Source organism: Lolium rigidum, chromosome 5 (genome assembly GCF_022539505.1).
Source record: "Lolium rigidum isolate FL_2022 chromosome 5, APGP_CSIRO_Lrig_0.1, whole genome shotgun sequence".
Classification (NCBI taxonomy): Eukaryota; Viridiplantae; Streptophyta; class Magnoliopsida; order Poales; family Poaceae; genus Lolium; species Lolium rigidum.
In genome coordinates, this window is record NC_061512.1 from 34983839 (window position 1) to 35055927 (window position 72089).

General features: G+C 41.7%; 1 protein-coding gene and 1 long non-coding RNA gene across 2 annotated transcripts; both read left to right on the forward strand.

Annotated features, from left to right (window-relative positions):
* Positions 1-2434: 2434 nt before the first annotated feature.
* Positions 2435-3446, forward strand: LOC124651940. Its single transcript, XR_006987530.1, has 4 exons — positions 2435-2544; positions 2628-2966; positions 3115-3254; positions 3337-3446. It is a non-coding gene; the product is annotated as an uncharacterized LOC124651940 (long non-coding RNA).
* A 12487-nt stretch (positions 3447-15933) lies between these two features.
* On the forward strand, positions 15934-33711 carry LOC124655840. The gene is made up of 14 exons (XM_047194675.1): positions 15934-16181; positions 30164-30252; positions 30416-30592; positions 30676-30818; positions 30896-31165; positions 31250-31398; positions 31951-32012; positions 32113-32181; positions 32265-32438; positions 32522-32646; positions 32732-33091; positions 33237-33376; positions 33466-33534; positions 33630-33711. Exons 1-14 carry the CDS (start codon positions 15934-15936, stop codon positions 33709-33711), a joined length of 2157 nt encoding a protein of 718 aa, XP_047050631.1.
* Positions 33712-72089: the final 38378 nt, after the last annotated feature.

Genomic DNA, 72089 nt, shown 5'->3' on the forward strand with positions numbered 1-72089 from the left:
TCGATTCCTCATACAAGCATGTCCACCCTCGTCCTAAACTAGGTTATGTTTCAGTTCTATTGCAAACTCATACATGCATGTCCATCATCGTCCATTGTGTATTGTTTTTCTGTCGGTCTTTCCCCACCCTCTCCAATCACATCAATAATTAATTTAATACATGAATTTTGGATTTCAATTTCTAGGTTGCCTTTAAGATATGTTATGGTATAAAACACTGGGATTTCGCCAGCTTTGTTTATATATACATAGGTATATATGAATTGTCTAAGATATGTTATGTTTCAGGAGTGCAGAGACCATGAATAAAGTGGACGGTAGGGAAGAGAACAACAGCAGTTGGTGGAAGATCTTTACTGCGAAGGAATCCGTCATAAAGAAGTGGCGATGTGAGTCCTGGATCAAGTTTTAATCTTTCATGCTGCTGATTCTTCCTTTAATTTCTTCTACATATTAGTGCACGGTCGCACGGTCTAATAAACTGCTACAGACTGACAATGTGCTTGTTTATCATGCATGTACTTTTAAATTAGTTGAAGAATCTATGAGAAAGGAGCATGAAGCTGAGCAACAACGATATATGGATGAGTACATGGATGAGATTAAGAAACCACAAGCTGAAGCTAGCGATGAGATTACGGAACCACAAGCTGAATCTAGTGAAACATTTGGTGACATTGACAGCCATGAGAAAATTTCAGCTTCACAGCTGAGACTCGGTGTCGTCTCAATAGCTTTGTTCAATGGTAATTATTCTGCTATGTACAAGCTTATTTGTTCTTCTTCAAAATCTTATTCATTCGTTACCAGATAATGATTAAAATCACGGTCTTCTGCAGAAGACGTCATGGTATATGCATGCTCCGGAGTAGCTGTAAGGCATTGGCATGCTAATATAAGAGATCACCATAGAATATTTGTGACTTCGGCTCGCTTGGCCCAGAAATTTAATGATAATAGAACCAGAGATGATAACTTGAGGGTTGGTGCTGCTACTCGTTGTTTTCTTATTTATTTTACTTCGTTTATCTTCAAGCTAATTGAGGCTGATCATTCTGTGATGTTGTACTATAGATTGAAGTGTATACTCATGATAATGCAACTCTGCATGGGTTCTTGGGACTATATGATGAAAATCTTGATATTGCTATGGTCACATCCTTCAATCTCAAATGTGTCTACACTTTAGATACATGTAATCCTGTTGATCTACCCAGAGGCACACGCAATAATAAGCTATTTGCGTTTGGGCGTGCCACCACTGGCACTTTGATGGGCACAAAATGCTGTCATCCTGTTTTCAACGATAAAGGCCTTGTGTCGGTCAAGTGTAAGATAACAGAGGTACATTCTTGATTTGTTTTCTTACTTCTTGGCATGATATGTGTGGTACCTTTTTTATTCTAACCTCTACATTTCTTCTAGACTGGACGGGGAGGGCCAGTTATATATTTTGGTCGTGATGGATCTGGGCACATGGCTGGGCTTATCACTGGATATTGTGAAGAAAAGACCACCTTTGTACCAACGAAGATTCTTCGTGAATGGTTAACGAGTCTTCTTCTCATAACTAGGTATATTTAACACAAGCCTAATATTTTTGAGCCAATTGTATATAAAACATTTATTTAATTACTATCCCATTCGTTGAGTGAGCACTTCAAGCACGAGACCTGTCAAGGTTCCATGCACGCGACTAACTTTAACTTCTCCGTTTTTAAGGAAACATAAATTCTCATGTAATTTTTATTAATATTTATAATCTGATATCCATGTTTTTTCCTTCTTTTGTCCTTTTGCAAAATTTGGTCCATGTTTACTTGTATTCAACATGTTTTGTTGCAGTGAAACTTCTCATTTTCGTGGATATTCTTTGCCTGATGGTGTAAAGACAGTCATCCCTTCAGGTGTGAAGTAGCATGCAAGCATCATTCTAAATGTTACCTGTTGGTCTTTAATTATGGACACCATATGTATTATGTGATTGACACACCTTATGTCTCTAGGATTTGTGGTAAGATCTAAGATTCTCCAATCCTTGGGATATCCGTTGCCACCACCACTCGTGTTTGAGCGTAAGTCTTGTTTTAATATTGATCACTTATATCGTGTGTAGTTATTCATTGCTAATTTATGTATTTTTGTCTTAACTATCCAGTCAATGGGAGATTGGCCAGTAGGTTCGAAGAGTATTTTGGTCAATTTCATTATTGGGACGGGTATCCTTTCGATTTTCCTTATCGTTATGAAGGGGAGAAGCTTATATGGAAGCAATTTGGAAAAGATGTCGTTAGCAAAATATCCCAATGCGTTGTCACAATTGCTTCATTCAGCGGTGATCTTTAACGTTTTATGCTCATTACTCTTTCATGCTAGTATTTTATCCTCACTAAATCATCCTCAAAGTTATGATGTGCAGGAAAGATTAGGTGTTTTGCTTGCACAGGCCTGCTTATAAAAGGCAGAGACTGCCCATTCGTCCTTACTTCGGCCAGTTTAGTTAGGACTGGCGATGCTGAAGGCAAAATTGATGAGACCTTGAGTGTTAGTGACCATGTCCATTTCTTTTGGTATTTTAAGTTAGATGATGGTTAATTAGTTGATCTTGATCCCTATGTTTGTTGCAGATCGAGGTGTTTCTTCCACCAAATCACTCTACATAGGGGATATTGGAATTGTATCATCAAAACTACAACATTGCCATTTTTCGTCTAAAACATGACCTTACTACTCCTATTTCTCCCCAAGATATCTTCTCTGTGAGGGAGTCTAGAAATAATAAGTCAGTAGTAGCGATAGGGCGTGCGCCTAAAGGAGCTCACGGATTATTGATGGCCTCAATGGGTGAAGTGAAGGGTAAATACAATGTTGTTACTAAGCTTAAAAACAAGCATTCGACTGGTCCACGCCAGGGTCTGGATCTTGATTGCGAAGAACTTCTTTTCTCCACTTGTCAAATCAAGAAGGTACAATGTTGAATTTTTCTGTCATTTCTTTACATGGTACGGGTCTAGATAGTTAATATATTTGGGTTTTTTGTCAAATGGTTTAATACGTCTACTAAAGCGGATGGTACAACTTCGTGTGACCGACTGTGCATCTTTTTCGTACTAGGCTGGTATTGGAGGCCCACTTATAGGTTTGGATGGTAGTTTCATTGGCATGAACTTTTATGATGAAAGTAGAACAACTCCATTTCTGCCAAGGATCGAGATTCTAAGAGTTTTGTATAAAGGGTTTAGTCTGTTAGAAAGGTAACTTTTCTCCATGCTTATACATACATATATGTGGTTGAGGCATTCAACACTAAATTGTATTGAAAATATTTTGGACCAGAGGTCTGGTCAGTCGTCCTTTCAACATGGACGACATCTCGGACTATTTGACTTCTAAGGGACCCAAGTTTATCCCACGGCAGACGACTCGAAAGAGAAAGAGAAACCTGTAATTGTTCTGTTTCTCAATGCAAAAAAATTTGGTATCATATTATATTCATTTGATAATGAACTTATATTTAAAAAAATATTGGATGGCAGGTGGCCTGTGTCCAAGCCATATTGGTGTCTTGGTGGTCAAGGTGATATTCGAGCCCAGTTTCGTGGAAAAGTCCTCATGTAGACGTCAACCTGCTGTTGGAGTGCTCTCAGATCGTCCATGGCTAGCAACATTTGATTGGCATGTGCAACTTCTGTATGATTTATGACAAATATTTTTGTATGGTGATTGTTTATGTGTATCCCTATCAAGTATTTAAGGGCATAGAGGATGTAGTTATCCTAGTAAGATATTACTCCGAGTGTTTAATCCTAGTAAGAGTAATCGGGTTTATATAAAGATAAACCACATATATATCTAGAAATCATTAACCCATAGAGCACATGAACTCATGTAATAAATGTCTAGCACTACAAACCTGTCCAAAATCAGTTTGGCAATATAGATTACGCGGATATATGCACAGAGGAGTGCGCTTGAGAGAATTTTTCTTCAAAGTTTTTAAATAACTGCAATCATTCAATTTTTTTAGTTCATGGAGTTTCATGTTTGTGTGTTTCCTGAAACATGGAATTTTGCTTCTCTCGATTATTTCTAGGGAATCACTATGCCCACTCTGTGATGTCATGGTCAAGAACTTGCCAATGGGCGACCTGTCCGAAAGCATTCTGTCAGTAAGAGTAGAATTGGTTATCACATTGGCGAAATGCTTTCAGACATGTGCACTCTTTCCGCCAATGGAGCAGGAGTAATTAAAAGGGTGCCTCTTTTTTGTAATATATACTCCCTTCCTTTTATTTTAATTAACTTTGATTTACTACAATTTTTTACTAAATTATAGTCGATTAAAAGAAAACAGAGGGAGTATAAAATAAGATTCGCAGGCAGACAGGTGCACGATCCTGCCAGGAACTGTTTTCACGTGGCTCATAGATGTTGCTCATGTGGCAATGACGAAGCGGTAGAGCTAGGACCTAAAACAACTTACAAGGATGGATCGGAAGACGCAGCCGAACATGTTGGGAAGCAACAACTTTCAAAGATGGATCGGAAGAGGCAGCCGAACATGTTGGAAGCCACAACTTACAAGGTTTTGTCTCTCTTTGTTGGTTTTTTTGTTTGATTTTTGGATTTGGTAACATGCTTTTCAAAATTTAAACAAATATAAAATTTGAATATTTTTCAAATATGAACATTTTTCGCATGTAGACTTTTTAAAATTTGAACTTCTTAGAAATCTGAATATTTTGAAAAAATAAAATGTAAAGGTTTTTAAAATTGGAATTTTTAAAAATCAGGACATCTATGAAATCTAAATATTCTCATCATTCTGATTATTTTAAATATATTAAGATTTTCAAATTTGGACATATTTTTATAAAGTGTTAATTTTAAAATTTGGAGTAATAAAGTAAAACGAAAAACCAACCAAAGAAACCACAGCAAAAAACTGAAGCAAAAGACATAAGAAAAAAAACGGAAAGCAAAATTAATCAGTAACCCGAAGTTGGCTACCCTAATACACCGATAGGGTATGCAAAGTTATGCTGAATTACTCATACAGTTAAATTTGTACAGCTTCGGGGAAAGACACAGGCGATCAGGAGGCGGCTCAAAACCCATCTAGGGTTTTGTCCCTCTCGTCGGCGACGCTGCCGGTCCGCTCCGCCTCCGGTGGCCTTGGGGCCTTGGAGGTGTAGCGGACCGCAGCCTCTCGCCGGCGGGAAGGTTTCAGTGTTCGTTTAGTGTTCGTTTAGTTTGTTCTCGGTGTCTTCTTCGGGATGGTGAGGCGGCGACTACTTCTTGAAGTCAGAATAAGATCCTCCCCGTCCTATCCTCGCTCCGGTGGTGCATCTAGCGTCGGCGGAGGGCGTGTGGAGTTGTGTGTCCGGCGGATCTCCCGAGATCCGGTCGTCTCTCGTGTTCGATTGTGTGGTTTTAGGTCAGTCTCTTCCGATCTACGGTTGTCATCATTGGCGATGGTTGCTTGCTCGGTGCCGCTGGTCCTTCGGGGCCTTAGCACGACGACTTCCCGTCTGTCTACTACAACAAGCTCTACTACGACAAGCTTTGCCTGGCTCCGGAGATGGAGGGGCGAGGACGGCGGCGCGCCTTCGGCTCGTGCTAGTGTCTGTAGTCGTCGCTAGGTGGTCCAATGACCTTTTTGTAATTTTTATTACTTTTAGGCATCTTTGTACTACTTTTGATGATTATTAATAGATCGGTGGAATTTTCGCAAAAAAAAAAAATTAATCAGTAACCCGAAGTTGGCTACCCTAATACACCGATAGGGTATGCGATGCTCACGCAAAATGCACCGCGTTGACCGGTGTATAGGTTCTCCATACATGTCACGGGGGCTCCTATTCACGGCTTATTGTGATGCTGAAGGGAGGCGCCGTAGGCACACATCTCATTATGGGCCATCCCCTCGTTTTTCTTCTCATTCATCTTCCTCACCCCGCTTGCTCTACGAAGAGATGGAGATAGTGGCACCTCTTCCTCCTCCTCGTTGCACTGCCACCCGCCTCCACCCTAACCGCCGTCTCCAGCCATCCGTGGCCGGTGTCGCTACCGCCCCACCCTGCCTGAGCTACCACCTCCGCCTATCCGCTGGCCTTCGGCCGACCATCCCTCTAAATCGCCCTTCTCCGACACCGGCAAGATCCACACCCTAACAAATCATCCATCGCCGGATCGTCGCCTCTAAATCGTTTGGCTAGTGGCGATGAAAAGGAATGCATCGACCCCTACCTGCCCCTCACTAACAGGCCCGGCCCACTATTGCTTGCACACGCTTAAGAGGGGTAAGTGGTGTCGTGGCCGTGTTCGGCGCCGTAACCACCAGCGGTGACAGGGCGAGGAGGGGCTACCCCCCCCCAACCCAACAAATCTCGGTACATGTTATTATTAATAATTTCCTCTGGTCCATACATGATTGTGATTGGTAATCTGACCCATACAATTTCGAGTCCACCGGGGCATTGGACGGCCGAGGCCCAAGAAGATATTAATTAGACGGACTCCACGCAGTCCTGGGCGTGCATCGTGCTGTGTAATCGAGGTCCTGTGCGTAAGCTAACGACGATCCCTAATTCTTTTTTGCCTCCGGCCGCCGCATTATTCACAGACGCCGCCGCCCATATTATCGATCGCCGCTGCCGGGCTGATTGGCAGCCGGTCTGTCGACCATCCGTGGCAGCGCAGCGGTGGCCTGCCGGGAGCCAGCGAGGCGCGTGGGTAGGCTGAACCTATGTTACAAGGTACGCCATCGTTACAACTAGATCGATACAAACTACCATGCCATCTGTTACAACTAGATTGATACAAACAACCGGTTGGGTCGGCGAATTTACAAATTACTTACCAATGTCTAGTGTAAATATTTCATAAAATTAAATAAATTGCACAATTTATTAAGACTAGTAAGGAAAACATCAGGGATGAATACATTTCCTAGACAATTGTTTCGGCGAACTTTGGTTGCGTGCAGTTTTTTTTTTTTTTTTTTTTTTTTGACTTTGCCACCCGGTAACGGATGGTGAATAGGCTTGGGTTTTGAGGATGGCCTAAAAGGCATATGGGCCCGGCTAATGCACCGTAGTGGCTACGACCGTATTGGAATAGGAAAGGCTGAATCTCGTGTGTGGGGCCAAGGGCTGCAAATAACTAGGAACAGGAAACCTTCAACCCTTGCCGCCATCCCGATTCCCAAAGACCGGCGACGTCCGTACGTCTGCTCCAGATCCGCCGCCGCTAATCCACGCCACCATCGATCCCTTGCGCGATGTGAGTCTCTATTTGCATCTGCTTAATTGTCTCACTTCTTTCTCCACCGTACATAATATTGCGCGCGTATTGTTTTTCCGTCAATCGTAGCCCCCTCTCTAATCACAGCAATAGTTAAGATAATTTTGGCTTTCAGTTCCTAGCTAGGTTACGGCTAAGCTAGCTCTCTGATTCTTCATGTACACAACACTGGGAGTTCGTCAAGTTTATTTATAGGTGCATGTTGCCTGATCTGTTTTATAGGACAACCGAGACCATGGATAAAGCCACCCACACTGAGAAGAGCAGCAGCAGCAGCCGCTGGATGGAACCCTACTTAAAGAAGTTTAAATGTCAGTCCATGATCGATTTTTCGAGCTTTCGGTTCTTCCTTTTATTTCTAGTAACTGCTACAACACTCACGATGTCCCTGTTTATCATGCATGTTCTTTTCAATTATTATCAGTGGGACGATCTATGAATAAGGAGCATGAAGATCTGAGGAAGCGATACAGGGATGAGCTGAGGGAAGAGATGAAGGATCCTCCATTCAAACCGGAAAAATTCGGTGACCCCCGCAACCTGGAGAAAATTTCAGATTCACTTTTGAGACACGGTGTCGTCTCAGTTGCTTTGTACAGTGGTGATTATTCTGCTATATGTATAAACTCATCTATTCTTTTCTGAAATCGCATCCATTCGCTGCCTGTTAATGATGGCCTAAATCATGATCTTGTGCAGAAAGAGTGCTGGTCTATGCATGCTCCGGAACAGCTGTACGCTACAAGTACAGGAACATGCGAGATCACCATAACAGATTTGTGACTTCCGCGCGTTTGGCCCACAAGTTTGAGGATAACAGAACCAGAGATGATAATTTAAGGGTTGGTGCTCCTACTCACTGTATTCCTATTTATTTTTGCTAATGTTATCTTCTTGTTAATAATTGGGCTAAATCATTTCGCGATGTTGTGCTGCTGGTTTTCTCACTAACAGATTGAACTGCGTACTTCCGACAATGAAATCCTGCATGGGTTCTTGGAACTATATGATGACACTATGGATATTGCTATCGTCACGTCCTTTAGCCTCCAAGTTGTCTACCCTATGGATACGAGTAATCCCGTGAATCTACAACCGAACACACGGGAGTTATTTGCATATGGATGTTCCAACCGTGGCACTCTGATGGGCGCAAATTGTTCTCATCCTGTTTTCGAGGACAATGGCCTTGTGTCACTCACTTCTAACATCACAGAGGTATGCTCTTGGATTTGCCTTCTTACTTTTTGGCATGACATATATGTGTGAACCTTTTCCTTTCTAATCCCTCTAGCTTCTGCTAGAGTGGACTTGGAGGGCCTGTTCTATATTTTGGTCCTCGTGGTGTACGCATTGCTGGACTTATCGTTGGATCTGGTGAAGACAAGATAGTGTTGCTACCAACGAAGAAACTTAATGGTTGGTTGAAGCGTATTCTTCTGATAACCAGGTATATCTTTTATGCAAGTATAATCTTTGAGAGTTTCTTTTGCCTTGGCAAGAAACACGTAAGAACATACATTAATATTAGACTCAAGTGAAATCAGTAATTTCTGGTGGGTATAAGTGCCGAATTTAATGATCTTCCCTCTTGAAGCTTTTGTATTATCAAACTGAATGGACCGCACAGGAGAGCTAGGAACAATGGATAAAGTGACTCGTTTTTCTGTCATCTTCATCCTTATTACATTTTTTGAAAATTAATAAGCTAATACCAAACATTTTTCATAGTTGTTGCTTTTCAAAAAATTTGTTTATGCGTAGTTATTTACTTGTATTCAACATGTTTCATTGCAGTAAGGCTCCCCACTTTCGTGGATATTCTTTGCCTGAAGGAGTAAAAACAGCCATCCCTTCAGGTGTGAATTTTCATGTTTGCAATCATTCTAAATGTTACCTGCCGGCTATTAATTGTGCACACCATATTGATCATTTGAATGACACACCTTATTGCATCAGGATTTATGGTACAATCTAAGATTCTTCAATCATTAGGCTATCCTCTGCCACCACCACTCATGTTTGAGCGTAAGTCGTGCTTTTATATTACTCGTTTCTCCCTTGTGCACTTGTTCACTGCCGACTTATGTATTTTTGTCCTAATTTACCAGTCAATGGAAGATTGATTGGTAGGTTTGAAGAGCATTTTGGTCAACTTCATTATTGGGAAGGGTATCCTTTTGATTTACCGAATAATTATGGTCCAAAACCTATCTGGGAGCAACTTGGGAAAGAACTCGCTCAGGAAATATCCCAAATTGTTGTCTCAATTGCTTCTTTCAAGGGTGATGTTTATTGTTAATTGTATGCTCATTACACTATGGTGCTAGTATTTTATCCTCACTAACTAATGCTAAAAAATATGAAGTGCAGATAACACAAGGTGTTTTGCTTGCACGGGCATGTTTATAACAGGCAGAGACTACCAGCTCGTCCTTACTTCAGCTAGTTTGGTTCGGACTGGTGATGCGAAAGGCAAGATTGATGAGACATTAAGGGTTAGTTAGGGAACCTATTCAGTTCTGTTGGTCATCTTACGTTCATGTGATGGTCATGTAGCAGAGTGTGATATCTATGTTTGTTGCAGATTGAGGTGTTCCTCCCGCCAAATCATTCTGTGGAGGGGATACTAGAACTGTATCATGAAAATTACAACATTGCCCTTGTCCGTCTAAAGTATGATCTAACTACTGCTATTTCTCCACAAGATATCTTCAATGTTAGGGAGTCTACAGAAAACAAATCAGTAGTAGCAATAGGGCGTGGGCCTAAAAGATCTCATGGATTATTGATGGCCTCAATGGGTGAAGCGAAGGGTAAATACGAGACCGAGCGTAAAAGAAAGCGGTCCACTGGTGTCGATAAAAAGGTTTATTGCCCAGACCTTCTTATGTCCACATGTCAAATCAAGAAGGTACATTGGTGAATTAGTAGTTATTGTTACAGGGTAATGTTGTACATAGTTAATCTATTTGACTTGTATGTTCAATCTAATAATACATCTATTAAGTTGGTACAACTGGTAACCTTGTGTGCTTCTTTTTGTATTAGGTTGGGATTGGAGGCCCTCTTATTGATTTGGATGGTAATTTCATTGGCATGAACTTTTATGACGAAAGTGAAACAACTCCTTTTCTACCAAGGAAGACGATTGTAACAGTTTTGCACGAAGGGTTTGATCTGTTACAAAGGTATTTTTTAGCCCCAGGTTATCTGCAGACATGTGTGTGTGGCTTAGGTGTTCAGAACCAACTTACATCGAAATATTTTGGACAGCTCTACTTTGGTGCGTCGTCCTATCAACATGGAGGACATCGAGAGCCATTTGTCTTCTAAGACTCGAAAGAGAAAGAGAAGCTGGTAATTATTTATGTTTCTCCGTGCCAAATTTTTTGGTTGGCGTACAGTATTTAGATGATTATGAACTTATATACTAAAATAAAAATATTGGATCGCAGCTGGCCTGTGGCCGAGGCATATTGGTTTCTTGCTGGTGAAGTTCATCCTCTAGACCAGCTTGTTGGGAAAGTTCTCATGTAGACGTGAAGCAAGCTATTGGTGGAGTGCCCTCTCAAATGTGCAACTTCTGTATGGTTTGTGTTCGATATTTATTTATATATGGTGTTTATTTATGTGTATCCCTCTCAGGTATTTAATGGCACATTATATTAGGATATACTCCCTCTCTTTCGTAGTACTCCGTACTTCACATATGAGGTTTGGTCAAAGTCAAACATTTCCAAGTTAGAGTAATTCTACGTAAAAGTAATATTATTAAGAAAACTAAATAATATCATTAGTACCATAATAAAATGCCATCATATTATTTACATTTGACCATATATACATTATTAAAAATAGTTGATCAAAAAATTCAAACTTGACTCTGATCAAACCGTATTTAGAGCAATATGGAACAGAGCGAGTATCTACCCTAGCAAGAAATTACTTGTGATTGTTCATGTGTATCCCATGTAAGGTAACGTACGTATGAAGGACATATTTATCACGGCAAGAAATTACTGGGGTCTGTTTAATCCTTGTAAAAAATAGTGTGGTTTCCACGTAGAGCACGAGCTAAAAAAAATAAAACGTCTAGCGCCATAAACTTGTACAGTTTGGTAAGAGACATTATGAGCTTCTCTTAAAAGGAATTTTTGACAAAAAAGACCACCTGCGCGAGTGAATTGTCAAAAAGGACCACCTCCGAAAATTATTGTCAAAAGGGACCACTTGCATTTCGTGGCAGCACGCGTGCCAGGCGACATGTGTCCGTTGCTCCTGGCGGATGTCCACAATGATCAATGAATAGTGTCCTGATCGATGAACAATGCACGTTAGCTACAAAATTTGTTGAATTTGTCTTTTTTGCTGAGCCTAAAATACAATGTATTTTACAGTGAACTTTTGCACGATTGTAGTGCATAGAGTTAGCTACATGTAGGTATTTTTTGAGATATTTTAAAAAAATTCAAAACGGGCTACTATTTATAGATCAGGACAATATGGACATGCCGCCGTTGGCTGTGGCGGCAGGCCCTGCCGCCTCTGGCTGTGGCGGCACACGTGCCGCCACGACGCAGGTGGTCCTTTTTAACAATAATTTTCAGAGGTGGTTCTTTTTGATAATTCACTCGCGCAGGTGGTCTCTTTTATCAAAAATTCCTCTTAAAAGTTCTCAAGTAACTGCAATACCGGCCACTAGTCTGCCCCTGTTCATCCACTTACTTTTTGTGCTGGCGGGGTGTTGTCATAGCTGGTTGAGACTTCGAGCAAAACGAGACACCGCGGACGCAGCAGGACATGGATACCACCCTCAGGCCTCCCTCTACTATATTTCACAGTAAGCGCCTATCGTGAGCACTTTTGTGATGTTTTTTTGATGGAAATGGCGGGCACAGTGACTTCCATTGCTTTCACATCGTGGTGGTAGTACAATGGGAGGGAGGTGTCAAGCCAGCATGGACAAAAAAAAATTGGTTTTGATTTATTTTTGGATAATGTATTTCAGTCTTTATATTTGGGAGTGTCGACTTAATCTTTACTATTACTAGTAGCTATGCACGCGCACGCGCGTCTCAACTAATCAATTCTATAATCTTTCCAAAAAATCACATAATATGGCCAAGAGTTTTATTAGGATACTGCAATTTTGTACAACTCTCAGCCAACATGATACATCACTGAACTGGTATACCTGAACATGAACAGGCAAATTTCACCCATTTTACTACACTACTGTATATCAAGATATCTCTTCCTCCTGGAAAAAACTGAATTCTCACATTCATGTCCACGGAAACAAGCTAGTTTCAGCAGCCCTGGAGTTCTTGCTGGTGGCGGCAGCTCCTGATTTGGGAGCGTCAAGTCCTAACCAAATTTCTGGAAAATAGAATGCAGAAGCCAAAGTCCTAACCTGATTTTCTCCAGAATGCACTTTGCGGGATTAGGTTTTAGCCAAGGACATCCCAAAACTTGCACTTACCTGTAAGAAAAAATAAAAACAACGAAACAACACAGTGTACATTCTCAAAGAGCACCCGGAGAATCACCACATGAAATGAACTGAAAGGACTTCCGAGTGTTAACAGAAGATAACTACATACTGTTGTTCTAAAACTTCAATCTTTAAATACTTGTTACCTTTGTCATCCAAGAACCTCTCAGCTGTTGATTACACTTGGAACATAGAACACACCACAGAGAGGTATCTGAATACGAGCAGCAGTAGATGAAACTCATTTTATAAGCAGCAGTTTTCCCAACACAGAAGTCATACATCAGGTGTATTTTGTTCCAAGATACTAAGACTTTCTGCATAGAAAAGGTAACCATCTCAGTCAATACGATGGTATCATGCATTTATGAAAGGCGTCCTTGCCCTCCAAAATCTCTACCATCCTTTTCTTGAACAGGTTTGCCGGTCCACATGAGCATCTGTGCTGCTTAAATCAGTATGCCTTAAATATGCCTGGTAGCTCACCCCTGATCTAACAACATGATGTGCACATCTTGAACCAGTAATACATGTCCCTTATCAACTTTTATGTGCACCATCAAGATGCTCTTAGACTGTACATGCTCAGTGAATTCTTGGCATCAATAAATTAAAACACACAAATTGCAAAGCTAAACCAGACAAGCAACATACCAAAAAGGAAAAAATTATCCAAAAAAATTGCAAAGCTAAATACACAAATTGCAAAGCTAAACACACAAATTCTCCAGAGTTTCCCTCTTTCCTCTCTGATTACAAGCCCTGAGCCCAAAACAATCAATGCTCCCTACCAAAAAGGCAAAATAAAATACATGCAGCCACTCGTTTGTAGGAGATCCAAATATCTTCTAGCGTGATAAAATTTGGATATTCCATAGCTCCATGTTATGACACATAATGTATGAAACTGGACAAAGTAAATAAACGGATATCTAATTAGGGTGATGGAGCTTCATATCAGATATTAATCGCGCCGAAGATATGACATTAAAGTTGAGATTTTAATGGCCCTGCGAATAATCAGTGCGCTCAGGTTGAAATCTGAATTGACAAAGTGTAATCACCAAATGATAACATCTTAAAAATGTCCGAATGCTTTACACACTTTTGACAAAGTAAAATTTTATCCGAAAAGTAAACAATAACCGGGTAACAATCTTTGGGAAACCTAATGAATTAAGTGTTGATTTAAGAGTCTTGTCAAAGCAACCAATGGAAGCATACTATTGGAACGGAACACATTATTGTTCAGAACAATGAGTAAAAAATTCAATGATTCCAACACTGTCTACCAAGAGACTAAGCTGACTCAAATGGTGGGTCCGCAACATTGTTCATGAGACGGAACTGAGGCAAAGGGGATTAATCGAGTACCTTGAAGGAAGTGATGATGCAGAAAAATCAAATTGCTTGGCTGTACCTTGAAGGCATGGATCAGAATTCTGATAAGCTTTCGCACGTTTCACTATTATAAATATGCACACAATATTGCACGAGTCATTGTGCAGCGAGTTCCACAGTTGTTCAAACAGAAAGAAGCACCCAGAATCCATACCTTAAAAGCCGGTCGTCACAAATAGTATACTTCAAAAAATTGTGTCTTCCTTTTGGCTCAATCCACAGGTTTTGTCCCAAATTGTAGAAATCAGAAGTATTCTAAGGCAGGAGAAAATCCGTCCAGGTTTGTTTACCGGCAGTATGAAACCGCGGTGGAAAGCAGAACTGATGCAGCTGCCATGACAATGAACTCCTGAAACAAACATAAGAAAAAATATTTAATATGAACTCATAGAGTAAGGAATATACCTATCCACATCAGCCAATGGACTCATGGAGTAATGAAAATATGAAATCACCCAATAGTCAAGTGCTGATGAAGTTACACACTCTGTACCCATCCACATGCCATGTTTGCCGATCAATGATTATGACTATATATACAATCGCTCTGAAAGCGGAAACTCGAAATATTCAGATTTCAGATGATAAAGACATGTATGCGCGCTTACTATGAATCATCATCCTGAAACGTGATTAACCTGCAGTGAATTAGCAATTAAAGTCCTTCGTCATCTATACCTGAAACGCGATTACCTATAGGGTCTCTGTATCGTCGTCAAGTACCTTAAAGGAAGTGATGATACAGACAATCAAATTGTTTGGCGGCGCTGAATCCGAATGTGCCCCATTAGCGGCAGTGAGGATCCTTGTCGGCGCCAAATCGAGAGGAAAGCAGCAGAGCCGGCAGCGGCGGAAGGCGAGGAGGTTGGGCAGTTGACAACCGGCAACCCTAGGATGGGAGGGGCAAGCGAGGGGATTGGTGGCGGACTCAGCGCTGGATCGCGTGGGGGCGAGCGCCGCTCCGCCTCCGGTAGCGGCGGCGAGCGAGGACGGCGGGCGAGCGCCTCCGCTTCCGGTTAGTGCAGGGAGCACGGCACGGCAGGCTAGGGACGCGCCGGTGCGGGGAGGTCCAGGAGAGGAGAAGGGCACCAGGCGGCGGGGAGGGCGGTCGTGCTGAGTGCTGGAGGAACCAAGGAAGGTATGGATGCAATCCTTCCCGTGATTTGGGGATGCGTCATTGTAACTGATGCGGTTGAGGAAAAAGGGTGGGGAGAACGGAGCATCCATGTCCCTTAGATTAAACCAGTGCACGGCTGAGATCGTATTTTCCTACGCAAGTTTGTGCCTTTATAAGTAGTAGAGATAGAGATATTCGAGTTGGTCGTAGGTCGTACAACGCGTTTGGTGAAGGAGATTGAGAGCATATTGTCCGTCCGATCTACATCGAATGACGCTGTAAGTCGATCTGATATTTGGCTTAGCTAATTACGCCTCCATGCCACCGATAAGTGTGAAATAACGATTCACCAAGCGAACAAGGTAGCAACAGCCTCGATCTGGCGACCTCCTCCCATGAACCCTAGCACAGGGTCCCGCCGCCGCCTCTCATGTCTCACCCCCGCCCCATCCGCTCGCGTGTAGGCAGAGCCGCAGGAGCGGACTATGAGCGTGCTTTTGTTCGCGTTGGTAACCGTCGCGGTCCTGGCGGTGGCGTGGGTGCGCGGCCGAACGGAGGAGGAGGTCCGCAGGCTTGGCGTCCATCCCGGCGCCGGATCTGCGGAGGCGGCAACATGACTGGCATCGACCTGGGCACCGTATCTGCGGAGGCTGAGGTGAGAGAGATGAACGGGGCGAGGTCAATGGCTCTGTCGTCCCCTATTAATTTCTTCTACTTCCTATCTCAGGTGTCCCCAACTCTCATTTTCCGCTCATGGAAAGACTTTGCCCCAAGGAAATCTGGGGCAACCCGACACCTCTTCTCCCCTCTGTACGTCAGGGGTTGGATCAGAGATTTAGCATGGCCGGCAAAGCTGTTCAGGTTTGTACTCCCAAACCGCGTCCTTCTATTATCAGTTTGATCTGTGGCTCAAGTTGGATGTGCTCATGTTCTTCTTCTTTCTGCAGCAAGATTCAGAGAGAGGTTGAGGGCTTGAGTCGGGCTGTTGGTTCAGGTATGGACTCTCTCCATGAAGGGATGCTACTTCTTTTAGTTCCCCCTATCTTATTACTAGCTCTTATTTTTGTTTCCTGGCGACCTGGTCGATCATGTCTTGTCCAAGGTTTTGCCTGTATGTAGAGCTGCCCTCTATTGCTTTATAAAGTAAATGTGGAAAAAATTGAAAAATAATGTAGTGGGAGATTATCTTTTCCTCTCCTGTTATTGGCGATGAACATGTGGTCCATTTTGGGCGTAAAAAGAACTTGGATTTTCTCAGGCGTTTAGCTTTTCTTATAATGATTATATCATTATTTGTTAATAATATATATGAACCTTAATCTATAACAGTATAACTACAAATGATGTGAACTACATTGATGTTAAAATGGAGAGAGGGTAAACTTTGTCGACGTATATCAAGTAATGCATATTCAGTAACAACGTAGTATTTTTTGAATCCATGGGGCATAGCTTATATCCATGAAATTCTGTTTAGTTCTATATTAACTACTTCATGTCGCTTGCTTATTTCTACTAATACTGAAAGACCCTATAATTTCCCTTTTTGTGGGGTCCATTTTATCGGCTATACCGATGTTAGTACATCTTAACATTTAAGCTTTAGTTGTGTGTTCATATTATAACTTTTAGGAATCTATTTTATGATCATGTAAGAATTTCAAGATGGTCGTACTTGAACCTGTAGCTTAAGTGTTTGCTACAGGTTTACAGAAAGGCTCCTGGTGGTAAGACTTTTCTTGTCGGAGATCAACAATATATGTGTGTCATTGCCAATTGTTAACAATTTTCTGTGTCTCTTTCAATAAGACATAGACCTGGTCATGTATAATTATGTTCATCAGCAGTTACATGGTGTTATTGTCCAAGATTCATGATGTTTCCTCCATGTCTTTCCTCGCATGGGGAGCTTTGCCCTTACCATTTGGTGCTCTGGTAACAAATCCTATAGCTATACATGTAGGTACAGGGATCAGCTCTTGATGATGTTTCCTCCATGTCTTTCCTTGCAGGGGAGATTTTCCCTTACCATTTGGTGCTCTGGCAACAAATCCTATAGCTATACATGTAGGTATGGGGATCAGCTCTTGATATATGTTTGTTTTGTTAGTGCTAGCAAGCTGAATCTGTCCAACATTGACATCTGGGACTCGTGTTGTTGTTTTTGTTGGAAGAATAGCTAGGCCGTGCTAACTTTGTTGGAAGAATAGTTAGGCCTCCTTTTTATCCATGCCATGGTCTATCAGTACCTACGCAGTAGCTTTTCTTTGCACGAGTGAATGTTTGAGTTCATTTCTTTATTTAAAATGCGTCTGATGAGTTCATCCGTAAATGTCTACCAAATTCTGGATGAGCCGCCATGGCCCATGGGTTAGTTTCTTGTTTTTTGTCCACATAAGTCCTCTGGGCACAACGCCTAGATTTTTTTTATTAAAAACCAAATGCATTCTCTCTGATCCTATTTTTTCATGGATAGTCATAAATGGTCTGCTCTCTTTCTCGAGCTACATCCAGAAACAATCTATTTTATGCTATCAGGAATAAGAACTTAACAGTATTGTAAGTTCAGTGATATGCATATAATTTCTCCGTTAGTCAGGCACACATATATACAATTATAGTTCGTGATTTTAGGTAAGAACTTGCTGTTTGGTTATTGCATGCATGTGTATAATGACTACACTCGCTGCCCAGCATGGATGAGTACCATCGTCCAGTCTGTGGCGGGTTAGAGCTCCATTGTGAAGGATCCGCACGGAGAGGCTGGTGCACGCGTTCAACCTTTTGGGGTGACAGGTGGTGTGGCCTTTGCGTTGGCAAGCTCCCGCGACGCGCTATAGAAGACTCGATGTCGAGATGTGAAGATATTTTCTGGTGGTGTTTGTGATTTAGTTATTCCTCTATACTTATACTTAGATGGTGTGAAGGAGAAGCGCTTCATTTTGTACCAATCACCTAAGGTGAGCTAACTGACCTTGACCATTTTTTAGTTCAGTTCTCAGTTATTGCGAAACAAATAGCTACAAACGGTATGATATTGCCAATAGTGTGTATTTCAATTCTTACCCTTATTGTACCAACTGAGTTCATGTAATGTCCGATGAAGTCAGTCCTAGCTAGAATGGATCGATGAATTGATTTATCGGATTGCTAACTGATGTTTTGTAATGAGTTTTCTTTATTTTGTTAGTCTGACTCTGCGTTTGTGACAAATGTAGCATGGCGATCAATGTGATAGCCTTGCACATGTCACTTGCTTGTACTTCCATGTTTATAGTACGTATTTTATGCAGTAGTGCATAAAAAAGGCCATGTCACCGGTGTTTTTCCACACATTTGACTGATGGAACAAGTGTTCAAAACATCCTTCGACTGCTTCATAACTGCGGCACTAGAACTGGAGTACAACCTGCAGTAATGCTTTTTTAAAGTACTAAAAAGGCAACGCCACAAAGTATTCTTCCATGTGCTATATTTATGTATCAAATTTGGTTACTTTTTTTATTGTTGCCCAAAGAATTTTTTAGGCCTCTTGTGTTCTTGGCACTCCGAGATCTATAAGGAAATTTAGGGGGTCCTATGAGAGCCGATTGTGCAATGATGTGAAGCCACAAATACCAAGAGATCTGGGCGATTAGGGATATGACATAACATGCATAATACTCTTACTACATACTGGTATGGGTAAGACAGAACTAAAACTTCTGTGGGACCCAATTATCTCAGGTGAATATCCCATTTCTCACAGATGAAAAAGTTTAATGTGTCTTAATTTTGTTAAATTAATTAACGATTTGCCTTGTTTCATGTTGATATGGCAGGTTCTTGTTGAATTCAGTCATGCATATGTTACATTCAGACATCTTTTTCACTTTTCCCAAGGATAGAAATCTGCTATCTTAAGTTATGTGATCAAACTATCTTACGCCTGAATCAGTCTATTTTTGGAAACTAATCTGCTACTTAAAATTTAAATATTTCAAGCAACAAGAGATTGAATATTGATATTAATTCATAAGATAGTCTATGGATTAATTGCCCTGGTTTGGCTGAATGTTTAAGGTTTCATCTTTTTTTAGTAGGAATTATTGTTGTTAATTCATTCAGACAGTCTTTAGAGCTGACAAACAGCCTAGATTATCTTTTGTACTAAATTGTAATGTTGACAATGTGAAGTTTTAAGTAACCATTTTACTGAAAAGGTGTCACTATTTTAGGTAATCTTATTTGTTCTACTTTTGGGTTACTGACAAGAAGGACAACACCTCTGCTAGGTGTTTGAGTAAGATGTCGGCGCTGAAGAAACCTCTGAAGATATAATTCACCGTGAGACGAGGCTATTTGTCGGCTCTAAATGTTTGTATTGTTGCACGATTAGTATGCTCATTTGTTTTCCTAATTCTGTTTCTTCACTTTCTGCCTATGCATCAGAACATTCATTCATACAAAGTCACCACCAATTACACTAGATGGGATATTAAGTTGAAACTATTCTATATTTTCTGGAATATAATTAGCACCAAATCATATTATAGTACTCTTTTCACAAGTGTGATCTTATAGTAAGCTCGCCAAAGATCTACTTATTACTTTAAATATTTGGAAAACATGCATGTTAAACTACTTGTTAGAAAATGTTAAACTATGTATATTATCATAATTATATATATACTCCATTTTCCTTCTTTTTTCTTGACTATGATACTATCTCGCAACGAACACTACAAAGATATATACTGGAGTACTTATTATCCCCTAGGAAAATTTTAAAAAAAAGTACCTATTAGACCTTTATTTTTACCATGCACACTGCTCTCTAACCTAAATAGCATATTGTTCTATTAATATAAACATCAAACTATTCATATGGACATAATTGTAGAATCAATATTGTTTTTCCCACTCATACTAATTTTCGGTACGCGCTCCAGATTGTTCTTGCAGACAGTTTAAGAGACATGCTCTATATTGGAGTATCACGCTGGAGTATTTTCTTGATGGCTGGACTAGATACTTGATAGAAAAACTTGCATGTGACAAGCATTGCAAGAATATATTGAAAGTGTCCACGGACCACAACTGATGACTGTGAAGTGGTAGCTCATATGTGTAATTTGTTCTCACCGATGACACGAAGTTCTAATTTTAATATATGCTATTATTGCTGAAAAATATTATGCGTCCGAATTCTATGCCGGGAATCGACAAGAACCTAAAGTAGCTTATTGTAAACATGCATCATACCGTGGTAATTTTGTTCATTATTTTATCATCCGCACCATCAGCTTATATGGCCTGCATAATTTGTCAATGTTATGTTGGCATGCTAAATTTATGCATGCTTGAATAATAAGGTTGAGAACTTAAAAGTTACACCATCATAATCTAGCCGGAGATCTTAAAATCTAGCCGATCAATACCAACGTCACTGGTGCAAAGAAGTGTGTATATCCTTCTAGAGTTTGAATTAATGTGCGGTTTTACAAAAAAACATAACTGATTAACTTCTTGTCTTCTATGACTAAATTTCTATGCACATGACTATTAACACGTGAGACGAAAGAAATACAAGAAACCGTAGCAACGCACGGGCATTCAACTAGTTGTTATAGTTCGGAAGTTGTTAGTTTTTTAGCCATAGAAATAACATTAACCATCAAGATACACCGTGTGCAACTTCATCATCATAGCTCCCATGCATTAATATTGACATATCTTGCCAGATGCACCAACCCTTATATTGTTGACACCAACAGATTAAAATTTGACCTCATGGATGCTAAAATTATGCGAGTGAATATGTCTTGAAGCAAGCAGATCGATATCACTCAAGCTCACCAAACATGTTACAGATCACATTGTGCTTACCTATAGAAGCTAGCCACCCATCTACAAAAAGAAAGAAAACAGCTAGCCACTCGGTGTTATCTTGTTAGGGCATCTCCACCATGACCCAAATAATTACTCCCTCCGTTCCTTTCTATAATGCTTATAGATATTTGGCATTTGTTTCATAATACAATGTTGTAGCTTGTCTATTTTTCAATTACCCCCTCTACCGGTCAGCTCCCACACGACATGCGTTAAAAAAAATCTATAGAAAAAGGAAACAATTAATTGAGATTCCTAATGCATGACCCCAACGATTCCTTAGATTTAGGAAGCAATGTTTTTATTTCCTTAATATAATCTGGCTGCACATATATGGAGAGTCAACCAGAGAGATTTGTGGGATTTGTTATGTTAATTTATGAAGTTACCGATTTCCCTCATTTTACTCTGATCTCAAATCGTTAATCTAGGGGGTCTTGTGTAAAGAACACTCTTGTGCTAATTTTCGTGTCAAAAAACTATAGGCACTACAGAATGGAACGGAGGGAGTATAATTCTGCCACGTTTAAACAGGTCTGCGCCGCCAGATAGATGGAAAAATCACGCACGCTCCAGTGGCGCAACCCAAGCGGACCAACCCATCCGGCTCGACCCATCTGTCCACTAAATTTGGGGAGCCGATGCGTGTGTGCAGACAACGTGCATGTACGTCCGTGTCCGCCCCGCGTGGGCTGAGGACCCGCATGGCAGTGACTCAACGGCCTTCTTCCACTAGCCATCAATGGAGGTAGGCTAACTCCAAAGCTGCATGCACTGCATGCACTAACCGACTTCTGGGCTAACCATCTGCCTTCATCAATATCGGCATTTCGGCCTCCGCATCGGCCTCCAATTCCTTATCCTTTTTAATAGGCAAGCCACAGTCATTTTCTTCCACAACCTCATCTTCTTCCATTCCTCACCACCACCACAGACATCGCAACAGTCATGGCTGGCGGCATAGGATTGAGGGGAGGGCGTCCAGGACGACCATCGGGCCCGGTGCGTGGCCGTGGCCGAGGTCACCAACGAAGACATGGGAGAGAGGCCAGAGTCAACAATCATCGTCCATGTTGCCTGCATCGTCGCCCGGTCCATCGCCATCGACCTCTCCGGGTTTGAGTTCGGTGTCACCATGCACTTGGGCAGGGACTAGGACAGATTGCATCTCCCCCAAAAGTTCACGTCGATCGTCGATGGGCAAGAGCCCCATGAGATCGTACTACGGGTGGACGGCCGCGCGACTGACATGTGGGTCTGCGTGAGCTAGATGTACCTCCACAATGGCTAGAGGCAGTTCACTCACGCACACGCCATTGAAGTTGGGCGATGAGTGCATTTTTTGAGTGTTTGTACTCCGTTATTTTATATAAACATCTTTGTGTAGCAATATGATTTTTGCATTTTACGGAGTTTCCACGCACTTTCTATGCTTGTTTACGCGGGATCTCTAAATATTAAGGCAATGGTGAAATATCAATAAAAACTATCATTTTATGATATTTTGCGCACTTAACCATACGTCTGGGCTAGAGGGAAATGTGAGGACAAACATCAGAGTGTTTAGAGGGCACCAGTACAGGGGGATCCTGCCCGTACCATCCGCTCGTACGTAGCACCAGGACCACCGCATCGTCAAATACTTTCACCTCGTGTGGACGAGAGGGCGATCCAAGATAAAAAGCCCCCAAAAACACTGAAACACCACCTGTAGGATAGATCTGGAGGAGAAACTTGGGAGAAGACACCATCTGGGTTGCCAAACGGATGATTGAAGGACATGGCATCACCCCATTCATCATCAACCGCTACATCTCCATCATCATCATCGATCCCATTCTGTTTCAACCATAGTTGTGATTTTATTGCTATTGTGGATTTGTATTCCAATTCATACCATTACTTTCATTCCATCCATAAGAATATGATGATGCTCTTAATTGCTTCCATGTGTGAGTAGTTTCTCTCGTTCTTGCGGAGATGGAGAAATCCTAGCATGAATATGAGATGAATCAAAGATGACCTATGATTTTAATGTATTAATGTGTGTTAGTTATCTCTCTTGATATTATATGATTTGCACCACGTAATATTTTTCTTAGGGTCTAGAGAGGAAACTACCCTTTGAAGTATGGTAAAATGTATGGAGAGAAGTGACAGTACTTGTGTCGACACTTTAACATATGGAAGAGGGGGAAAGAGGGAGACTCACTAAGGTCATATCGATAACCATGGGGAAATCCTTAATTGTGATAGTTAACATGTGGTTTGCATAAAGCTAGCCGCATTGGTTATTTAGAGATGCGATGACCCATGATTTTCTGGGTGCATCTTGTTATGGAGCTCTCTCCACACACAACATAATTATAAGCATAGTTTTATTAATTAACATGAATTCTAATGCTATAGGTGGATCCAATAATCACCGAGAACACTTTGTCTTATTGAGTTTCATCCATTTCTCACTACGATTGTTACTTATTGTTTTGTTTACTTTCTCGCAACCAATTACAATAATCTTTAAAACACCTTTATTTGAGATAAAAGAACGATTTACAAGTATCCCTTAATAGATAGTAGCAACGGACATAAATATCTTAACTAGTAGCACCTCGTGATTCGATACTCTTATTTTGAAACTAGCTACAATTAAACTGTGCACTTCCAGTTATCATTGGCCACTTAGTCGTCTTCAAGTATGATAGCCACGACATGCTCACACTCAAGCTCTTTGATAAGACCATGTGCCGCCTCTGCTAATACCACTCTGACGAGGATAACTAGGTGAGGGCAAGATGAAGATGCTAGGCTCGTGGTATGTTTTTATTAATTTCTAGATTATTGTATCAAGCAAACTGTATCCAAATATGTATGCAATATATGGATGTAGCCAAGAATGTCAGATGTTTTATTATGCAAGTTGCTCCATCAGTGGACCAAATAGATCACACCGTTGGACGCACTACGTGATCTGCTGGACTGCTGCCCGAATTCTTTACGTGATGCAACCAAAACAAATAGAATCGAACCATTTAGGTCACAGGTTTGGATTGGATAGCGCCATTGTAGATGCTTTTACACGGAAACAGAAGTTTCGCTAGAACTAGGTGCACTACCGATAGATCAAATAAAACAGAATCAAACAGATTCGCTAGAACTAGGTGCACTACCGATAGACCAAATAAAACAGAATCAAACAGATTCGCTAGAACCAGGAATAATACCGATAGTGGCGGAGAATATCATAAAGGTCGGTTTGGAGTACTATCAATGGAGGTTCGAATCTCTGTGGTACTGAGGGACTTGCTTGGTGTTCTTGGTTTTGCAGCAGCAGTATGAAAGTGGGAGTGGTAACATGTGAAGTTGAGAGTCTTACCTTTCAGGGTAAAAAACAAAGACCTGGCCTTAGTTGGTTGTTCTTGGCAGTGACCTTGTTAAATACATTGTTTTGTGAGCATGAACTATCTTCACGGTGAAAAATTAAGATATTTTGATCGACCATGACGACGCGTGTGCGTTTTTTTCATTCTTGGAGGCGTCGCTGTTGGAGGGCATAGAGTCCATGTGTTATCTTGGTGGTGGATGTATTATTGCTACTAGGGCTAGAATACACTAGCGGGACTTCTATTTTCTTAGTTTTTTTTTATTTTTTGGCTGTGTGCATTCGTATTGCCATTAGAGTATTATTTTATTGAAGAGACTAGGTGTAATTGATATCTCTAGATATTAATATCGAAAAATAAGATTTTCCTATTTATTTCTCCCGGAACTCGACAACGAGTTTGCCGAGTGTTTTTTTTTCCACTGCTAGCAATGACGGGAAACGAGGGCAAACAGGTAAAATGGAAGTAAAATAATTCAGCAGCCAATCGACGCACATTACAGGAGGGGGACCGTTGATGGGCAACGCAGCAGCAGCTCGGCGAGGGAAGCTGGTTGAGCACGGAAAGAGCGGCGATTTCATCGTCGGATCTGTCCCATTAAAGGCCACATCCCCATTGTTGAGGAGGCACATTAGAGGTAATTCTGTGAAACGGACAACGTATCTCCACCGAAACAAAACATAATGAACCTAAAAATGTTTTCTTTTAAAGAAAAGGAACAAGAAAAATATGACATGTAGTTCAAATTTTACATGCAACATGCTAAAATGGTTAAAAACTGTATAAAATATGAGAAATTCCTAAAAACTAGCGTCATCATCAGGTATGTGAGCCCTCTTATAAAAGTGGTATTCTATTTTTTACATAGGACTAGCAAAAGTGCCCGTGCGTTGCACCGGGATAAAAAAACATTTAAATGTTTTTGTAAAGTATTTGTGTTGACACTTTTCCTCTTTGTCACCATCATAATCAATTCTAAAAGTTATTCTTTGCAGTACAGTTGTGAGTATGTGGGCTCACGGAGCGCGCTGTTAGAGTATGATGACCAAGCTCATCGCCTTGCGATTGATCATCTTCATTGTGAATATGTAAACAGTTAACCATCATCGATGATGTTGGCAAAGAAGTGGCAACGCAGATTTATTTTAGTACATAATTGCCCAAAATTAGTGTATCTACACACCAAAATATATCTAGATGTATTTGTTTTGGGTAATTATTTTAAACCAGAGGGAGTAGTACTTATACTTTTTAAAGGAAATTCCAGAGGTTGGCTTGCATTGCTTATTTTAACTATCTTTTCAATACTTATTAAACGGGTAGATTGATTGCGGGGCAGAAATTTGGATTGTGCCGACTACATCAAAAGTTTATCCTAACCCCGTGGAACTTACTCGAATTTAAAGGGACGGCGACAATGTAGGAGTGGACGAATGTGCATCTCTGTCAAACATTTTTCTTTCTCCAGTGCCACATCGCTATGAATATGAGAAAACATGAGCACCTTCCTTCATGGTGGCATGGAGGATAAGTGTTCGGTTCCGCTGGAGCGATTGAGTTTTAGCTTATCCCGGTGCAACGGCACGGGCACTTTTACTAATATGTTGCATCGGGAGAGAGAACATCAACTTTTAGCCAAAGACTTAAAACTATTTGGTAACGATGTGGTTGGCATCTTCGTTGTGTGACCCGCGAGGTTGAATGCAGCAGCTTTTTATTTTGACATATGCAATTGCTAGTAATGAGAAGAGATGTGTGTTTTCACTAAGACTTGACAAAATGGCCAACATTCAAATATTTTAGCGAAAGCACAAACCAAAAATCTAACTTAGAACAAAATTGACCTATTTTTTTGTCAACTTTTTTTAAAAGTAGGACCAAATTTACAGGAGAAAATTGTATCATATCCGTATAGCGGAACCGGAGCAAAGAAATATATAGTTGAATTCAATCTAAAGTACCATATAAAATATTTATTATCATATCTACCAAATATATCTCCATACTACCATGGTTTGGAATTTCAATTTTGGAAATATTTCGGCCACTATGAAATCATTGGAATTCAGTGAATTTTAATGATTTTGGTTTTCATTATGGCCAAAGTGTCAAAATTTTCGTCAAAAATCATTTAAATATTCAAAAATTTGAAAACTATTTTAAATTAGTTTATATAACTGAAATGCCTGAATTATTTTGACCAAAATGTAATTATTTCGAGGTCTACTAAAGTTCAATGAAATTCGATGAAATGTTTATATCCATGGTAGCTATTCAAGCGAGGCACTCTACATCCGACGCATGTCCAATATAGTTAAGAGTTGAGTGGCAAAAATCATATTTTTAAGAGTGGCTAGCATACATAGCTTTATCCACTTCCGCCGTAAGCTACGGCATGTAGCTCCCTCTCACTTATTCTTCTGTTTACCCGAAATTGAGGTCGATCCTGGAAAATCTTGGACCGTACGAGTTCGTGGGGTGTCGACGGATTCGGGGAAGGTTCCTGTATGCAGTCCAAGATGCGGGACCACCTGAGTCCCGGATGCTCAACTGCACTAAGCCATGGCCTCTCCAAGCATTAGCATTGTATATTCTTCATGCATGTTATCTGATTTACTTCCCCTCCTTGCCTCCTTGCCTCGCTAGCTGTCGATCAATTCTTCCAGAGTCATCTTATCAGTCCCGTTCAATCATTTCATGTCAACTGATTTACTTCCCTCCTTGCCAGGATAGTTCCTTTCTAATCATTGTCTCTTAACCGAACAACAATATTGTTGCTGGTTGATATTCGGGAGGCTGCTTGAGTATATAAATTGGTGGTGTTTAGGCTAAAAAAGCGAGGTGGGACTTTATATTGAATATACAAGATATCCTTCCCTCAGCTGGTTACCACGGACGGATTTCCAGAATTTTTTATGGGCCGGTGCAGGTGCACTACGTCAAACTGATCTGTTGCTTTATGGGCAAGTGCATCGATCGGGCCGCAGTATCGATAGGAGCGACGACCGCACGAGGAGTACTGGGAGGGTCCGGGCGTACCATGGAAAATTTGGGCCGATGTTGGGCTGTTTTGGCGTGAGGATCAGAAAGCGTGAGTGCGTGATGCGACGCACGAAGCCAGCGAACCGGTATTTGACTTAGACGGTGGCAGAGGCTGTAATTATGATGCAGAGTCAAGGGTAAATACAAAACGGACGAAAAACAGGGGAGAAACCTTACTTCCTTTTTTTTACATAGGATTTGCCCAAGTTTGGATTGCACTTCTTATAGTTGCTTCAACAGAAGCTAGGTTCTGACACTTAGAAAATAAAAATAGATTTTATGTGTATAGAAATTAAAACCTCCTGATGATTATTAATATACCCATGGAATTTCGTAAAAGTAATAATTAAAACCTCCTGCGTCAAGGACGTTCGTTATTCCAAGGTACATTACAATGGACTAGGACAAAACCCGTGCTTCGCTACGGCCTAACCATAGACCTGAATATACGGAAAATAATTTTGTATCTTAAAGTTTCACACAAAAAATCATAGACAAGAGTACCACCATAGTTCACCGAACTGAACTGAACTTGTTGACCTTGCCCGATTCTTGAGGAGGATAGATCATGGTAATTATATATAATATTTTCGTTGTCATAAAAATGTTGCCTCACACACCACGGACAAAACAAATATCACTTGTGACAATTGCACATGTTCAAAATTTTGAAATCAGAAATTTATCTTAATTATGCAATAATTTATAACAAATCATATGGGACAATGTTACCTAGACTGACAGATTAAACTCGCGGATGGTTATGATCCACTACTACGCAAAATCTAAAGAATTACGCCACAAAATCTTAAGAACTCCCTCGAGCAATTATTTATAACAAATCGTATGCTATTTTGCTTGAAGTAGAGATCTCACCATCGGCTCTTACTGCTCCTTAATCCTGCCTGTCAACTCACCGGGAAGACCCAGATCATTCAGCTATAGGATGCTGACATTGAGACATACTAACGAGCACAAGCCTGACAATGAAGCCCAATTTCATTTAGCACATCACAGCCACGCTACGGCCCATCTTTCTTGCCTCCTCAGGCCCTCAGACCAATCAATTGTGCTATACTTATTGTTGATTCACCTCGCTGAAATTCCATGCCAGTTAGAACGGTATATAAGCCGGCGGTATTCATTGTAAGAGACCGATGTGGTACTATTCAAATATGATTCAATCGGTTGACTGCAAGTTATTCGATGATTTCTGTTCCAACGAAATTGGCTTGCGGCCCATTGATTGATGCACATACGGGCCAAGAACGACCAGCGCGGTTCGGGAGGGAGGAATAGCCCAGGGATAGAAAAAGAACGAGCGAACCGTTACATGGCAACTGATGTATTATGTATTTTGGTGGGAGGGCAAAACCGTTCAAAGAAAAGTTGGACGAAAATTTTGGCAGAAACCTTAGCTCCTTTATTATTAGGTATAGATATAGATTTTGCGCATCTTGTCCTTCTGCCTCAACTTTCTTGTCCACCTACCTCAATAGCTAATTCACCCACGATGGAACTCCTTTAGCACTCTTTATTTTCCATATAAAAAATAGACTGCAATATTTGATGTGATGATTAACATTTGATTCATTTCATCTTGTTTCTGAAATACGTATCCAATCCCAATCAAACAACAAATCAATATTTTCGCTTTCCAGTATACAGGTAAGTTACTGTTTATCGAGAACATGTTTATGTGTAAACATATTAGAAAGTATAACCTTTTTTACATAATATAAGCCGTTTTAGTAAACTAAAATAGTTTGCTAAAAAGGATTTATATGATGGAACATAAGTAGTAATATATAATTTCCAGAAGACATGAAAAATAAATCTTATGAAACAAAAGAATAAACAAGGACTACAAAAAAGGATATAAATGGTTAAAAAGGTTAAAAACAACTGAAAAGAAAATCGAAATGGTAAACAAAATTGAAAATGACAAAAAATACTTACCTGGCATATGGGCCGGCCCAATGCACCCAATAGTGGCAATGACCGTACTGGAAACCCAATGCACCTTGTCATATATATGCGCTTATAAGCTTTCTGGACGCTGAAAATAACTAGGAAAACAAATAGTACTACTCCTACCTCTAGGCTCTAACCCTTGCCGCCACCGCCAGGGCACCGTCGCTGCGGACGAAGGTGCGAAATCTCGATTCCAGGCGACGCGGCGGAATCGCTGCGTAACGTCCGTTTGCTTCCGATCCGCCGGTGGTAAGCCGCGCGCGGAGTAAGGTGCGCGATGTGAGTCTCTGTTTCCTCATCCCGTCATGCGCTTAATTGGTCACATATGAAAAAGTTCTCCAATCCGGCTCGAAGATTACTGCTAGTTTCAGTTCTTTCTCCACTCATACAAGCATCTCCTGCGTATTGTTTTTTCCGCCATTCGTACCCCTCCAGTTGATTTTGGATTTCAATTTCTAGGTTACCTTTCAGCTAACTGTCTGAGTTGCCATGTGTAAATAAAACACTGGGATCTCGTCAAGTTCTTTTATATTGAAATAGGTATGTATTTCCTGATATATTTTTGTGTTCCAGGGCTGCAGAGCCCATGGATAAAGTGTCGGGCAGCGGCGAGGAAAGCAGCAGCAGCAGCGCCATGGAATCCTTTGTAAAGAACCTTCAATGTGAGTCCAGGATCGACTATTCAGCTTTCTTGCTGCCGGTTCTTCCTTTAATTTCTTGTATACATAATTAACGCACAGCTGCACGTGCTAATAATTAACTAACTGCTAGAACACCCACAATGTCCTCGTTTATTTATCATGCATGCATCCTCTTTTTGATTAGTGAAACGGAAAATGGTCATGGAGCGACGTGCTGTAGAACAGCGGTTCAGGAACGAGCTCAGGGAAAAGATGATGGATGCTCCATTCGAACCCGAAACATTCGGTGACCCGGACAGCACCAAGAAACTCTCGGATTCAATTATGAGACGCGGTGTTGTCTCGGTTGCTTTGCTCAGTGGTGATTATTCTGCTGCATATCCAAATTCTTATTCATTCTATTACCAGTTAATGGAGATTTTTCAAAATCATGATCTTGTGCAGAAGACGTGCTGGTATATGCATGCTCCGGTATATCCGTAAGCCACACGCATGCCAATATACAAGATCACCATACAGTATTTGTCACTTCGGCGCGTTTGGCCCAGAAATTTAATGACAATAGAACCAGAGATGATAATTTGAGGGTTAGTGCTGCTAGCTACTCGCTGTTTTCGTATTTATTTTGCATCGCTTAATCGGCGGTCGGGTTTTCTCACTGTAGATTGAAGTGCGTGCTTCTGAAGGTAGAACTTTACATGGCTTCTTGTATCTATATGATGAAAAGAAGGGTATTGCTATTGTCACGTCTTTTAGCCTCCATTACGTGTTCGCTATGGATACCTGTAATCCTTTGGATCTGCCCGGAGGCACACTCAATAATGATCTATTCGCATATGGCCGTGCCATCGATGGTACTTTGATGGGTGCAAGTTGTTCGCATCCTGTTTTCAAGGATAAAGGCACTTCGACAGTCAGTTGTGAGATAACAGAGGTACACACTTTTGGATTTGTTTTCTTACTTTTTAGCACGATATGTGGGAACCTTTTCATTTCTAATCCCTTACACTTATACTAGAGCGGACATGGGGGGCCCCTGTTGTATTTGCCTCCTGGTGGATCTGAACACATTGTTGGGCTTATTGTTAAATCGGGTCACGGCAAGATCACCTTTCTATCCACGAAGCAACTTCATAACTGGTTGCAGCGTTTTCTAAAGAAAACCAGGTATATCTTCTGTGCAAGTCTAATATTTATGAGCCACTAGTATGGCCTATAAAAAATCCCGAAATTAAGATGCAGTAGTTTATTATTCTTCAACTAACCTTGTAAGGACTAAGAAACTATGACGTGCTGCTTGTCCAAGAAGACAGCAACTTGCTTTTTTTTTTTCATATTTTGGATCTTGCTATGCATGTTGATCCAATGCCAACAAGTATTGGACACTCCTATCAGGTTCCATACGTAGTTCTATTTTTTTGGGGGGGGGGGGGGTTAAAGTTAGCAGATCAGCCCATCTTGGAATACTAACAAGCATTGGAGTCTTGCAAATTTTTGCACAGTAATGTGTGGTGGATAGAAGTGCTGAATTCAATGCTGTTGCTTCAGTATTGAAGCTTGTGTATTTTTCTAACCAAAGAAGGGCGCGTGAAGCCGTGAAGTACAGACAAAACGAACTGCTTTTTTTTACATCTTCATCCTCATGCTATTTTATTTGAATATTTATAAGATAACATCCAAGTATTTATTCTTACTTGTATTCAACATGTTTTATTGCAGAAAGAGTAACCACTTTCGTGGATATTCCTTGCCTAAAGGTGTAAAAACAGTCATCCCTTCAGGTGTGAATTATCATGCTTGACATCATTCGAAATGTTACTTGCTGGCCATTAATGGTGCACACCCTATTGATTATGTGAATGACACACCTTATTGCATCAGGATTTATGGTACGATCTAAGGTTCTTCAATCCTTGGGCTATCCCCTGCCACCGCCACTCCTGTTTGAGCGTAAGTTGTGCTTTTATATTGCTCATTTCTCTCTTGTGCACTTGTTCATTGCTGACTTGTGTATTTCTGTCCTAACTAACCAGTCAATGGGAGATTGACTGGTACGTTTGAAGAGTATTTTGGCCAACTTCATTATTGGAAAGGGTATCCTTTTCATACCACGTATGATAATGGCCCAAATCGTATCTGGTATCAACTTGGAGAAAGAGTCACACAGGAAATTTCCCAAAGTGTTGTCTCAATTGCTTCATTTAAGGGTGATGTTTACAGTTGTATACTCATTACACTTCAATGATAGTATTTTTATCCTCTCTAACTAATGCGCAAAGTTATGATGCAGATAACACGAGGTGTTTTGCTTGCACAGGCCTGCTTATAACAGGCAAAGACTGCCCGCTCGTTCTTACTTCGGCCAGTTTGCTCAGGACTGATGATGCTGAAGGCGAGATTGATGAGAAGTTGAAGGTTAGTTAGTGACCCTATTCAGTTTCCTTGGTCTTGTAATTTAGGAGATGGTTAATTAGTTGCGTGATCACTATGTTTATTGCAGATTGAGGTGTTTCTCCCGCGAAACCATACTGTGCAGGGGATACTAGAACTGTATCATGAATATTACAACATTGCCGTTGTCAGTCTAAAAAGTGATCTCACTGTTGCTATATGTCCACAAGATATCTTGAATGTCACGGAGTCTAGAAATACCAAGTCGGTAGGGCGTGCGAGTATAGGGCGCTCGGTAGTAGCTATTGGGCGTGGGACTAAAAAATGCCATGGATTATTGATGGCCTCAATGGGTGAAGTGAAGGGTAAATACAAGGCTATTACTGAGCGTAAAAGAAAACGGTCTACTGCTCTCGTAAAAAAACCTGATTGCCAAGACCTTCTTTTGTCCACATGTCAAATCAAGAAGGTACGGTGGTGAATTTCTCTTGTAATTTTTTTACATGGTACGGGTGTAGATAGTTAATCTATTTGAGCAGTATATTCAATCTATTAATACATCTACTAAATTGTTTGTCCAAGTTCTTGTAACCTTCTGTGCTTTTTTTTGTTAGGTTGGGATTGGAGGCCCCCTTATTGGTTTGGATGGTAGTTTCATTGGCATGAATTTTTACGATGAAACTGGAACAACTCCTTTTCTGCCAAGGAAGGAGATTCTAACAGTTCTGTGCCAAGGGTTTAATCTGTTAGAAAGGTTATTTTTTTACTTCAACCTTATTGCAGAAACATATATGTCTGGTTTAGGTGTTCGGCACCAACTTACATCAAAAATATGTTGGACAGTTCTTCTTTGGCCGGTCGTCCTGTGAACATGGATTTGTCTCCTAAGACCCGAATGAGAAAGAGAACCCAGTAATTGTTTTGTTACCCGATGCTAATTTCCTTTTGGTAAAGCATAGCATCTAATGAACAATGAACTTATATTAAAAAATAATATTGGATTGCAGGTGGCCTGTGTCCAAGCCATATTGGTTTCTTGGTGGTCAAGTACATCCTCTAGACCAGCTTGTTGGAAAAGTTCTAATGTAGAGGTGTGAAGCTACAGCTGGAATTCTCTCTCAGATGTGCAAATATCTACTTATGGTGTTTGCTTGTGTGCATCTATGTAAGGTTTCTGATTTATTAAGGACATATGAAGGATATATTTATCCTAGCAAGAAATTACTCGGGATTGTTCAATCCTAGTAAGAATAGTGTGGTATAATGTATTTGCTAGTTTGTGTTGGAGCATTTGGCTATACATTCAGATAAACCCCATCTATATATTCTTGTAGTAAAACATGTAGCCTATCCCTTGATTCGTGGCCTTACAAATGTTAACTATGGTTGTGCATTAGATTTTGTAAACCCCCAGCCCAACTGCATCTCATTCTCTTATGACCCATCTGCCCAGGTCTTGCTAGCCTGCCCATCTTTGTCGTAATGCTGCCGCTTGCATGGATAGCCTCTGCATAAATTCTGTTTGTTGTGAACTAGCTTCTGAAACTGTACAATATCTAAAGTTGGATGTTCTAGTGGGCAATGGCTGTTGGCGCAGGTCGCAGTTCGTCCAGTGACTCTGACAATTACGAGAAGTAAGCTTGTTTGGTTGATTCCCCTGTATCTAGCTAGCAAATTTTCCCTTCGGTACCTAGGAATCTGGGTTCAGAACTTGTTCGATCTACTGCTAGATATCGTACAGGGTCTTCAAAAAATATGCAATTCAACAAGTTATCCAATATGTGCAATTGAAACATCCCATTTTTCAGGTGATACGTACAGGCACAGCCTAAAGCAGAGCTATAGTTTCAGCATGAATAATATTACTAGTCTCAGCCTCCCGACATATGTGATTCCCTGAACGCACCGTCAGTATTAATCCTTGCATAGTTATTATGAGATGTTGCTGGCCGGCGAGGATTGACTTTAGTCATGGAGTCCTTCTTTCCCCTCTTCATCAAACTACACTCCATGGCATGCACAGTAATAGAAGACGTCACCTCATCTGCACTTCATTTTGAACAATATTGGTTTGGCCATTTTGCATTTACAAAAAATATGGCCTCTATCTTCACTAAGCCTAAAACAGAAAGGACATCAAGTATCCACAGGTGAACCCCTTAGTTTGACCGATTTCATGTGCATGGGCAGACTTTTTGTGACTACTCTCCACCCGGAAGTGAATTATTTTGCTCGGCAAGAAAAGTGACCAGATCTTTTTTTGAGAATCACCGCCTTTATTAAAATTCATATATGACAGGAATACAAAGCCCTTCAGGCTCCATATGGCAACGGGAACACTAACCACTGGTTATCGCTCAACCATAACCATCTTCGTGCATGAAAATTTTCTCCATCCCCATCCCCGCTAACTGTCATGGGATTTGAGAGTTGACATGGTAGGATGACATGGCTGGCTGGATCAAGAGTTTAGGAAGGAGAGGTGAGCGTTTGAGAGTTGAGATTTGGGGACTACGGCAGTTGGGGGCGAGAGGGGAAATGTGAGCACAATAGGATTTACGGACTACGGTAGTTGGGGGCGAGAGGGGAAATGTGAGCACAATAGGATTATGGTTTTCTGGTATCTATACATATATATCTTGTACCCTAGTGCCACATGTGATGTGCCTAACGGAGATTTTATGGTTATCAGGTATGGATAGTGGTAACACAGACCCATCCTCATCTTACCTAATGGGTAGAATTTGCCTCCAAAAAAAATCCCCACGAAAATAAAATACTAACCAAAATCGTTTCCTAATAAGTGAATTAACCATCAGGGAATCAGGGAATGGGACCCATTGCCAAATTGACCTCAGGCGGAGTGATCAACCAGACCTGGCGGCCTCGAAAAGTGACCAGATATCAGCGATAGATTGTTGGACCTTAGTTGTCCCGATTACTTTCGGGCCTGCAGTACCACCGGGCCTGACCAGCCCCATGGAAATCCAGGCAAATTCAAACAGGCCAGGTAGCAGCTAAGGTGAAGTGTCATGCAAACCTGTGAGCCACGGAGCTAGTAGAAGAGCAGCCATGCCTTGCCGTTGCCACGTACGTCACACGTGCAGGTTCCACGCAAAGCGGCAGAGACCTGGCCACTTCCATCGGCTACTAAAGCGGGAAGCAAGTCGGACAAGACACCTCACCCAAGAACGTGCAATGGCTTCCTCCGGCCTACTTAGAGCGGCTGGCGGCGCCACCCGTACGCTCCTCCACCGGCAACGCCCCGCTGTTCCGGCCACAATCGCCGCACCAAGCCGTCTCGTCGCTTCCTCGACAGCGTGCAACGCGCCGTCGAAAGTCCCGAACCCGGTGCCGGGGGCGGAGCCTCTGCCGGAGGACGCGCCGCGACAGACGCCGCCGAGGCTCGGGGAGCCGGACCCGGTGGGACCTCCGACGCCGACGCCCAAGGAGAAGATAACCGGCACGCCGCCGTCGGAGGAGGACTGTGGGCTGCCTGGCGGTGTGCCGGACACGACTCCGCCGCCCGACCTGCCGCTGCCCCCCGTCTCGCCGCCGGATGACGGGCGCATCGTGTAGCACGTTCTAGCTAGCTACCTCTTCCTTCAAGAACACGCGCATGCATGTATTGTACAGTACTACGTTATCGTTGTTCTACTACCACACTACGTATTCTCAGTGAGTCACCGGCATGCATCTGCTAACTGGTGTTTTGTGTATGCAATCAACATTCGACCTCTGTACCGCACAAACTAACTAACGACCTCTCTCCTCGATCTTGTGCACGTCGGTGTTACGCAAGATGGATTGAGTGGCTAGCTATTTGTTGGTACAATCACCACAGGAACCAGCCAGCGCCGTCGGCACAATATTGCCTCGGCACAGACCCTAGTGTCGTCGGCACAGCCTTTGCCGTCGGCACAGATGCCAGCCCGACGGTCAGACGACGCCGTCGGCACAGTCCGCGTGGGGCCCGTCGGCACAGATGCCAGCCTGACGGTCAGATGACGCCGTCGGCACAGTCCGCGTGGGGCCCGCGGAGCGGCTAACGGCCGTTAGGCCAGGAAGGGCGGTGACGGCCCAGAAGCTGTGCTCGGACGGCCAGTGGCTACCACGTGTCCACACCCCTGTTGCTGTGCCAACGGCTTGGCCGTCGGCCCAGATGTGCCCGGGGATCTGTGCTGACGGCGGCCGTCGGCACAGATTCTGGCCGTCGGCCCCTTGGCGAGCTCCCGTAGTGAATTTACAAGCCGATTCAGGCATGTTCAAACGTGACGACTGCCTTCCAGGTGTGATCCCTGCATCTTCAGAGAATGTGGAAATGGACACACATAGACTAAGAGTAGTACTTCGCACCGCACGGATACTAATTAATTACTATGTACACCCTCCGATCGTTAAATAATCGACGCATAGTTGTGAACACAGCTAGCAATAATCACTTGTAGCCTTGCGTCGATTAAATGTGATCGGAGGTAGTACTATGTATGTCGTATTTTTTTTCTTAAAATTATTTGGTTGTACCAAAACAGATGTGATACGTTTAGGGTTTAGGGCATCTTCAACGGAGTGATATAATTCATTTTGGTGGACTGGTCCGCAACAACCCAGTTTTAGCCTAAATTTAAGTCGATGCGGTGGCACCGATATCATGTTTGCCCTATATATGGACAATGAACTACTGAACTAGGGACTACATGATGAATCACGTCCGCCCTATAGTGACTGAACTAGGGACCGACCAAGAGACTCAACAACATGAGCTCTTTATCATGGCAAGCAGCCATTGTTTGGAGATGATGCTAACGTTATGGATGATGCTTACCTACGGACACTGCAACACACAAAAAATGAACAACCAATGGAGTGGAGCATACACAATCAAGGGGAACAAGTTGATTTGTGAGGTTTGGATAACGTTTGGACAATATCCAATCAGTGATCCTGAGTAAAAAGGAGGAACATATTGGCGGAGAGTTGTCCAGTACTTTAATGAGCGTAGACACTTCAAGTTCTACAAAACTCATATTGATCAGAATGACATCTCTCTTCAAAAGAGATGGTCATTCATCTAAGCGGAGTGCAATCAATTTGCGGTGCATACAATTTGCGGTGCATACGAGCATGTGTGAACTTCCTAATTGCCTAATTAGTCAGAATTTATTACCTATATTAAATTTAATATTTGGTGCTATTTTTCATTCATGTATGTTAATTGGATAAAAAGGAGAAAACTGACCAACACAAAGCAAATAAGGTGCCCCGCTAGGTGTAGCCCCGCCCAAACGGACCAGGGAAGGACAATACCCCCTTTCCTATCGGTGGCTAACCCAAACGGAACAAACAAACACATTCGTGTTCGAAATGGATCGGCTAACAATGCCCTTACACACCTCAACCGACTTTTTACATGAAGTGGATCAACCGACATGCCCTTACATGCAGCAACCGACTTTTTTTTTTTTGCTTAGATGCAGGCAATAATAAGAGTTATGTGTGATGCTGGCCATCATATTCGGGTCCACCCGTTGGAGGTAAATATCTACAATACGAGGTACAAATATACAATACAATACTAGTCCCCCGCAGATGAGAAAATGAAATAATGAAAAACCACATTTTTTTGCAGTTGTGTCACATAACTAGCTACCACTTTTGTTCTCGCTGACACATAAATACCACTTTTGAGACTAGTCCGTGACACATAGCATTGATTGTTGTCCTAACCCTTTTCTAACAGGTTGTGCCCACCTGTTAGGTTTAGGTGGCAAAAGTGAACAACTTTAGTCCTACCAATTTACAAAAAGACATTCATAAATTATCTGATGCCATGAACGGGGGTTCTCCTTGCCATCTCATGTGTTCCTCGCACCCCCTCCCATGTCTAGGCAGAGGCCATCACAGTTCATCGATTGCAGGCCCATCTCCCTACTCCACGTCGTGTGCCGGGATTACATGGTAGTAGCAGCGTGCACGTGGCGATGTGAGTATGGAACCACCGATCCGCTACCGCTCCTCTTCCGATCACGAGCTGCGGATACGCCGACCTCCGTCTCATCGTCATCCAGGTCCAGGTGCTCCTCGAGGAGGTGCTTCACCGTGGAGGTTGATCGACGATGGTGCCTCCATCCCCCCTGACTGCGGGTGGCCTAGGTCGGGTCGGCGGTGGGGGAACCAGGCCATGAGGCCACAGAGCTTAGGGGGAGCATGAAGTAAATACTAACCACATCCCTACAAAGTGCTCCATGGCGGCGACCAATGTCTTTCGTGGAGAACTTCCCGCAGATACCCAGAAACTCCACGTGCGATGGCAACAAGGACCAACGACCAACTCTTCACACGGCAGGGTCCACGACGCTCTCCTGCGGAAAACTCTAGCACGCCTAATCCGTGCAGCGCCAAGAATCAGCGGGGATGACATCCCAACAGCTGGAACACCACACGGCAACGCCCCCGCCATGAGCGTGGGGAACTACACAGTGTTGAGGAACAACCACTCCAGTCATGTGCTCTCGTTGCTTGAGAAGATGGCATCGGCAAGGGCCAAGACCGGGCAGAGGTGCTCGTCGGCCTATGTGTGGTAAAAAAAGATTTTGAGGTTCTTTTTTGCAAAGTGAAACAGGGCATATCAATAAGATTTTAACTTGCGACATAGACCTAACCAATGAGCCCGAACAGTTAGAAACGGTTTAAGCACCAAATTAGTGCTACTTGTCAACCCAAAAATGATATTTATGTGTCATGCAGAACAAAAGTGATAAGTAGTTGATGGCTTTGAAATACGCCATTTTTCTCACGTTTAAACCTTTAGCTATGTCAAGAAATTGACTAAGTTTCTCTCAATGTGCTAATAATGACTAATTATTGCAAATATGTGCAATCTTTTTTATCTTTGAATGGTGTGCAGGAAATCAAGTCATAATGGCAAGTGGACCTGCAATTACTGAAGAAAATCTCATCACAAGTGCAGGAAAATCAACCAGAGACCAAAAATCGGTTCAAGGGAGATTAGCAAACATCGGTACGGGCAAGCCCGTTCGTGGTGTCCGCCCGTACTTGTTGCCGCAACTTGCCTGATGTCAAACCCTATAAAATTTGTGAAGGGGGCCATGCCAAAAAGAGAGTTGTTCATTGTCAAACAAAGCCGCCACCCATGAGATCCATCTACAACATACCGAAGGAGATCCACCACCATAGTTCATCTATTACATCTCCCAACTCCTCCATAGTCATATCCATCAACATTGTAATAGACATCTCCTTCAGAATCATCGACCATTGTGAGAATATTGTGATTTCAATCCAAGTATTTGCAACAATGATTTCTATCTTTGATCTTGATATCACGCGTGCGTAGTCTTTGCGGGCTGCGGGTTGGGGTGAATCCTCGCAGCGTTTGTATGCGTCTAATCTCATTGATATGTGTAGGAATTGAATAGAAGATTTTCAATCTTGTATCCTTATCTCTTTGCCTCGATTTGAGGATCTGCATGTACCCATGTTTTTTTGGGATTCTATTCGTCGTTATATTTCCAACAAAATTGGTTTCATGTCAATCGGGGTGGACACAAAAGTTATCACAGTTTTTGTATGACATGTTTTTCCTGCTGGCCCGGTTTCTCACCCGGCGTGACCGGCCGTCCCACCGGCCAGCCCGGTTCAAACCGGCCCGTGGACTGGTGCCAACCGGGCCATGTACTGTAAGACACAGAAGTGTCCCGGTCATGGCCCGGTCACAGGCCCGGTTTTGGACCGGCCGGGTCCAGCCCCTCGTCCGGTCTGACCGGGCGGTGGACCGGCCTCCCCGGCGCAGGTTCTGCGCGACAAAGACCCGCCCCGGTCACGACCTGGCGCCAGGTCCGGTTTGGACCGGCTGGTCTGGTCTGTGGCCCGGTCTGACCGGGTCCTGCACCGGACGGCCCGGCCCTTGGCCCGGTTGACCAGCCTCCTCGACGGTTGACTCAGCCCAACTTTTCCCCAACGGTTATATTTGCTCTTGGGCTATAAATAGCCCTTCTTCCACCTTGGGCTGGACAAGTTCTTCCACTCTCTCCCCTCCATTGTTGACTTTGAAGAACTTGCCCTCTCTCTTGATTCCCCCATGATTCTTGCTCATTCTTGAGGGATGTAAGAGAGGAGATCTAGATCTACAATCTCCACCAATCCATCTCTCCTCTAAGTGAGGGGAACCCCTTGGATCTAGATCTTGGAGTCATTTGTTGATTTCCTCTTTGTTCTTCCTCTCTAATCTCATCCTAGCATTTGTTGCTTTGGTGGGATTTGAGTGTGAAGGATTTGAACACCTCTAGTGTTCTTGCTTTGCATCATTGCATAGTGTTGAGCTCTCCTCCACGATTAGTTTGAGTGAGAGACCGTGAGCTTGTTACTCTTGGAGGGAGACCTCCTAGTTGGCTTGGCGGTTGGTGCTCCGGTGATCTCTTCAAGGAAGATTGTGAAGAGGCCCGGGCTTCTCCTTCGTGGAGCTTGTGAAGTAGTTGTGGAGCTTGCCATCTCCGGAGTGGAGGAAAATCTAACCATAAGGAAAGGGCCATTATCCTTCGTGGGTGTGGCTCGGAGAATATGGTGAGCCTTCATGGCATTGGGGAATCCTTCGTGGGACCTCCACTCCTCCAAACGTGACGTATCTTCTTGTAAAGGAAGGGAACACGTGAATACATCCTCGTCTCCGCGTGCCTCGATTATTTCTATACCTGAGCTTTCTTTTCTTGTGATAGCCATCGTGATTGAAGTACATATATCTTGCTATCACTTATGCTACATATATCTTGTGCCTATCTTGCTTAGCTCTAGTTGTTGTTGTTGCACTTAGTTGAGCCTAGCATATTTAGGGGTTGTGCTTGTAAACTAAACGTTAGTTTAATTCCGCATTCCTACAAGCCAAATCCGTAAGAGTTTTTTTAAACGCCTATTCACCCCCCCCCCCCCTCTAGGCGACATCTCATCCTTTCAGTGAGTAGTTCTTATAGGGTGCGGGTTGGGGCGAATCCTCGCAGGAATTGATACGTGTAGGAATTGAATAGGATTTTTGAAATCTTGTATCCTTGTCTCTTTGCCTCGATTCGATGATCTGCAACTACCCATGCTATCGAATCGATCAAGGGAAGAGGTGGGATGAGGGGAGAACGGCGTGCTACCGCAAAACCTCAGTGAAAGAAAGAGGAAAGTAACGGTACATGTTTAGTGATTCACTCGAGATCAATGGTACAATCATCTAGCTTAATGCATTATTGGTCTATATTCATTTACTTAATAATTATTGTTACTTAGGAGTGGTGTTTTGGAACATGGGAGCATATTCTCCCTATATTTTAAAATGCATGTTACACATATTTTAAATTTCAAAAAAATTGAAACAAAAAATTCGCACGTACATGTTCATGTGCTACGCGCTCACAAAGTCGTTTCATAAAAAGAAACTTATCATGTGACGTGTGTAAAAAAGAAAAATTTCAGTGCTTAAAACAATGCTTTTCACGGGATAAGTTTTCTCTTTTTTACATAGGTCACCAAAAATATTATTTTTTAGTGAAACTTGACGCATGCACATATATTATGGAGATGTACATGTAGAATTTTTTATCAAAATTTTTCCACACTTTGAAATATGTTTTGTTGGTAGAGGGAGCATACATACCCGGGAGCCGAATTGAATTTCCGTTGTTACTCGCGGCTGTGGAAACAATGGTTGAACCAAGAGACTCTTTTCACCTCTGGCTTTAGGGGTAATAGTATTTACGGATATGCTGCTCACAAATCTCTTATCTCTATTTTAATTACTACACATTTGTACTTTATTTCTATATGTATGCATAGCTGCAGAAGAATCGTTGACCCTGGCCTTTTTCCATCCATTGAACACAACATAAAACAAAGTAAACTAGAAAGATCCGGTAAACATAAAATCAAATCAACTAATAAAGTCTTGTGTATGTTTCCTTTACATCATTTTAGCAGTGCTTCCCAAGGTTCAATTAAACCTAGGTCTTCGAGGGAAAAACCTTACCATACTATAATCCATAATCCGGATAGAAGGTATCACTAGTTATGTGCTACTACCGTCTCAAATATGATGTTATTTTTTGTCATTTACTCATACCGATCAAGAGCCTAGACGTTTCTACTGCCCCTCTCCATGTGGGAACACTAAACTTAGGGACTAACTACACCATATGTGATTGGTTGATTGCCTTCCACCTAATGTCAATGACCTGCACACTGCACATGCAGTGGTGTGTTGGGTCGCAAGATGCTCTGGTCACATTGTATCGTTGCTCGGGAAGGCAGTGGGGGCAAGGGCCAAGACTTTGCGGCGGTGCTTGTCGTCGGCCCTCGTGCAGTTTTTTCTTTCTTCATATGTCTTTATGTGGGGAATTGAGTAAAATTTATGTGTGGTATAGAAATAATATTTTAGGGTTTTTTTGCAAAATGAAAACGAGCTGTTGGGCTTTTACTTGCCACGTAGACCTAATAGGTGGATCCACATAGACAGAAAGCGGTTTAAACAACAAATTAGTGCTATGTGCCCCGAAATGGCCCAAAAATGATATTATGCATCACTCAAAGCAAAATGATAGACGATTGCCGGAAAAAAAATGACTGAGTTTGCGCCATGTGCCCTGAAGCCCAAAAATTGATATTATGCATCACTCAAAACAAAGGCTGCGATTTTTGACAACGCGCATCCTTCGGTGGCCTCCTTGCTTGGCGACATCAGGACTTCCCTAGATTAGGTCTTTTGTGTTGAGTTGTATGGCACAGTGTTGGTCCTTTTTCGAATTTGTACATATAAACCTTCTTTTCTATCAATGCACCGAAACGTAAAGGTTTGAGTTTTCGCGGAAAAAAAAGTTTGGTCGTCTTTAATTTAGGGAAAGGACAGGGAAGGTTAGGTATGATCAGCCACAGACTTGGTTATCATTGAGTCGAGCCGCCTGTAGTTTAAAAAAAAAGTGGTAAGTAGTCATGTGAGTCAACCGCCTCAAATATGGTGGTTTCTTTTTTCATTTACTCCTGCCGATCGTTTCTACTGCCCCCATTCTCCGTCTCCCTTCATTCCTGCGGCCGGGTGGGAAACCCTAGACCAGACTTGGGTCGTCTTTGCCGCTACTTTGGATCATGTGGCGCCAGAGCATGGAAGCACAGGATAGGGAGTATTTTATGCATCGCATCGAAGAGATGGAGGAGGATCTGGAGTACGGTACATTTACCAAGGAGATGCCGGCGCCAATGATTGTCAAGTACCATGGTAATGTTTCGAAAGATCTATTGGAGAAAACATGGATCAAGAACATTCTGATAATGGTTTCTTCCTTTTTTCTGTACTTGTTTCGGAAGATAGATCTCTTGGAAAAGTTATGGGGATGGGACAAACTGCTGCCAAAAGGGGATTCCGTGTCGTGGTCTGAGTATAGCGCCTATCTTAAAGAGTATCACTGTCGGAATTTTGATGCAGTTAGCAGCATAGTTGATCTTGCTCAGACTGTAAGAGTTAACCTCCTGCCCCTTCACCATTATATCCTGCTTCTATTTTATTTTTAAATTTCGAGCAGTGTCTCAACAGTGAGGTCGAGCTTGTGTCTGAGTGGAAGATCCGGATGAAATCTGAAACCTTGCCGATCAGGAAATCAATCGTCCTAAGTTGCCTCATCCACCAGCGTGTACGTTCATTCATCCGCACAGGTTGCAGCTCTTCTCATGTTTCCGGTGCCGCCTTGTTGGTACGTTCCTCACCTGACAGTAACACACTAGATATTTTACTGCCATTGTTCTAATGCAAAACGATGGTCTCAAGTGTATTGCGAAGGAGGCTGACCTGACGTGTCAGTTGTTGAGGCGTGGAGCTGATCCAGTCGATGATTACTTGATCAACCAGGGCAGAGAGATACGCATGTGTGCCTTGAGCCTTATGAACTGCACTTCCGACAGCTCTGTTGCTGCCTCCGGCGCCTTGTTGGTAAGTGCCTGCCTAATTGATGATCACCTATATATGAGCACTAACTGCAAACTGATATGGGTGGCTTCAACTTAAGGGAATGGCAAAGGAGGCCCAAATGATGTGTGCGTGGATGAGTCAAAATAACAAGCCTCTTGATTTCGAAGATGATCCCATACCTGATGAGATTATTGACAGCCGCATAGTCCGGTACCGAACCTTTAATGTTATGATCAACATACTAGAACAGTCTTCTTCTGCTGAGCACAAGTTTGATAAGGAAGAACCTTCTAGTAGAAATGGTGATGGTGGTGGTGGTGATGGGGATGGCGTTACTGCTGCCGATGGAGCAGCAAACACCACAGTGTATGGATTTTCCATTAGTTTTTTCTTCTTTCTTAATGCAGCTATATATGGTTTTAATATGATCAGTTTGTTTTTCGCTAAAAAAATATATGACCAGTTTGTTACTTATCGATGATAATAATTGTGATACTATGTGCTTCACTGTATTATAACCAGGGGTGGCATTTCAGATGTATTAAATTCTCATTATAAAAAAAATACTGAAGGTGGTGAAAAGACTAAGAAGAAGAGGATGGAAAAAGGTAACAGAGAAGCTAATCACCACAATTATGGTTACTATGGGATTTCCATATTTCTTCTGAAATATGCTTCATATGTTAAAAAAAATGGTATTGTTTTGTTTCAGAAGATCTTTTCGAGAAACTATGGGGGTGGGAAAGGCTGCTACCACTGTCCGGTTCTGTTAAGTGGACAGACTATCGCAGCTATCTTGAGGAGTATTACAACCGCAATGCTTCTGATTTTGTTGATGGTGCTCTTGCCAACCAAAATCCTGAGGATTCGCAAATCTCCAATAATGCTTACATGGGTGCTTCTCTTGCCAAATCTGTAAGTAACGCTCTTGCTTCTTTACTAAACCATCGATTACCTGACTGAAACTGTTTGCACAAACATATTTCAAACTTGCATTTTTTTCAAGTAGTGTCTGAATATGGAGGAGGAACTCCTGACCGAGTGGAAGACTCGAGTGAAACGTAGCTTGGATCAAACCTTACCAGTCAGCACTATCATTCAGAGTAGCCTTATTAAGGAGCTAGCACTGTCAATCTGCAGCACAGGTGGTGAATTGTTTGCTCCTTCTGACGTTGCTTTTGTGGTATGTGCCTACCTTGCCCGAACAAACCAAACAAATCATTTTTTACTTTGTATCGTACCACTGCGGTTCTTATCCTGTCTGAATCCTTAATCCTAGTGACTAAAATGAGGCAAGAAAATGAAACACATTTTTCATCTCACTTTCCTCTTATCGTTAGGACCTATGGAGTACTAACTAGTTCTACTCACTGTTACAAATCAAGGGAAACCATCTCTCTTTTCGCAGCTGCACAAGCTGGTGCAAATTTGGTAGGAATTGATTGCACGTTTTAAGGTTTCCAGTCGTGGCTCCGCGCTTCTGATTTATAGTAGTAGTTTTTTTTTGAGAGAATTTATAGTAGTAGTTGAAAGCATTGCCTATCTTGATGTTGACGGTCATGAGTTCTTTTGCAAATTGACAAGCAGCATATCCAGTAATACTTTTTGATCTGATGCTTTTTAAACAACTAGCACAGTGGCCCTCGCAAATGGGGCGACAACTTATTAACTTTCATTTTGTTATATTGTGAGAATAAAATTTCATGAAGTTCCGTACTTAATATGTTTCCATGAAGATCCACACTTGATATGTTTACTACAAAACTCTATATTATTTGTAGTCAGATTTTTTAAATCACATTGTTTATGGTATGAATATGGTTGGATAAATTATAAACTATAGCATTAAAAAATCCAAGATGAGTCGAATGATAATCTATAGACTCGACTATAAGATTTAAATTCTGGACTTTAAGTTACATGAAATCGTGCAATATTGTAAGGTAGACACATCAGTTACTCTACAAATTTATTTGAATCTCGCCGGTTTGATTTCATTTCTTAGGACTTGCATGCATGAAAGTTAAGGTAGGTTTGGCTCTAATTTTTTTTTAGAACATCGATGACATATAGTAGACCCAAAGTACATCTGGTATCAACATTGTTCACCATTTATTAGCATAGAGTGGTAGAATTAGAGCTACATTGTTCATCATGTATTTGAAACAATTTTCCAGATAGATGGACATCCAAAATCGCTTTTAGTATTTTTCTAAGCCCCGCAGAAATCGGTCCATTAATTAGCTGCCTCCTAGGTTGAAAGAGAAACGAAGTCCCATGAGAAATTATTTTGTTGGAATGATAGTGAAATTGTGGACCAAATTCACAAAATGAGCGGTTTCTAGCAAAGGGTGAAAAAAGGTAGTTTTGGACAAACCTAAAAATAATCACACCAATAAGGGTTTACAAAAATATATGTATTTTTTGAAGCACAAATATATGTATTGTTACTAACTAAGATCTATTGTAATTGTGTAGTGTGTTTGCACTTTTCTATTAAGTGGCGTGCTTGACTCCAAAGACCAATACTTAAATTTTTTTTAAATAGTTTAAAACCTAAACTTCAAAATTTTCCATTTTTAAACATATATATCCTACATATTTTTGAAAAATTTACGATATTTGCGAAATTTGGGTAGTTGCGAAAAAATAATCCTTAAACAAATTGTCAAACTGTTGGCATACCTTCTTGATGTGTATTTGCTGGATCACCTACCATCACTATGTTCTGCGGAATGCGGTGTGTGTTGAATTATCTAGCCTTCGAAAGTTCAGTGTGCCACAACTTATATTCGAGCTGGTATGATTTATCTATAGAGATATTTGCGGAATAAATATCATGATGGGAAGTCTTCTAATCTAGCTTTAAATACTTGTGTGTAAGCATATAGCTAGAAATGGATTTCAAATACTATCGCGATCACCCTTGCCAATCGATAGCAACGTCTCTTGTTTACCTGATTGTGGTACTTATTCCGATTGCTTCTAGCTGCGTCTTTTTATTTTTTTTCTGTGATCATGAATGTCGATAGTACTGATTCTAGGACGAGAAGGATGCCGGGAGCCCGGGAAAGATGCATTTCGAAATCTGGAATGTCTACACTATGGAGGTTGGGAGAGATAAGGACTACAGGACTGATTGACAGCAAAAAAGATATCTTGAAATATTGTGCATGGACCATTAGGTACATGTCTCGTGGGATTGTAAAATCAAATCTGAGTAGTTTCTTTCCCTATTCAACCGGTACCCCTCTTATAAGAAAATTTGTGCCTTTCCCACGTGGAGACATATCTCATCTTTGTAATTGCTTGAGACAGATATACATCGTTACTTAATTTACGTGTTTAATTTTAATGGTCAATTTTCACCGACGTGACAGGATGTACATGTTTATAGTTTACGTAATATTTTTTGCTATAAATCTTAACCATTAAAATTACGATCGATTATTCAAATAATTGTAGTACATGTGGATTAATATGATGTTTTTATTTTCGGTCAATGTATTTTGGTTTAATGTCTAATAAACATAATTTTTTGTTTCTATTGAACGAATCTGGATCCTAGAGATATACGTGTTTTTCATCATGTACATGGTACGTGATTTCTCCATCTAGCCTGGCCGATCAATTTATTTTGGCTCCTTCCCTTTCACGTCCAACATGCATGGTACATGATTTTCCTTCCAAATTGATATATATGCATGGTACGTGATTTCTCAGTCTAGCCGGTTGATCAATTTTTTTGGGCCTCCTTCCTTTTCACGTTTTACATGCATGATTCCTGATTTGTCCGTCTAGCCGGTCGATCAATTTTTTGGGGCTCCTTCCTTTTCACAGCTTACATGCATGATACGTGATTTTGCTTTAATATTGATATTATTGTTTTTTTATTAAACGTGTCAAACATGGTTACACAGTTACGTACGTAACTATTTTTTCCTTGTTAAATCCTAGCCGTAAAATATAGATCTAACAGTTAGAATAATTCTAATGATGTGGATTAACGTGGTGTCTTTATTTTAGAGCTTCGTATTATGCTTTTAGTATATAATAGATGGTTACCCTTGAAGGCTTGACAGTATTCGGTCCCAATTTAATGTGGCAAACATATACTGTACATTATATTAACTGGCACGGTGGAGTAATTCTACAATATTTAACCATGTCATAATGGACCCAGATCGTACATGCTTGGACTAGAATATAGGATATTTCGTCTAACTTTTTCTATGGTCTCATGAGTCTTGACTGATGGAAAACTTCGGTTTCAAGTGTATCACCAAGGAGGCTGACCTGATATGTGAGCTGCTGAAGCATGACGCTAGGCCTTTTGATGACATGATCCAGCAGAGCAGTGTGATCCGCATGTGCGCCTTAGGCCTTGCGAACCTCAGAGGACACGAATCTATTTCTCCTAGTGGTGCAATGCTGGTACGTGCCTGCCTGCATCCTTCCTCCTGCCAAAATTCGCTGAATTTTAACATGTAGGAGTGTATCGATCATTTATCTTCTGTAAATTACCTACTCATATTGGCAAAATGATGAATGTCTTTGATTCAAGGGTATGGCAAATGAGGCCAAGAAGATGTGTGATTGGATCAAGAGAGAGAAGAAGCTTTTCACCTTCAGCTTGCGTGAGCCTCATGATCTTGAGGAGTGCCGCTTGATCCGGATTAAAGCCTTGGATGTCATGACAAGCATACTCTATGATTGTACCTTTCCTTGTCCCAAAGTTAGTGGAAAATACTAGTAATTTTCTTCATGGTGATATATATAGGTGCACATAATTGTAGGTCTTTCTTCTGACCAAGTAAAATACTCACCATAGCAGTGACTAGCTAGTACATGATTTTTTTTTTCGTTTCTGGACATTCGTTATTGTATTTGTACTTTTGTATGGCTGCACATACGCGTCATGTTTGTTGGCACGATGTTCTTGTTTTATGTAAGAAACAATTGTCGGTTTCTTATTGTCTGTTATGAGTTTTTTTTGCGAAAATGTAAAAGGCTTATGTTTTGATGCATGTTTTGATGCATTGATAGAAAAAGATGGTTCTATGTAAAAGGCCAAGAGAGGACCAACACAGCTACGTACCTTGTTCAAAAAAAAAAAAACACAGCTACATACAACTAATATAATCTAGGGGAGTAGTTGGCAAAAAACCTGAGCGTGTGGGTCCGCTTGTTGTCGCACCTCAGTCCTGATGTCGTGGAACAAGGAAGCCACAGAGGGGTGCACGTTATTGAAGACCGCAGCATTCCGGTGTTTCTATATCCACCATGTGGTGAGCATGATAAGCGACGAAGTGCCCTTGCGCAAGTGGCGAGGGTGGTCCGCACCACCACTACGTAAAGTCACCCTCAACCGTTCGAGGCCCTGAGGTGGACCGAATCCACAAGAGAACCTCGTACCAGATAGTGGCGAAGCTAGGGGCGCGTTTGGTAGCCTGCATTCGACTTGGCTCGCATGGGGCTAGCAATTTTCGGCCCGTTTGGTTGCCTGAGCCGAGCCGCGTTGTTGCAGAAACCGGTTCTCAAAGCAGCATCGGGCTAGGCCCTGGAGCAACGCTCGGTTCGGCAGTTTCCAGCGATGCAGGCAAATCTCCACGGCGGCTGACGCAAAAGGGAATCTTAGGCGCACGCGCGGAGACGACAATGGAGATGGCGGGAGCTGCGCCGCGCATCGGCGAAAAGCGAAAAGGGGGGAAGGAAGGATTCTGTCACCTCCCGCCGCACCACATCGCCTATTTCTACCCCCTCCTCCACTCTCGCCCCAAATTTCGAGCTCATCCTTCCGTCGGCAAGCAGGTAAGAGGCGCACGCATCTCCGATCGACGATGGTTGCAGCGGCGGCGAATACATCTAGGCTGCTTCATCTACTTCCTGGTGCAGCGCATCTTCACCTCCGGCGATGACCGTAAGGCATCCCTTTTCCCGGTACCACGGTAATGTTTAGATCTAGGTTAGTAGTAGTCACATATTTTCTAGGGTTTGGTCTTGTAGCAGGGGTTAGTTGGAATTATGGTGAGCTATCATGATCTTGCTAGGGTTTGATATTTTCGGTTGCTTGTTTGTCCCAAATGTGCTCACCTATCATGATCTTGCAATGGTTTGTGCTATTCACAGTTGCAATGAACTGCTTGTCTGATTTAGGATGATTGTCGGTATGGTTTGTGTTATTCACATGTCTTTACTTGCAAGTAGATTCACGTTATATGTACTACGATGTGTGTCTTCTGTGATGACTTTAACCAGGCGCTTGTCTGCGTTGGGGACTCTCAGATCCATTCGCAAGTTCCCGATTCACAGCCCTCCTATGACTCCAAGGTGGCGGTCACTCCTCTGTCTGTGTCTGACCTGGTGGCTCAGGTAGCGGCAGAGGTCGCGGCTAGCTTGGCCACCACAAAGAAGAACAAGAACCGCAGGGAAGCGAAAGAGAAGCTCCTGGAAGATCAGGCCATCGATCAGGCGGTGCCATTAGCACAGCTGCCGCCGGAGGAAGTACATGCTCTACAAAGAGCACCGCCGGAGGTACGTCCCAGTCGGGTCAAAGATTTCATCATCGCCTTCCTCATCGTGGTGATCGTGAGGATCTTGTTCTTCTGAGTGGAATCGTATGTAACATGCTATGGCATGGTAATCTCACCATATTTGAATTATGGTAAGGATATGGAACTGTGATTTGAGCAACCAGATAGTTGATTCTTGTATTCATGTGTGCAAGTTGGGATGGAAACGGACAACCAAACGATGGTGTCTGGCTTCCTTCTCCAGTGCGTAAAAGTCCGCACAAGCTACCAAATGACATGCGTTTCATGGCACATGGCACATGGCTCGTTCGCGACGCGCAGGAAAAAGGCCCATCTCGCTGATGCAGTGGTGCAAGAATCGCATGCAGCCTACCAAACGCGCCCTAGAAAAAATTGTCGTTGGTGTCACTCTTCTATATTAACTTAACTGTGCCATTGCACATGGTTAGGAGTATTTCCTATTTCTTAAAAGGATTAGAAAAATATCATTGGTGTCATTTGACACCACCGATTACATGCTAGCTCCGCCCTGTAACTGCCAATAGTCTGGAGCAAGAGCACCAGGGGAGAATGTGCGCCATAGTTTTCACGGATTGGTCGCATATCGGGCATCTTGTCGCTGAAACATTAGTAAACCCTATCTATATCTTGTAAATATTAAATAAACCCTATCTATATCTTGTAGTAAAACATGTAACCTATCCCTTGGTCCGCGACTTATCAAATGTCTAACTATAGTTATGTGATAGATTTTGTGAACCCCGGCCCAACCGCATCTCATTCATCTTTGATCGCTTTCTTCAGATCGGAGGGAGCCCCTGGTCTTGAAAATGTGCAATCGATTTCTTCAGATCACTTGCGTCAGTTTCCAACAGCAATACACACGGCATCAAGATGGCCTTGTCCTGCCGCAACAGCCTCATCATGATTGTTTTTTACGACGAAACCTCAACCCTCCGGACATATATCATTCCCTTAACGCAGCTTCAGCATTAATCTTTACATGCTAGTTATTATAAGATGTTGCTGCCCAGCGAGGATTGATTTCAGTCATGGAGTCCTTCATTCTTCCCCTCATCAAACTACACTCCATGACATGCACGGTAATAGAAGACACTGCCTCATCTGAAATTCATTTTGACCAAAATCGGTTCGACTATTTTGCATTTACAAATAAAAAAACATGGCCTCCATATTCATTAAACCTAAAACAAAAAGGACATCTACTATCCACATGTGAACCCCTTTTTGTAAAACTGAAAAAGCTTTCCATTACTTGACATGCTCAGCAAGATCGTTGACAACAACAACTTTTGCAAAGGCTGGAGCATGATCCGGCCATACGGCTTGGGATAGATCACACACCTTTGCACCGAAAGCAGCGAGAACGTCCGCAATTCTATTGCATGCCCTTAGGAAGAAACTGTAATTAAAGCAAACAAAATTCAGGAATAAAGTCTACTTGATATCTTTGAACAGGACACCATTTGGGCCACGGTCATCTTCCTCTCTATTGATTACCTAGACTGGCAGCTGCGAGTCTGACTCAATAACAATTGGAGATATGCCCCAGTTCTGAACTACCATCAACGCTCAACTATATGCTTCCGTTTCTGCTTGGAGTGATCTAATTTCTCTGCAGCAGCCCCAACAGCTTCACCCACAGAATTGCGCACGACAAAACCCCAACCTCCAGTTCGTGACACGGGATCAAAGGCGCAGTAGTTGGCAGTCCCTTGGTGAAGATGTCATCAAACTGCGCAGTAGTTGGCACATGAAGAACTCTAACTTGCCACAATGCAACCTTCTCCCGAACGAAATGAATGTCGATCTCAATGTGTTTGGTCCGTCGATGCTGAACTGGATTACTGGACATGTAAACTGCAGAAATATTGTCACAATACACAATAGTGGCCTGCTGAATGGGGTGATGAAGCTCAGCTAGAAGTTGTTGAAGCCAAACTGTTTCAGCAACTGCGTGATCCACTGCACGGTACTCAGCTTCTGCAGAGGAGCGAGAGACTGTAATCTGTCGTTTAGAAGACCATGAAATCAAATTGTTACCCAAAAAAACACAGTATCCGGACGTGGATCGACGAGTGTTAGGACAACCAGTCCAATCTGCATAAGAATATGATGTCAAGCTATTTGAGGACAAGGTGTTTATGTGGAGACCATGATCTAAGGTGCCTTTAAGATAACGAAGAACACGTTTGATGTGATTGTAGTGGGGAAGACGAGGATCATGCATATAGAGACAAGCTTGTTGGACAGAGTAGGAGAGTTATGGGCGTGTAAGAGTAATATATTGGAGTGCACCTGCAAGACTACGATAGAGAGAGGCATTTGAAAAGTGTTCGCCAGTAGAGGAGAGTTTAGAACTAGTGTCTACAAGAGTGCGGGGAGGGGGGGCTTATAGTCAAGCATACCAGCTCTAGTGAGAAGATCTAAGATGTACTGGCGCTGAGAAAGGAAGAGCCCATGAGTGTCAGGAGTAACAGTTATACCGAGAAAATGATGAAGGATGCCGAGATCAGTCATGGAAAATTCAGAACTAAGAAGAGTGATGATGTGGTCAAGAAAGGTTTGGGTAGAGGCAGTGAGGATGATATCATCGACATATAGGAGAAGATAGGCAGTGTGAGGAGAGGTGTCGGCGAGAGAGGGAGTGAAGCCAATGGTTTGAATATAAGTGGAGAAACATTAAAACCAAGCCCGAGGGGGCCTGTTTATGCCCGTAGAGAGATTTCGGAAGAAGGCAGACATGATCAGGAGCGGAAGAGTTTTCAAATCTGAGAGGCTGTTGACAATAGATTGTTTCTTGAAGAGAACCATGTAGGAAGGCGTTTTTGACATCAAGCTGGTGAATGGGCCATGCGGATGACACAACAAGACTGAGGACGGTGCGAATAGTGCTAGGTTTGACAACGGGAGATAAAGTTTCTTCATTGTCGACTATGAAGAAAAGTCACGACAAACCCATCGAGCTTTGTAGCGAGAAAGAGTGCCGCCGGAAAGGATTTTTTGACGAAAAACCCATTTACCAGAAACTATGTTGGCACCAACAGGACGAGGAACAAGGCGCCAAGTGTCATTCTGAAAAAGAGCTGAAAACTCGTCTCGCATAGCAGCAGCCCAATTAGGGTCGAGGAGTGCAGCTTTGTAGTTTTTGGGGAGGGGAGAAATCGAAAGGGAGGTTGTTGCATGAAGGTTGAGACGCTGTTTGGGAAGACGAAATCATGTTTTTGCACGAGCACACATGGTGTGATCATTTGTGGGAGCTTGAATAGGAAAATCATGATGTCGTAGAGATGGACAAGTTGGTGTAACGCGTCAGGCGCAGCAGAAGAGACAGATTCCGGAGAGGGTGGAGTAGCAGGCGGAGGTGTCGCAACAGGGAAAATGGGCGAAGCGTCTACCGCGGCAGGAAAAATAATGGGGATAGCTGTCGTGGCAGGAGGAACGACAGAGTCGGCTGCCTCGTAAGGAGAAACGACAAAATCGGTTGCCGCGACATGAGGAGTAGGAACCGATTGGGTGGATAATGCGGGTATGGGTGCATTGTAGTGCTGAAGAAATTTTGTTGTTCGGGCAGGGTAACGTTGTAGTGGTTGTGTGGGGGTGTTGGGGTTAGGTGATGGGGCACGAGAGGAAAAAGAAAAAATATGCTCAGAAAAGGTGACATGCCGAGATATATGAACACGGCCAGAAGCAAGATCCAAGCAACGACAGCCTTTGTGTTCGTCAGAGTATCCAAGAAATACGCAGGGGATAGAGCGAGGAGAAAGTTTGTCGGGAGAGGTAGAGTAATTGTTGGAAAAACAGAGACAACCGAAGACTCGAAGCTCGGAATAATTGGGGTGACAAAGGAACAGGGAGTAGAAAGGTATGGAGTTTGGGCTGGATTTAGTAGGACGAATGTTGAGTAAATAGGTGGCAGTGTGTAGAGCTTCGGCCCAAAATTTTGGTGGCATGGAGGAGTGGATCAGAAGTGTACGGACAATGTTGTTTAGAGAGCGAAGAGAGCGTTCTACCTTGCCGTTTTGAGAAGTATATGGGCATGAGAAACGAAGGAGTATACCGTGTTGGAGAAAGAAGTGCCGGTTATGAAAATTATCGATTTTTTTACCGTTGTCACATTGAATAAATCTAATGGGGAGTAACAAGTGGGTAGCTACATATCGTTGGAAATTAAGAAAAATAGTGTGGATATCAGATTTATTACGTAAGGGAAAGGTCCAAACAAAGTGTGTGAAATCATCGAGAATAACAAGATAATATTTAAAACCGGATATACTAGAATGGGGTGATGTCCATAAATCACAGTGCAACAACTCGAATGGGAAAGTGCTAACAGAAGTGGAGGAGCTGGACGACAGTCTAACATGTTTGTCTTGGTGACACGAAGAACAGATGGAAGAATTATGACTATCTCGATTACAATTTATTGAAAAATTCACTAAGCATAGACCATAAGGTAGCGGTGTGAGGGTGGCCGAGACGATGATGCCATAGGTCGACGGAGGCGGTCATGGAGGTAGGTGGATCTATGGTGGGGGTGCCATGAAGAGTGTAGAGATCACCGGAGCTGTTGAAACAAGGGATCTCCACTTTAGCTAGGTAGTCCTTCACAGATAAACTAAAGGGGTCAATTCCATAGAAACAAGATTGTCATGTGTGAATTGGCGAACATAGATTAATTTTTTATTAGTGCAAATGCAATGAGGACATCACGAAGTAGAAGTTGTTTTGTGGGTGTGCGAATAGAGGTCTGGCCAGTGCAGTAAATAGGTATAGAAGAACCGTTTCTAAGAACTATCGAAGAAAAATGAGTGGAGGAAAAATTTGACAGCATATTACTTGAAACAGACATGTGACTTGAAGCACCAGAATCGAAAATCCAGTCCATACCTGAGTTTCCTTGGGCAGCAAAGTTGTTCATGGCCTGCAAAAATGCAGACTGGTCCCAGCTCGGTGATTGTGCACAAGTCGAGGTCGATGGTGGAGGCAGTGCAGATGCAGTCGGTGGAGGCGCCACGAGCACGGAGGGGTGCTGTTATTGCATGTATGGGGATTGCTGATATTGCATGTAGGGAACCCCCATCGTAGTAGGCTGGAGCGGCGTGGTAGGCGTTCGGCGGAGCGCACGATCTGAGGAGTCCAGGAGTGCTAATATGAGGACGGAGGCTGGGCGCCCAGGTGCCTGTGTAGGCCGGAGGAGCACCAATCGGGGAGGGGGCCGCCCAGGGCATGGACCAGGCCTAGACCATGCCGGTCCACGGATCGTGAGGCGGGAGCCTAGTGGGAGCCACGAGAGGGTTCGCAGGGGCTGGTGCAGGTGTCAGTGCTGGTGGTGGAGCGTGGCGAGCCGGCGACGACGGAGGAGCTGGGCGGGGCAGCTAGTACATCGGGTTCTTCCCCTTGTAGTTAGGGATGGGGCGCCATCCTGGAGGGGGCTGCCCTGCCGAAGCAGGGAACGACACCAGAGGGCCTGTCGCGGCAGAGAATTGGCCCGCATGTCCTGCCAGGGCAGAGTCGGGGCCCTGATGACCGGGTGGGTTAGGTAGTAGCGGTGGCCGGGTCGAGGCGGCGAAGACGTGAGGACATGCCTCCCTGCGTTTCAGATCATCGTTGGCGTTTTGGAGCAAGGACCGAATCTCCGCGAAGGTGGGTCGAGGCCGCATGAAGGGGATCATGGACGCATGCATTTTGAACCGATCATGGCGAGGTCGTCCGTGACCCAGCCAGGATCGTTGGGGCGGGAGGCGGCGTTGACGGCGACATGATCACGAAGATTGCAGCGCCCGAGGTGAACCTCGAAAAGATGGCGCCAGTGGTAGTAATTGTGTTGGGCTTGGTCTAGGGTAATGTGGTGACCCGGCATACCACTGCATGGTGTAGTATGCAAGTCTGATATAACACCAATGAAACACCGTTCCACTAGTATTATATCGCTCAGAGTGGTACAACAGAAACATATGCGGGTCCAAGGTATGTCTATAGAATTACAACACTGACTCTATTACATAAGATTAGCACAGCCTCCTACTTTACAATGAGGTAAAACTGCAGATAACTCCAGAAGAACGACTCGTAGTCTAATCCTATCACGAACTCTATTTGTAGAGTATTTAACTAGTTATAGAGGCTAAGAATAGATTCTAGCTAAATAGGAGCTAGGTTTAGGAAGCTAGTTCCCTTCTATGGCTAAACTATGTTTTCTCCTTGTTGGATGAGATATTCGACTCCACCGACGAGTCCTCGTCTCTTGAAGTAGTTGTTGACTCCTCGGCCTTTGAGTTGTACTCGTAGATCCTCCTTCGATGCCTCCATACCTAAGCGGGGGATTTAAGAGTGGGATGAGTACGAGCGTACTCAACAAGTTCATTATAGGAAAGAGGTGTTTAATGCCCTAGCTACGGCATTAGACCATAAAGTCTAATACCAATGCAAGTTTTCATAATCATTTCTTCAAAAGGTTGCTTTTATTCAGAAGAACTATGTCCGTCAGCCTTCACCGGTTTACTAGAACTTCATGGAGTTCCTTTCCGGCCGCGTTCGCAGTTCCATATCCCGGAACAGGGAGTGACAGGTCACGGTTCATTACACTCTGCAGAGGTGTGTTGCTTTACCCATAAGAGATCTTAACCTTGGTGCCAACCGAGCCGCGAGCTCGTCCACACTTCCTTTGGTGTGAGGCCCGGTATAAGGTCTAGCCAATCATGTTCCTCCGCTACCTCGAACACCCACCCTTTGTTGCATGCGCCGACCCTGGGTCCACGTCGGTCCCATTATTCCCGTAATTTCAGGGTGGACCCCGACCACGACAACGATCTGCGGGCTCTTACCATACACTCCTACGCCGGTGGCTGCAACCCATCATAGACCGCATTACCGTGGGGAATTAGAATGGGATCCCCACCCTCCGGTTGTTCCGCAAGACACAACCGCTACGGCAAGCAAAGCTTTACCGTGGGGAATTAGAATGGGATCCCCACCCTCCGGTTGTTCCGCCGGACACAACCGCTACGGTAAGCGCATCCGTTGATGAACGAGAGGTGGAAACACTTTTGACTACTCCGTCCCACTCCGGATCTTATGGTTAACACGGGTATTACGGCACAAGAATCACTGGCGACATTTGTTGTTTAATCCTAGATGGATATAAACCCTTGCAATGGAACCTCCACCATATCAACACAATCCATGGTTCCATTGCCCACCACATAGTCATATTCATAGTTATGAAAGTAGTGTTTTTGATTTTTGTGCAATAGTGATAACCATAATACTTTGCAAGTAATTTGATAAAAATACTCAAATGACATGAGCAAGTGATGAACTTGCCTTTCTTGGCTGCAAGATTATGCAGACAAGGTCTTCGATACGCAATAACCCCAAATTCTGAAATAGCATCATCGTCCGGTAAGGACGATGTTTAAAAGAGTGGCAAGGATGCAATAATGCATAAGTATGAGATGCAATCGCTCTAAGCGTGTCCTAACCCCGATGATTTAGGATTAGTGAGTGGTAATGATTGGTTTAGGGTGTGTTGCACTTTTAGAGTGATTCACAAACAATGTTCTTATTCAGGTGTGATTACTTGGTATCATGAACAGGTAGTTAATAAAGTACAGTAATCAATTGAGCGCACAAAGAATGATAATTGGCATAATGTTAACATGTAAAGAACGAGTTGTCGAGTTTTAGTACTATATGGCATGGTTAATGATTACTTGTTATATTCTTCAAAAGAATAACTTTTGAAGAACATGTTCTTTAATGAAGAACAAGTATGACAATTGGGTTTGTGTTTTGTTATAATTTATTCTGGTTCCAAGTAGTTTCTGGAGTAAGTATAAGATGGATCACAACATAGTTGGATTCATCAGCAACTAGGGCTTGTAAGGTTGAGATAAGCTTAGGCATCTTAAGCAATTCATTATGCATGGTTGTTGTCGTGGTTGGTTTATCTTGCTAGTGATAGTTGGCTAGGGTTTATAGGTCCTTATAAGCGGGGTTGATGATGATTCCTTATTTTCTTCAAAAGAATAACTTTTGAAGAACATACTTCTTAATTAATAAGAAGTATATCAATTAGGGTGGAAGTGGTCTAGGTTTTACTCGTTGGTTCTACTAGGTCGGAGTAATTGGCTCCCGAATAAGATGGTGGATAAGTATTCAACACTAGTAGGGTTTAGTGGGATATGTTATGTAATACAAAATAGTAGGTGTAATTGCTATTAGGGTTCATCACACCGGTGTGATGCTAATTATGGATAACTAAGGATGATGGTTTTGGTAATAGGATCTAGGGTTTTATACTTGGTTGACTCTACTTGATTAGTTAGGTCCGATGAGGATGAACACATGTCATACTCATATATTAAAGATGAGTTTCTAATATTTTCTCGAAGTCATTGTAATTGTTTAGTTGCTACTATGGGGCTATGAATGAGATCAAAGTATTATGATCACATGTTCTAACCTAGGGTTTAGGTTTAGAACCAAGTTATGGTTCATATGAACTGATGGAACTAGGGTTCCTAATTGAGTTAGGGTTTTAGGATTTCACATGAAATGATAGAGTTGTACTATCATTCAATATGGAGTTAGGGCTTGCTATCTACTATGTAGTTGTTTGTTTAATCACTTCATTTTAAAGTTGAAGTTATTAGTAACTTGGAATTTAAAAATAATATTGAATTTAGCATTATATTATTTTTAATGAGTTAATAATTAAGGTAATTATTAATTAGGGTTTAAATCTCTCTAATATTGATTAAATAAGATAGCAAATAAAGAAAACTAGTTTTCATGTTTTCTTTATTTGCTTACTGGTTTTATTTATTTTATTAATGTTTTTCTTAATTTCTGAATTTTAATTGTATTTAGAATTAGAATTAAAGGCTTAAATAGTAAGTATAAAATAATTAAATTTTTATTAAAAATAAAAATTTGGTTTTATATTTTTATTGGATAGAGTTTTCTTTTCTAAGAATTTTAATGTATCAACTATATTTTTCTGAGTTATAATGGATTTTATAATCATTTTCAAAGTTTCAGCAATTATTGAATTGGAATAAAATTGAAATTAAACGAGAATTACTAAACCTACCCGTGCCTGTGCTACTCACAGACACAGACAAGTGGGCCTGTGCCACGCTGGCTGCCACGGTGGCGTCGATGTGGCAACCATGGCCACCACCGGCGGCCAGCCGTGGACGGCGCCGGCGTTTCCGGGGTCCCGCGGGGTCATGTGTGGGCGCGTTGGAAAGAGCGTACCGAGGTGAACCAGATGGTGGCGGCGCCGCTCCGGATTGGTCACCGGAGCGTGCCCGGCGGCGAGGTGCTGCGGCGGCGCACACGGGCTAGCGACGCGAGGGCGCTACGGCCTGCAATCGAGCAAGGCATGCATGCTAGGGGACTCAGGAGCTCACCAGGATCACGACGCGCGTGACGGCGAGGCTTGGCGTGGCCTGGTTCGCCGGAATCGCCCGCTCCCGTCGTCGGAGAAGACGAGCTCGACGACGGCGCTACGGGTCATCTGGGGTCGATTCCTCCTACAGGCAGAGCAAGTCGAGGGCGGCGGTCGCGATGGTGGTCACGGCGAGGCTCGGGGTGGTCTCTGTCGACGGCGATGGCCGGAGCCCGTGGGACTAGGGTTTCGGAATTTGAGAAAATGTGAGACAGAGGAAGAAGAAAGCGAGCTAGGGTTCGTCTTGAGCCTTTATACGGCGCTAGGGCACGCCTAGTCACCACGTCGAGCCGGGGTGGTCGCCGGCGAGAGGGAGGAGCGAGCACGCCGTCGTGCTCGTCGTCCATGCACGAGGAAGAGATGAGGACGAGCTCCTCTCGTTGATATTTCAACGAAGAGGTAAGTTGGGCTGGGCTGGACTGTTGTGTGGTGATGGTGTTGGGCTGATGGTGGGCTGCGGTGCTGGGCTGTTCAGCCAGGTGAGCTTCTCTCTATTTTTCCTCTTTTTGCTTTTTTCTATTTCTGTTTTCAATTCTGTTTTATATTTCTTCTTTGTTGAATTCAAATTTGAACTCCATTCTGTCTTGCGGTATTTGCAAATACTTTTAACTTGGCAATTACCTCTTAAGTAATAATTCTACTTGAGACTTACTATTTTGATTGTTAATAATTTGATAGTTTCAACATACATAATATTTTAATTAGGTATGTTAACAAATACAAATTCTCTTTTCTTTTTATTGGAATTCCAAGTATTTATAATACTTGTAATAATCTTTTTTATAGCAGGATATATGTTGCTTTATTTTATCTAGCAAGAATTGATTAATGTATTGTGATTTTAATTGCTTAATTTCCTATTTTGAAATAGGATTACCAGGGTGTTATCTTAGGTGTCCTAAGGAGTTGATCTAATGGCATGATTTCATGTACCTGAATACTTATAGAGGCTTGATTGCTTATTTGATAATTTGATTACTTGTCTAACATTTTATGTGAGCATATATTTGTTAAGGTCTTGTAAGTATTATTATAATCCTATTTCAAGGGTAGCACTGCTATTATATTTTAATAGACCTTGAAATATTAAGAGTAGATATTACTCTCATCATGATTTGGGTCTTGTTATAAAGATAAGTGGTTGATCACCACTTATGGTTTTTTAATTATAGGATTTTGCATTAGGTGCCTCTTATGTTCAAGAATGGAAGCATAAGATGTTAATGAGGATGTAATACTGATTGTAGAGTTGAGATGACACCATATTGCATTTGCTAGGGTTTAATCTCCCTAACCATGATAAGGTGGTTACTTGCTTAACATTTCATGTGCTTCTCTAATTACTAAGGATTTGGGAATTGGTTTTATCTCTTACCAATTGGCTTCTATTATTATCCCCATTTTATCATTAAAGTAACTAAGGTGGTTATGGTTCTTTTTATAGTTAACTTTGGTTATATGGATTAATGATTTCTGCTCCTTATAGAGTATGGAGTATTACTCTAAGGTTTTCTTAGGTCCTTTAATTGAGGAATAATTGGAATAGAGATGTGATAGGGTTCTACCGATGATCACCATGTGATTCACAAGTTAAGGTTGGAGTATAAGCTTAGGGTTTCTTACTAGTTACCTCCCTATGATTTCATGTGGTGAATGATATTTGTTTATCCTATCGGGGTTTAACTTATCCCCACATATCTCCAAAGCATGATCATATATTATATATGATCATCTTGTTCTTAATATCTTTACTTCAAATTCTTAGGGTTTATGATCATTACACACTTTATAATGATCAAGGTTGGACTTCCTAGGGTATCCCTCCTTGAATGGGTTTCTCACTCTCAAGATCAAGTGTTGTCTTGATCAAGTAAATATATACTTTCTTTTATAGTTTCTTGAATGGGCATGGTTATGGTTGTCTCAATTATCTTGAGTATAACACCATGGGTTGAGCTTTCTCATTTAAGAATGGTTATTCTAGGGTTTATGGTGTACTCCTAATATTTATTTAGGTTGCTGAGCCAAAGATTCAATTGTCTATCTTAGTTGGTCTATTCCACTCCTTATTTCACTAAGTCATGGATATAGTCTTATTCCATTTGGTATTTGGTGATCTCACCACTTCAAGGTGGAATGGTTTACCTAATACTTTAGTTCAAAGTTTAACATTGATTCTTAAATAGGTAAAGCTAGGTTTAGTATGAATGCTCACTCTCATTTGGGAATGATTTGAATACTAATCTAGGGTTCCTCTTGAAGATGATGTTGTGATCATATGGATATTTATACCCAAGGTTTGCCTCAAGGTTTGTCATTGCTTATCTAATAATTATAATAGAACTCTCACCTCTCTAGGTTTGATGCTTAATAATTTGGAATAGAGAAGATTTATATTCCTTAGTTGGATCTCCATGTCTTGTTTCCAGGAATGGAGTAAAAATGAGTACCATGAGATTCCTGGTAGGATTATGGATTGGTTTAAGACATGGAAAAGATAAGTCAAGAATGGTTTCTCCATTTTATTGTTACTTGATTTGCGATTGAATTGATGTTCATATGTTATGACAAGGATTACCTTAATATGATCTTTTGTAAGATCAAGTAGTTGATCATTGTGTAAGGTGTTGTTGTGTTGATTAATAGTTCCATTTGATCTAACCCCTTAGGTCAAATTTATCTCTACCCAAAACAAAGTTTTAACAAAGTCACATTGAGGTTTATAGCGCTTGACTTGATGAGCTACTTCAATTCCACCAAGGTCAAGTGAAACTTCATTACTCGTGACTGTTTTACTTTAAAGCGCGAAAATTCCCCAGATTTTCTATGCATGAATGCAATGCACACATCTGTTTCCTCTATTTTTGTAACCCCAATACCTGGGATATTACAGTCTCTACCCCTTAAACTAAACTTCGTCCTCGAAGTTAGATCTCTCTCACGTTTCCGGAGTGTGGTTCTGACTTATGCAGACTCCGACTTTTCTCGAACTCCCTGGTGATCCTTTTGGATATAATTGAATATATCCCTTGTCCAGATTCTTCCTGGAATCCTTTAGGGTTTGTCTCTGAACCATGGTTCTTACTTTGATTCTTTGATTTCTTCCAACTCTATAAGCTTGTTTCATTTCTCATTGAAGATTCAATGATTGAGACTTCTTCTAGTCCTGACAGTCTTAATTGAGGACTAATTGGATAACATTCTCCTATTTGATAAAATAGGTCTTTGTTTTTCCCTTACAACCAAAAGTGCAATAATGGTACTTGGTAGGTACTTAACATGGAAATGGTAATGATGGTTTATTTCCTTAAGAATGGATTAGACTCATTTAGTCCATCCAATCATGGTTTATAGTTGATACCTATAACTATTTTGGGGTATTTAAGTTCCATGAAAGGAATCATTCAAATAGACTTTAGTTTTGGTATAATCAATCTCCTTCGGTCTTTGGCCTTCTTGAGCTTTATTGAGCCTATTGTATTTCCTTCGTCCAACTTCTTTATGCTTAACTTACTTGAGCTTTAATTCTTCTGAGGAAGTACTACTCATTTTCTCAAGTTACAGTCCATATCTTACTTCCTCGAGGTATGAACCTCGGCTTCTGGTCTTACTTCCTTCTGAAAGTAGTGTTCGATAGTCTTATGAAAATAAGATTGAACTTCCTCTCAGTTCAGACCTTCCTTTTCTATTATGCTCAAAGTATTGAGTTATTGTACATAAAACTCAATCTTTACTCTACCCCTTAGAGTTTTCTTATGGGCTTCAACTCCTTTACTTCCAAGTATTGGACTTATGATTAGAATATTGGTCTAAGTGTAGTTTACGATTTATATTCCTCTAAGGTTTTGCGAAGGATCTTTGTGGTGTATCCACTCAATTGTGGACATCCAATGTAAATCCTTCAACTAAATGATTATAGATCTAGCTATTTGGCTGACAAGACTTTTATTTGTTCACAAACTTTTGTTACAACTAATTAAATCGTGGACTATTTGTAATACCAACTGATACCAGCTGTGGTTATTATACCAACTGTGGCTATTTGATATCTAAAAATGGATTTTATTATAGGTTCTGATCAATTGAACGAGATATCTTCTGCTTTATCTCGCAGTATTGATCCTATATCAATTGTGGTCTTCTGATGTCAACTATGGTTTTCTTATATCTGCTATGTGTTCATAGGTCATCTTCCTTCGTTCAGGGTTTATTTTGCAAGAAAACCACTAGCTGACACTATGAATATAGTATCCTAAGTGATTTCCCATGCATTCACTCTTCTATATTATCTATGGATCTGCTTCAGCTTCACCATAATCATTATCTTTCTCACCTTCATGCTTCTTGCGTACTAAAGTACTCCTCTATTGAGGTAAGCATGAGTTTCTGATTGTACTTCCTTCAGAGCTTTGTGGTTGCTTCCCACAACTTTACTTCCTTTTTCTGATGAACCTTCATCTTGTCTTTAAAATCTTCAGAGTTCGTCACTTCCTCACACGTTTACCATTACCCTCTAGATCTATAGCACCAAGTAAGAACTTGATATTGCAACATGCATTTGCATATCAAAGTCAAACTTCATGTATGGATCTAGTCAAACAATGAAAATCCAATAAAATCCAAGAAAATTCAGCTTTGTGTTTATAATACACACCATCATAAGCCTGAATATGATTGTTGAGTAAGACATCTCTAAACATCAGGCTCTGATGTGTAGTATAGAACACCACACATTATAGGTTTATATTGTGATACTTAGCACAAATAGGTGGATTTCTATTATTTGTATCAACATTTATCTTAATTGCACAATTGCAACGAGATAAACTTGAAACAAAGTGGCCTAGGATAGTTTGTGGTTAACCTTATTTTCTTTGGAAGTACTAACAAGGTATTATACCTTATATAATTGCTATTGAGGACTATTTGGTATGATACCTCTAGTTCTAATATGGTTACTCTGAATACATATCTATTAAGATATAACTCCTATACTTCCAAGTGTTTCTGTTATAAGCATATGGTCATGATGTGCTTGGCACACTTTCATATTTTTGGTACACAGTTCTTGCACTATTGTTGAACAACTGACTTCTTATTGTACACCTCCTAAATATTTATGATGTTCTATTCCATCACATAATGATTCTCAAGTGAATCATATATGATTAACAACTCTACCATGTAAGTAATCATATTTTATTCATATCTCTCTTCCTTATCTCCCATGGTTGACTCATCATGGTCTATACTACCTCACCTGACTCATAGTTCTCACTTGTTATCAATTGTTTTACAAGTTTAGATATTTTACTTACTCATTACTTAGCTTGGTCTACATTCTCTATTAGGGTATCTTAATTATCTACATCACTTGATATTACTTCTAGTGCAGGTCTGAGTAATTCTTATTTAACTATAACATGTGTTGGTACACATCTTCCAATAGGATAGCTTCCTTATGGTTGTATCCTCTCTTTGGACTACCATGTATTGTATACCAACTGTGATCTACCCATCTATGATTTTAAGGACTTAATGGTATACTACATATTTAGGATTAACTAACTAATTTTACTTTACCTAGGTAAGTTAGGTAATAAATGTTGACTCGAGTGTGTCAGGATTATTCTCAAGTGAATATCCATCTCAAGTCATAAGAATATTTGGTTTACCTAGGACAACTTCCTATAGACACTACCAATCCTATAGGTCTCCTTTTAAGGGTTTTAATCCTAGGGTCAAAGCATTTGCTCGATACCAACTTGTGGTGACCCGGCATACCACCGCATGGTGTAGTATGCAAGTCCGATATAACACCAATGAAACACCGTTCCACTAGTATTATATCGCTCGAGTGGTACAACGAAACATATGCGGGTCCAAGGTATGTCTATAGAATTATAACACTGACTCTATTACATAAGATTAGCACAACCTCCTACTTTACAATGAGGTAAAACCGCAGATAACTCCAGAAGAACGACTCGTAGTCTAATCCTATCACGAACTCTATTTGTAGAGTATTTAACTAGTTATAGAGGCTAAGAATAGATTCTAGCTAAATAGGAGCTAGGTTTAGGAAGCTAGTTCCCTTCTATGGCTAAACTATGTTTTCTCCTTGTTGGATGAGATATTCGACTCCACCGACGCAGTCCTCGTCTCTTGAAGTAGTTGTTGACTCCTCGGCCTTTGAGTTGTACTGTAGATCCTCCTTCGATGCCTCCATACCTAAGCAGGGGATTTAAGAGTGGGATGAGTACGAGCGTACTCAACAAGTTCATTATAGGAAAGAGGTGTTTAATGCACTAGCTACGGCATTAGACCAGAAAGTCTAATACCAATGCAAGTTTTCATAATCATTTCTTCAAGAGGTTGCTTTTATTCGGAAGAACTATGTCCGTCGGCCTTCACCGGTTTACTAGAACTTCATGGAGTTCCTTTCCGGCCGCGTTCGCAGTTCCATATCCCGGAACAGGGAGTGACAGGTCACGGTTCATTACACTCTGCAGAGGTGTGTTGCTTTACCCATAAGAGATCTTAACCTTGGTGCCAACCGAGCCGCGAGCTCGTCCACACTTCCTTTGGTGTGAGGCCCGGTATAAGGTCTAGCCAATCATGTTCCTCCGCTACCTCGAACACCCACCCTTTGTTGCATGCGCCGACCCTGGGTCCACGTCGGTCCCATTATTCCCGTAATTTCGGGGTGGACCCCGACCACGACAACGAGTCTGGGCTCTTACCATACACTCCTACGCCGGTGGCTGCAACCCATCATAGACCGCATTACCGTGGGGAATTAGAATGGGATCCCCACCCTCCGGTTGTTCCGCAAGACACAAGCTGCTACGGCAAGCAAAGCTTTACCGTGGGGAATTAGAATGGGATCCCCACCCTCCGGTTGTTCCGCCGGACACAAGCTGCTACGGTAAGCGCATCCGTTGATGAACGAGAGGTGGAAACACTTTTGACTACTCCGTCCCACTCCGGATCTTATGGTTAACACGGGTATTACGGCACAAGAATCACTGGCGACATTTGTTGTTTAATCCTAGATGGATATAAACCCTTGCAATGGAACCTCCACCATATCAACACAATCCATGGTTCCATTGCCCACCACATAGTCATATTCATAGTTATGAAAGTAGTGTTTTTGATTTTTGTGCAATAGTGATAACCATAATACTTTGCAAGTAATTTGATAAAAATACTCAAATGACATGAGCAAGTGATGAACTTGCCTTTCTTGGCTGCAAGATTATGCGGACAAGGTCTTCGATACGCAATAACCCCAAATTCTGAAATAGCATCATCGTCCGGTAAGGACGATGTTTAAAAGAGTGGCAAGGATGCAATAATGCATAAGTATGAGATGCAATCGCTCTAAGCGTGTCCTAACCCCGATGATTTAGGATTAGTGAGTGGTAATGATTGGTTTAGGGTGTGTTGCACTTTTAGAGTGATTCACAAACAATGTTCTTATTCAGGTGTGATTACTTGGTATCATGAACAGGTAGTTAATAAAGTACAGTAATCAATTGAGCGCACAAAGAATGATAATTGGCATAATGTTAACATGTAAAGAACAGATTGTCGGTTTTAGTACTATATGGCATGGTTAATGATTACTTGTTATATTCTTCAAAAGAATAACTTTTGAAGAACATGTTCTTTAATGAAGAACAAGTATGACAATTGGGTTTGTGTTTTGTTATAATTTATTCTGGTTCCAAGTAGTTTCTGGAGTAAGTATAAGATGGATCACAACATAGTTGGATTCATCAGCAACTAGGGCTTGTAAGGTTGAGATAAGCTTAGGCATCTTAAGCAATTCATTATGCATGGTTGTTGTCAGGGTTGGTTTATCTTGCTAGTGATAGTTGGCTAGGGTTTATAGGTCCTTATAAGCAGGGTTGATGATGATTCCTTATTTTCTTCAAAAGAATAACTTTTGAAGAACATACTTCTTAATTAATAAGAAGTATATCAATTAGGGTGGAAGTGGTCTAGGTTTTACTGTTGGTTCTACTAGGTCAGGAGTAATTGGCTCCTGAATAAGATGGTGGATAAGTATTCAACACTAGTAGGGTTTAGTGGGATATGTTATGTAATACAAAATAGTAGGTGTAATTGCTATTAGGGTTCATCACACTCGGTGTGATGCTAATTATGGATAACTAAGGATGATGGTTTTGGTAATAGGATCTAGGGTTTTATACTTGGTTGACTCTACTTGATTAGTTAGGTCTGATGAGGATGAACACATGTCATACTCATATATTAAAGATGAGTTTCTAATATTTTCTGAAGTCATTGTAATTGTTTAGTTGCTACTATGGGGCTATGAATGAGATCAAAGTATTATGATCACATGTTCTAACCTAGGGTTTAGGTTTAGAACCAAGTTATGGTTCATATGAACTGATGGAACTAGGGTTCCTAATTGAGTTAGGGTTTTAGGATTTCACATGAAATGATAGAGTTGTACTATCATTCAATATGGAGTTAGGGCTTGCTATCTACTATGTAGTTGTTTGTTTAATCACTTCATTTTAAAGTTGAAGTTATTAGTAACTTGGAATTTAAAAATAATATTGAATTTAGCATTATATTATTTTTAATGAGTTAATAATTAAGGTAATTATTAATTAGGGTTTAAATCTCTCTAATATTGATTAAATAAGATAGCAAATAAAGAAAACTAGTTTTCATGTTTTCTTTATTTGCTTACTGGTTTTATTTATTTTATTAATGTTTTTCTTAATTTCTGAATTTTAATTGTATTTAGAATTAGAATTAAAGGCTTAAATAGTAAGTATAAAATAATTAAATTTTTATTAAAAATAAAAATTTGGTTTTATATTTTTATTGGATAGAGTTTTCTTTTCTAAGAATTTTAATGTATCAACTATATTTTTCTGAGTTATAATGGATTTTATAATCATTTTCAAAGTTTCAGCAATTATTGAATTGGAATAAAATTGAAATTAAACGAGAATTACTAAACCTACCCGTGCACTGTGCTACTCACGGACACGGACAAGTGGGCTCGTGCCACGCCGGCTGCCACGGTGGCGTCGATGTGGCAACCATGGCCACCACCGGCGGCCGGCCGTGGACGGCGCCGGCGTTCCGGGGTCCCGCGGGGTCATGTGTGGGCGCGTTGGAAAGAGCGTACCGAGGTGAACCAGATGGTGGCGGCGCCGCTCCGGATTGGTCACCGGAGCGTGCCCGGCGGCGAGGTGCTGCGGCGGCGCACACGGGCTAGCGACGCGAGGGCGCTACGGCCTGCAATCGAGCAAGGCATGCATGCTAGGGGACTCAGGAGCTCACCAGGATCACGACGCGCGTGACGGCGAGGCTTGGCGTGGCCTGGTTCGCCGGAATCGCCCGCTCCCGTCGTCGGAGAAGACGAGCTCGACGACGGCGCTACGGGTCATCCGGGGTCGATTCCTCCTACGGGCGGAGCAAGTCGAGGGCGGCGGTCGCGATGGTGGTCACGGCGAGGCTCGGGGTGGTCTCTGTCGACGGCGATGGCCGGAGCCCGTGGGACTAGGGTTTCGGAATTTGAGAAAATGTGAGGCGAGAGGAAGAAGAAAGCGAGCTAGGGTTCGTCTTGAGCCTTTATACGGCGCTAGGGCACGCCTAGTCACCACGTCGAGCCAGGGGTGGTCGCCAGCGAGAGGGAGGAGCGAGCACGCCGTCGTGCTGTCGTCCATGCACGAGGAAGAGATGAGGACGAGCTCCTCTCGTTGATATTTCAACGAAGAGGTAAGTTGGGCTGGGCTGGACTGTTGTGTGGTGATGGTGTTGGGCTGATGGTGGGCTGCGGTCGTCGGGTCTGTTCAGCCGAGTGAGCTTCTCTCTATTTTTCCTCTTTTTGCTTTTTTTCTATTTCTGTTTTCAATTCTGTTTTATATTTCTTCTTTGTTGAATTCAAATTTGAACTCCATTCTGTCTTGCGGTATTTGCAAATACTTTTAACTTGGCAATTACCTCTTAAGTAATAATTCTACTTGAGACTTACTATTTTGATTGTTAATAATTTGATAGTTTCAACATACATAATATTTTAATTAGGTATGTTAACAAATACAAATTCTCTTTTCTTTTTATTGGAATTCCAAGTATTTATAATACTTGTAATAATCTTTTTTATAGCAGGATATATGTTGCTTTATTTTATCTAGCAAGAATTGATTAATGTATTGTGATTTTAATTGCTTAATTTCCTATTTTGAAATAGGATTACCAGGGTGTTATCTTAGGTGTCCTAAGGAGTTGATCTAATGGCATGATTTCATGTACCTGAATACTTATAGAGGCTTGATTGCTTATTTGATAATTTGATTACTTGTCTAACATTTTATGTGAGCATATATTTGTTAAGGTCTTGTAAGTATTATTATAATCCTATTTCAAGGGTAGCACTGCTATTATATTTTAATAGACCTTGAAATATTAAGAGTAGATATTACTCTCATCATGATTTGGGTCTTGTTATAAAGATAAGTGGTTGATCACCACTTATGGTTTTTTAATTATAGGATTTTGCATTAGGTGCCTCTTATGTTCAAGAATGGAAGCATAAGATGTTAATGAGGATGTAATACTGATTGTAGAGTTGAGATGACACCATATTGCATTTGCTAGGGTTTAATCTCCCCTAACCATGATAAGGTGGTTACTTGCTTAACATTTCATGTGCTTCTCTAATTACTAAGGATTTGGGAATTGGTTTTATCTCTTACCAATTGGCTTCTATTATTATCCCCATTTTATCATTAAAGTAACTAAGGTGGTTATGGTTCTTTTTATAGTTAACTTTGGTTATATGGATTAATGATTTCTGCTCCTTATAGAGTATGGAGTATTACTCTAAGGTTTTCTTAGGTCCTTTAATTGAGGAATAATTGGAATAGAGATGTGATAGGGTTCTACTGATGATCACCATGTGATTCACAAGTTAAGGTTGGAGTATAAGCTTAGGGTTTCTTACTAGTTACCTCCCTATGATTTCATGTGGTGAATGATATTTGTTTATCCTATCGGGGTTTAACTTATCCCCACATATCTCCAAAGCATGATCATATATTATATATGATCATCTTGTTCTTAATATCTTTACTTCAAATTCTTAGGGTTTATGATCATTACACACTTTATAATGATCAAGGTTGGACTTCCTAGGGTATCCCTCCTTGAATGGGTTTCTCACTCTCAAGATCAAGTGTTGTCTTGATCAAGTAAATATATACTTTCTTTTATAGTTTCTTGAATGGGCATGGTTATGGTTGTCTCAATTATCTTGAGTATAACACCATGGGTTGAGCTTTCTCATTTAAGAATGGTTATTCTAGGGTTTATGGTGTACTCCTAATATTTATTTAGGTTGCTGAGCCAAAGATTCAATTGTCTATCTTAGTTGGTCTATTCCACTCCTTATTTCACTAAGTCATGGATATAGTCTTATTCCATTTGGTATTTGGTGATCTCACCA

Bases quoted from the DNA above. Each gene is read 5' to 3' on its own strand.
- LOC124655840 (XM_047194675.1), top strand. From the start codon at position 15,934: ATGACTGGCATCGACCTGGGCACCGTATCTGCGGAGGCTGAGGTGAGA. The intron at 30,253-30,415 runs GTGAGTCCAGGA...CTTTTTGATTAG, and splicing joins CTTTGTAAAGAACCTTCAAT to TGAAACGGAAAATGGTCATG. The intron at 33,377-33,465 runs GTTATTTTTTTA...TATGTTGGACAG, and splicing joins GGGTTTAATCTGTTAGAAAG to TTCTTCTTTGGCCGGTCGTC.